The sequence below is a fragment of the Blennius ocellaris genome, assembly GCF_963422515.1.
Source record: "Blennius ocellaris genome assembly, chromosome: 4".
Lineage (NCBI taxonomy): Eukaryota > Metazoa > Chordata > Actinopteri > Blenniiformes > Blenniidae > Blennius > Blennius ocellaris.
Genome location: NC_137653.1, coordinates 22917653 through 22979126, shown reverse-complemented (window position 1 = coordinate 22979126; position 61474 = coordinate 22917653). Strand labels below are relative to the sequence as shown.

Below are 61474 nucleotides of genomic sequence, written 5' to 3'. Positions count from 1 at the left end.
AGTTCTTCTTTTCTATTCTGCTTATCCATCCATCCATCCATCCATCCATCTTCTCAATGTAGAAGAGTAGCGGCCCACTTTGAGTCTCTCCCAGATGGCTGAGCTCCTCACTCTGTCATGAAGATTGAGCGACCCACCATCCTGTGGAGAAAAATCATTTCAGCTACTTATATCGGTGTTGGCATTCTTTTGGCCGTGACCCAAAGTTCATGACCATAGGGTGGGGATGTAGACCGACCCCAAGATGCTTTAACTCCTCCACCTGGGAAAGGAGTGAAGGAGTGCCCTATCTGTAGAGGGCATGCCATCCTTTTCCATGAGAGGACTATTGACTTAGATTTGGAGGTGCATCTGCATCCCAACTGCTTCACATTCAGCAGTGAACTGTTTAAATAAACGCTGGAGGCCCTCATGTGACGCCACCAGAAGGACATCATCCACAAACAGTGGAGTTCTCAATTTCTCCAAGGGGTGAATGTGAGTGTGTGTGGCTGTCTGTCTCACTATGTTTGCTCTGTGATGGACTGGTGACCTGTCCAGGGCGCATCCTGCCCTCCTCCATATTATCTGGGATTGGCTTTAGCCGCCTGCAACCCTGAACAGGATTTGATGCAATGTAGAAGATACATGGAGATACAGTCCCAGAAGCACGCACACACACACACACACACACACACACACACACACACACACACACACACACACACACACACACACACACACACACACACACACACACACACACACACACACACACACAAAGTTTAACTCTTGTCAGTCCTCCACTTTGGTAATTGTTATATGCGCCCTACCAGAAAGTGTAGTGACCGTTTTCTACCTATATTACGGTAAAACATGGACGCTCCATCAGTCAGTACTGAGAGCAGGCTGCAGACACTGGCACTGTTTTGGTGAGTGAACATTCAATTTTCCCTTCTTCTCGGGGCTTTTTGCTCGGTGACTGTCCCTGAAACAGCCTCCACAGTGTCCATCCGCTGTATGAGGGTGGATTCCTGTCGTTTTGTTGTGGCGTTGTTGTGTTTGTCAGGGCTGCGACAACCAAACACGAGGAAACGTGCGTTAGCATGCTGCACAGGAGCTAACGACGAACTGTACAAAAAGGAGATTAAATGTGAAAAATGTGGACAAAAGTGTTATTGTGGAGAATGACGGCTTCATGCATTATGCGTGTGAGGTTGTCTGGTTGAATACGGGCAGATTAGAGGTAAATAAACACATCACTTTTTACATGTGGCAGGCTGTAACTGTAAGAAGTTTTGCTCGTGTACGTCTAGATTTGTTTAATCCATCGCTGTTTTTATTATAATAATTACTTGTATAAATGTGAGAATAAGGCCGAAGATTCTTGCACTTGACTGTACATACATACTCAGTAAATGTCATTTTAATAATGAACGTAATATGAGTTAAATAACCTCGAAATATATAAATATGTAGATTTTTGAATGGAGTCTGGCGCTCGGATCTCGAAGCGAACATAAGGCATACCGGAAGCTGTTTTTAATTAATAGTTTTCTCAAGGTTACGAACCTATGACTGTCAGAATTGTTTCCAAAAAGCTGTGTTTACAGTCAGACGTGCGTGTGCGCAGAGTCATCCAGCAGGTGGCGCCCTGCAGTCAACATGCAGCCTGACCCAACGTGGAGGAATTCATGATAACTCTCATTATGATGCTCACAGGTCTGGATTACATCTCCACTCACTATGATCACCCCTGCGTTTGAGCTGAGCCAGGACCCGGACTACCTGATGCTCAGCATCCGGGTTCCCTTCACCAGAACGTCCGAGTTCGACCTTTACATCGACGGAACGGATTTCAAATTCTACGCAAAGCCTTACTTTCTGAGGCGAGTTTACTGTAAACACATGTGGCTGTTTGCAACTCAAGCTACATGCATTGAACTGAAATATACTTTTATTTTTAGGTTAACTCTCCCCGGGCGGATTGTGGAGGATGGGCGAGAAAAGGCCAAATTTGACATTGATAAAGGTAGGCTACAGGATGACATGATGTATGAATACTGGCAGAGAAAAAGTGTGACTTGTTAAACTGTGAGCGAGCACTGGCAGCTGTTTCATTCCATTTTGGCAGCACTTCATCTCTTGTCCAGAAATCTAAGTGATGTACTGTATATTGATTTCACACAGACTGTTTTGTTTTAATCTCTCCACATGAAGATTTAATCACCTCTGAATGAGAGGAGCAAGTTTGATCGTCGAGGGGGCCACAAAACGTTTAGAGGTCGAATTTGTACCCAAACATTTAACATGTGAGAATTGAAGCCAATAAATTATATTGAGTTCTAACTGAATGAGTACAAATAAAGCTTATTGAATTGAATTGATCCTTCATAACTTTTTATAAATGACCTTCTTTGGGCAGCATATATAACAGACTAAATGTGTCAAAATGAAGTAAATAAATACATTATTGAATAAATACTTAAACGGGTAGTTCATTAAATAACATACCATTAATTCATGTATAAAAAAAAATCACTATGTTTGAATTACTTACACAAAATGAATTGGTATTTTAATGAATGGATGCCACATTCCAATTTTAATTAATTAATGATGCATATAAATACTTATTTAATGGTATATTTGTTGGATTAATTTTTGCACTTTTAGTCCTCCATAGACACGTCAATCAATCAGCTTTTGGTTCGATTGAATGCATTGTTTTATTCTGCTTTCAAAGGTTTAACTGAGAGGTTTATTTGTGGTTTAAGCCGAGATTGACAGATACACTTTTTCAGTGTTTTCAAAGGAAAATAGAAAATTTCGTTTGCATCTTGGCTGTTCGATTACTCGACAGTGGTGCTCTGAGCCACTGGAAATGATAACTTTCCGCTCAGTCTCCATGGAAACGGGGGGGGGAATGAAGGGTGTCGTTTTCTGCTTGTGTATGCGTGCGGTTCCATTACAAAACCAACAGCACCCACCACTCGTGGCCTGAAGTTTCTTTGGAAACGGACATCGTTTTCAAAATGTTGTCGCCTGAACGTAAACAAAAATGCAACGTGCGTTTACATTTGCAGTGTTGCGTAAACGGGGCGTCAATATTTTGAGCTACAAGTCGTACACATCGTGTAGGTGAGAAGGTAAACCGCTTCAACATTCTCATCTTAAAATGTGCTTTTACAGTCAAGGATCGGAGCGTAAAGACGGTCATTTGAAGGCAGAGAGATCTTTCGCTTAACGTTTTTACGTCAATAAAAAAGATTTCAGTGGCGAATCTATACTGTAGCAAGTATGAGCAGATTTTTTTTTGGAGAGCAAGCACCCTCTCTCTCGCTCACACCCTTGAGCAAACCTTGAGTGCTTTAACGGTCTTTAAGTACAAAAACCTGCCCATAGATTTGAAACATGCTTCCTTTATCATGAAATTGTATTTGCTGCCACAATATGAAGTGGAAACAGAGGAGAGGGAACAAAATAACAAGGGCAATTTTAAAACGCTGCGGACATGCAGTACTAACGAATACTACATGTTCACAAGCTCCTTCACTGTATTTAGTTTTAATAAACAACCAGAATAAAATTGGCAAAAAAATTTTTTTTTCCAATCGATATGCTCTTTCATCATTAACGACAGTTAAGACATTTTCAGAAGTTGTTCAATGCTGCTTCTTCTTCTTTTCATCTTCAATTTATATTGCTAACAGAACACGAACAAAGTTAGCCACAATGTGGTACAATACAGTAGTTTTTGGCTGCCACTTTACAATTCAACTCAACATTGGTCTTTGGATATCTCGTGACAAAGACCTGGTGTGAAGTCTGGCCCTGGCTCCGAACTCGCCACTGGTTCTTTCCGGTGGGAACCCCCCCCCCCCCAGCTTCTACTCATTTGACTCTGATAGGTCACACCAGGCTCTCCACAAAGCCAGATAATGAGCCAATCATTACGATCAGTTGTGTTGAGGCGAGGAGACTTCTGCCATGGTCAATATTTCTGAGACTGGACAGTCCCTTGTTTGAGAAAACATGCATACAGTTGATCTGTGGATGTTGTCCACGGATGATGATGTTTTTTTTTGTTGTTGGTTTCAGATGAACATTATTAAATGTGATTGTTGTATGTGTGCTGTGCCAAACTGTCATGTCATCTCAATTTTCCCTCCACGTATAGAAAAGTTCAGTTGAAAACATGGAAATGTTTGTTCCGTCTTCGCCAGTGGGACTCGTCGTCTAATAATCAAATGTAAAATGAGCTCGGAGTGCGCTCATCAAAGCTCCCAGTCAGCTTTCGTTTTGACTCGTGAACTTCGTCTGTGTGATAAGATCTAATCTGACTCTACATAGAGACAACATGTCATCAATATCGTCATCTTGAACGTGGTTTGGTTTCAGGGATTTCTTAGTAAAAGGACGTTTTATAGAATCTTAATCTGCTTATTTTTTTTCCCCGAGCACGTCCGAAACATTGATGAGTCATTTGTTGCCTGAGCAACATGCATCATGAAGTCCGCTCAATCCAGGCAACAATTATAACGCCTCGGTATTGGCGAGATAAATCATCAAGTGGCACCTCGCCGCTCACATCCTCATCCTGTGCTCCCCGCAAGCCAATTTCCAGAAATCAATAAATGATTGGTGTCACAAGTAATGGAGGAAGGAAGGTCATTTAAACCACATTTGAAGTTGATATAAATTGTAGTACCTTTTATTAAATGTGATCAAGTTTGTTCTTTTTCCCTAATTTGTTGCTTTAGTTCTCAGAGTTCTGAACAGTAGTAATGATCGGGCACATTTTGGTCTGGATGGTTTTCTTTAATGTAAACCTCAATAACGTTGAGGGTTGAAGCTTGTTCTGAAAGCACACATACAGTTTTGTGAGTGGTTTTAGTATTGCTCTGTCATACTTACTTAATTGCAATTAATTGTTATGAGGAAAAACTTGACAATGAATTCCAAAGTACTGTTTTTGGCATTTTTTTTATTCTGAAGGTACTGCAATGCTAACAAAACTAGTTCATCATTTGGTTAGGTTTAATTACTAATGACAAAGACACATTTAAAATATGAAGGTTTTGCAGAAATATCAATTCAAAAACTACAAAAATATATTTTTGTGAGTATGTTAGCAATTGTCCACAACGTTAGTCCTCAGTAACACGATCAGGCTTCAAGTGAAATCGCGTAGATTTTGCGTTTTCGTTTTCAGGAAAACTTTGCGTGTGCTCGGCAACATTTTGAAAATGATGTCCATTTCCATGGAAACTGTAGAAATGTTACCATGAAACCACACACACACACACACACACACACACACACACACACACACACACACACACACACACACACACACACACACACACACACACACACACACACACACACACACACACACACACACACGTTAGAGCAAGACGATATGAACACCATCAAGGGCGAGTACATGGACATTCGTTTAGATAGACGACAAAGTTGAATTGATATTACAGGTGAATCAACTATAAATTAAAATAGCGACATTTCAGAAAAAAAGACGCGTTTTCCATCATTTCCCCGGAGATGGAGTCGGGGCATTTTCAAAAAATTCCACCTTGGGAGCTGTTTTTAAAAAGTGGAGGTTTCAGTGACTGAGCACTGTTTAGTTTGAAGTTGTCTGCTTTAATCGATTTGTGAATCAAGACAATATTAATAACTTAACCCGCCCAACTCTATTGTTGAGAAACAAGTCCCCACTCTTCTTGAGTGATTTTAGAGTGGACTACATACCTGGCAGGCTCTGTACTTACTTGTCTTGACATCACTGCTTTTGGTTCCTGAGTTTATTCCAGAAAGTGGAGCCTGTTTGTGTCCTGGTGACCAGTCAGTCAGTCCTCCTCTTGGAAAAGATGTACAAACTGGGAGCCGTCAGCGATGGACCCTTGGGGCGTCTTAAGTCTGCGCTTCAGTCAGTCAGCCAGCCGTGGTGAATTAACTTAACTGATCGTGCTATTTCATCTCCTTTAAAGGGCCACTGGAACCATCTGTAGTGTCCTAATGATCATAGCCTGCAGGCTCCCTGTAATAGGTCCTCTTCCTCGGCGACTGTAGCGGCCCATGTGGGATTTTCTTCAACTCTTTAACGAGCAAATCATAATGACTATTGGCGGGACGCTCATGATGGTACACTACTTTCCGTCGCTGTGATCTGTCTTTGACATTGTGTGGAACGTAATCAGTTATAATGAAGTCGTCTTTAACCGAGGCGTCTGCCTTATGGACTCTGACACCTCTTTGCCCGTCTGCCGGCACGTCCCCGGTTAACACACTGCGTCTAAATAAGCCTCTAACATCTGCTAATAAAGCTCGGCTAATGAGTGTCCTTGTTTAGACTTATAATGAGCAATCATTAAGATCCCACATCCAGGCGCGCTCTCTTCATTCTGCAACTCGAGCAATTAGTCAGCTTCCATTGTAAAGCACTTCTGAGCCGTAACACTCGGCTGGGTCGAGATTTTATTAGGTCTTTAGGCAACCGTGGGATTATCTCTGCGGTGTGGCCAAGTCGTTGAAGCCATCAATCGTGCTCTGCCTCCTTAGTTTTAATAGCAGCTCCTTAAGCTTAAAGTAATGCGTGTGCAGATGGCCTCATTGATCAGCGATCATTTAGTGATAAAAGACACTTAATTCTAATCTGGTTTCAGTGATCAGTCTCTTTGAACGTGTTTCAAAGACCCCATCCAGTGCCTGCTTTAAGGTGTTTATTAATTAGTATGGCTTCTCTGATGCAAGTTTGACAATAAAAACAATAAAGCATGTCATTAGATGTTAGGAAAGAGTCGCTTTCTCTGTGAAAAAAAAAGTGGCTGGGACAACATTTCTGCTGGATACCAGATAGGATCTTTTTGCCACAGAGTAAGTCTACGGTCCAGTTGCTTCAGCGCTTGATATTCATAACTCGGGATGGAAAAACCTTGTTGTGTTTCACTTGACTGCAACGTTACAACAAAGTCCGGAAAACAGCATGGACTACTCTTGTAAAGCTGCTCTTATATTAGGTGATTCTAAATGCAAATTAAAATATAAAACTGCATGTGACATTGAAACGATCAAACAATTTCAACATTTTGTAAAAACATTTTGTTACACGAAATCTTAAGTTGTGTTTTACGTGTCCGTTTACATGACAACTGGTGCTTGAATCCACTGAGTACGCAACTTTATGAAAAGGCTGTGACATTGTCTCCGTGGAAACGGAGGGGGGGGGGACACAATGTTTCTGAAACGCTGCTACAGCATATGTGCAACACGGTTGTACTAAATAGTTGTTCTGCACACGCCCAAGTCGATGAACAATAATAACAAAGGCAGCCTTCAGAGGGTCTGACTGCCAGTCCACATTCTCCTGGGACTCGGTACTTTTAAAATTCAGAGTCACCGTAACAGTACTTGACCTTTTCCATATGAACGTCCCGTGTCCTCGCTATTGTTGATGCTTCTCCTATATTGTTCTCTGCACATGTCTGTTTGTTTTTATTCCAAAAACAACTAATACCCACTAATGCTGCTTCATTAAATACAGGTTTTTTTTAGACGTTTTTGCCCTTTCCATGGAAACACAGTTTTTAAAATGTTGGCGTGCAAATGCAAAACTTTTCTGAAACAAAAATGCAAAACCGATTTGTTTTCACTTTAAACTTTGTTGCGTAGACGGGGCCTAAAACACAATGTCACACGGTGGGTAGGACCTTGAAGTTGACCAAAATGTACCTTTTGAATACCAAGTAAAGGGAGGATTGAGTTTTTGGTTCTTCACAGTTTCGAAACACCTCGGAGCCAATTGGTGCCAATTAGAAATGTTGTCCCAGCCACTCGTGAAGTTCCACATCATGCTCGTAGTCGTCACTGCTCTGAAATCAGAGTTGCACTGAGGAACTTCTCAGCAGAGTGATGAAAATGTAATTTTTTTTTTTTTACATCTACAAACTGGAGCTCAGCTATTCACCTGTAAGAAATGTCTTTGAAAGAAGGTTAATAACACATAAAAAAAAATGGTTGAGACAACTAGCCACTACCCCTGAATTCGCTCCTTTCTGCAGTTTTCCACCTGATGACTTTTCTTTTCCTCAGTTGGTTCTTCCCCTTTTATTTAAATGTAAATGGAAAAGATATGACGGAGTGATAGTCACGCTTTAAAATAGTATTGAATTCATTTATATTTAAATTAGAAGAACTGTGTTCAGGTTTGGTGCAAATGGTACGATTGAACTGTAACTATTTCATATTTTTATTCCATTTTTATATAACCTATATAAACTATTTTCCCTTAATGGCGCAGAAACACCTTTATGTGAACAATTATAAGTTTGCTGTGACTTTACCAAACATATGTTGTACTGGTCACACAAGACTTCAATTAATAAAAAAATCAATTCTACATCCCATTAAGTCAGATTTCACTCATGTTTTCATGTTTTTTTAATAAAACGTCTCCAGTTTAATGAGACGACCTCTGCACAAAATGCATGGTAATAAATGAGAAGTTTCTCATGTTCGTGCTCTGCCTTGTCGTAGGCCTCTTCACCCTTCATGTCCCCAAGGAGACCCCCGGAGAGCACTTTGAGGGGCTTCAGATGTTGACGAGCCTCCTCGCGCCAAAAGGCTCACGCTCGGCCAAACCACTGGTGGAGGACGTGAGCGGAGGCGAGTCCGATTTATTTGTTTGCCCATTTTGAGTTTAAACGCGGCAGTCAGTGAGGGGGGGGGACGAGACGTTGACCTTGAATTGACCGGGGGTTTGTTAACGTTTCTAAAGAATGCAGCGAGAGTGTGGCAGATAATGAAGAGGAAGACGAAGAGGAGTTTGACTGGCAGGTGGAGCAGGAGGTTTACGAGGAGACGTCCGATGCGGAGCTCGCGGCGCTGCACCAATATGGCTTCGCCAGTCAGCGGTCCGGAGTGTTCGCAAGGCTGCAGGTAGGACCAAACCTTGAGTCTGTACTGGTTCTGTTAGTTCCTACTCATCATTTGGATTCATTTCAGTCCTCGAAAGTGAAGTCATATTTATTTTCGCAGTGTGATGCCGGCTACCATTAAATACAAGCAGATATGGAAGAGATGAGGAATAATAGGAATTTTAATTCTAATCAGTGATATAGTGCATTGCTCTACGTGGCAACGCTTTGATTTGACATTTTTGCTTGAGAATAGTTGCTTGTTTATAAAGCGACTTTTTAAAAAATGAAGTGTGTTTACGTGGAAAATTGTGTTTTCATGTGAGAGAACAAGGAATCACGACACTCCAAAGACCGCCGTTGTTGTTATTGGTGTGTGCAGAAGAATTGTTTTCTACGGTCGTGGTTCAGAAAAGTTACTATTCACGAAACCTAATTAAGACGCAAATGTCATTCATGTGAATGAAGTATTTACCCCACATTGAGTTTCTTCATAGCCTCATTTGTTCCAGTTCCTACCAGGTCCACCCAGCTTGTGCTTTGTGCTGGACGTTGCCTGCTTGTTTAAAACAGCAGGATATTCTGACCTTGACCAATCGATTTTCACTTAGAATTTAAACAGTTTTTCGATCAATGAAATCATAAAATAATGAAGGTCTTCACATTTTCTATTTAAATATGAAGTTGGTAAGGTCAGATTTCCCTGCTGTTACTGTGCTGGCAGGAAGAACTCAGTGACGTGATCGACCTGAAGAACCCAGAGGGGACGTCGGCGGCAGAGAGGAGGCGGGCCCGGCTGGAGGCAGAGGCCTCCGCCTTCTCACCTGACCATTATCTGTAAGCTCAGCAAAGCTGAATCCCCACTTCAAGCCTTTCTTTCCCCAAATGCTGTTTCCGTCTGCCCACACCTTGTCATTGCAGGGCAGATTTATTTGAGGACGATGAGATAAAGGGGCTGCTGAAATTCAAGCCGTGGTGGACGAAGCTGAGTCCTCCGACAGAGCAGCAGGGGGAGTCCGGTGAGTTCAAGACATCCTGTCAACAACCTGTGAAAATGAGATCTTTGACCCATTATACCTATATTTGGCTGCCTCTCTCGGCTGGACGAGAGGCAGCGAAGAGACACAAAGACTAACGGAAACAAAGGTAGACGTCCAATGATACAATAAAAAGTTTTTTAAAAGAAAGTTTATAGTGTTTACAGTGATATATTTTAAGAAGCAACTTGATAAAATCTAAAAGCAACTGCAGAGATCCTTCATTGTTGGTTGCATGGTATTTGTGGATTTGAAGAAGAAAGTTTTCAGGTCTGTGACGGATGATTTGCAGCAGAAAACTGAAATGAGAAGCAAACAAAGGATGTCCAGACTTTTGCTATGACCTGCATGATGAATCTACTGGAACGTAGAGTTTTGTGTTGTGAATATTGAGAAGGGACTGTTGCTATAAGATAGTTTTCCCAGCAATACAGGGACAGATTAGCAAGACGAGAGGCCACAATGGGGAGTGCTGAACGTAGCTCCGACCCTGAAGTGGATCGCAGCACCGTAAATAGCTTGGGAAGGAGAGTTTTTCAGGCAGATCTGTATATTAAATAACTATAATCTAAGATTGGGATCACTGTCATTTGAACCAGAAGTTGTTTGGCTGATATGAAAAAGTGACGATATGTAATTAGATTTTCCAGTGTTTAAAGGCTGGGTCAAAGACGTAGACAGGTTCCATGCAGAACCGAGAGGTTCTGAACCAAAAAGGGAGTAAAACTAAATGAAAAGGGCTTGGCATTGTTGTATGATGACTTAAGTTTAGCAGACACAAAAAAATGTACGCTTAATTGTTACACGTAGTGGGTTTTTGTTTCATTTAAGATAAACAGATCTGCAATAACTTGCAAAAGGAAAACAAATCCAATCATATATACAATTTCTCACTTAGTTTATTCTCTTAGTTTTCTTTGAACTTTGTTTGTTGGGCTTTTTCAACAGACCATGTGCAAATACATGCTTATACTATGAAAAAAGTACATACAGTGAGTCAATTTTAATCATGGTAAAAAGAGCAAAACAGAAAAACAAAAAATAGATGGACAAAATAACAGAAAAACCACATCAGTCTTAACAAAGGTTAAAGGAAATGTGGAACATGTTGAGACCTGCAGTACCAAGCCCACCTTGGTCAGTCACATCTTTCTCTTTTCCTTTTTTAAAATTTCCCAGAAAGGCCAATGAAAAACTATCATTTCAGTGTCTGGCAATTATTTGATGATTTGTTTTCTATTTGAACACCTTCACTCTTCATACGTAGAATATCTCACACGTTCAGTTCCATTCCCTGTTGGAAATGTGGATTAGTACCCGCTACTCTTTCCAACACTGCAGTGACCGCAGACTACCAGAAGGTGGCATAAGGTTGCAGAAATAGCAGAGCAATTATGCATTTTGTTGACCGAATTAAACTCCACTTGGTGATCATCTTACTGCTCCCCTGAGCACCATTGCAAAGATTTCCCCAAATCTTAATTGAAATATGCTGTGCGCGGCCCCGCAGACAAGAATCTGATCGCTGTGCTTTGTGTCTGACAGACACAGACGCTTTTCTCTAACAATATATGAATCCCCAAAGGACACATTTGTCTTTTCACCGGCTCCCCTCCCTCCTCCTTCTAAAGGAAGGACAGAGTCAGCTTGTCGGCTCCACGTCGCGCTGAAGTGCCCGGGGGCAATCCAGGCAGGAAAGACACTTATGTCTTTATTATGAGGGGCTGAACTTGGACCTTTCCTAATCACCACATGTCTCCCCTGCCTGTTGACCGCTCTGAAGGAGACGGCTGACTGGAGATAACTTAATGACCGATATATGCCGATTAAGATGTGCTGCGCGTCGTCTCCAGACTTGCTGCAGCCTCCCCCGCTGGAGTGATATCTGATGAACCGAAGCTCTGCCATCCGGCTCCGTCCTCACAGCCTGCTAATTCCGGCACTTCCACTGTTTAAGCAGGCCCTCCTCTCACAGCCGCAGCTTACGTGTGTTGTACTCTTAAGAGAGGATTTAGATTAAACAGATAGCCTTATCGCGAGAGGGGGCGCCGCTGCCAGTTTCTGTCTGCCTGTGTGTGCGTGCGCCTGACAAGTTGCCGTCACTCAGGCTATGCAGAGGCCATTAGCATCAGCTTGAGTTTAGCCTGCGAGGAGCATTACCCCCCCCCCCCCCCAATCCCCCCCCCACCACCACCACTACCACCTCCACCCCCCCCACCCCCAGACTGGCCCCCTCGCCTCATTCTGCATTCTAAGACAGAGCGGCTCAGTCGGGAGCCCGGGCATAGATAAATGGGTCAAATTAAACTTAATGGCTTGATTGACAGCCGGAATAGCATTAGCCCCAGCTTAGTGTGAAGAACGACATCGGTCATGAGCTGTAAGCCGCTTGCCGCCGTCAGATCTTAACTGTTCACTGTACATTTTGCACAGAAAACTACATCTTCTCCAGCAGCGCTGTCCAACACAGTTCAGCTCACGGGCCACAACATCGTCTTGAGTGGACCGGAACACGTAAAGTAGTTCTACAATAACCTTTAAAATGTAACTTTAAAGTTTTCTTTTGTTGTGGCGCAGAGGATGCATGTTAAAAATGGCGATATTTTCACAAGACTATAAACAATTGGGACTGACGATCACTACAATTTCAACATAAAGCGAATTTTTATGAAACTGTGTCACAAAACGCGATGAAATATTCCCCCAAAAAACCCTGTAGCTGCTGCATTAGGCATGTCTTTTTGAACTCACAGCATGGCTTTTGGGGCTCAGTGTTGCTCAAACTTTTTTTTTATTTTTACAATTTGCTTGATGGTTTGATGAGCTGGATGGGAGTTTCTTGCATTCCTTATGTTTGGGACCCCTGGCTTTTAGATGCCCCCCCCCCCCCCCCCCCCCCCCCCCCCCCCCTTCCTTCACTTCTGCTCAGGCTGTTAGATATGTCACCTGACAGATGGATGTGGACACAAGTGCTAATGAAGTAGAAAGTGCCCCGCTTTGTGCTCTCCGGTGTCGGGGCCAGGACTCTGACAGGCCACAGCTGTCCACAGGGGGCCTGCATTATTGCAGCGGACCAGCTATACGGCCCCCGATGGCTCGGCGCTCTGTCTGCCTGCTGCTTCTATGCAGCGGCTCTATTTAAAAACCAGTTGGCTTTGGTCGCTACCCGACCCAAGTTTACAGTTTGGGTAGACGGATCCTTAAACACGGCTTCAGCGACGACGCACAAACTCGAGCAAGGTGACTCCTCAACCTCCACCGTCTGCGGTTTTCCCGCGAGAGCTCTCCAGAATCTCAGCTGCGTTTTTTTGACCAAGCATATTTGCTCCGTGCCATCAGGCCATCTGGACCTGTAGAGAGCACTCACGAGCCAAGCTGCCGCTCCAACTGGAGGAATTAGGTCAGAAATTAATTTGCAATCAGCAGAAGCCTTCATACGCGGCGCGCTAATGCCCGCTGGAATTGACTGGCTGGGTGGTGGAGACGAATGGCCGCGGCGGTGCTTAAATCTATCAGGTCTGCAGAGCTGGTCGAAGATCCATCAGTGTCGTCTGGCTGCCGTGTCGGAAGCTCTGCTTCTCTACAGATTTGGCATTTTGTCTTTGAATATTCGGTTTAATTGAATGTGGTTGTGCAACATTTGCAGATTGGCTGTCTTGTATACAGTTTAATACCAGATAGGCCTGAGCTCTCATTCTTTTATCCTTCCGGCGTCTCTGCGCTGTGGTTTCTGCATGTTTGAGAAACTCCAGGTGCACCTATCTGTTGCTTTTGACTCCGTTAAGGTCACGTCTCAGTTGTGCGTGTTATATTTATATTGTCATTCCCTGTCTTGACGTGTGTGAAGAATACGAGCAGATGTGGGTGCACATGTGCAGGATCATTGCGTCCGCCTGGCCTTGCTCTCCGTCTGCAGCTGTACAACGGGTGGGGGTGGTCAGGTACCATCTAAGACCCTGACGTAATGCAGCAGGAATCTCCTTCGCAGCAGAGCTCAGCCGTGCTCCCACTGCAGCCGGGGAGATTCGCTGCGAAGCGCTGCAAGCGTGCGCACACATACATACACACACCCGCGCACACACACACACTCCCCTCGCTCCTCGGGGTTGAGAACATGCAGCGAGAGGAATTGGTTTCAGCTGTTTTATAAGCTGCGTGGAGGAGGGAGCGGGGAAACTGTTGAGTTACAGCGCACTGCTGCAGACATTTGGGCGAACCCTTCAACACTGAGCGATGCAGACGGCGTGAATGGGATTGAAGTGTGTTTGCGTCGCCCCATTAGGCTTGCCACTGATCTCCCATTAAGCAGATGTCTGTTTGAAAAGGCAACAGTGAGTGAATTTTCAGGAGCACAGAAGCAGACGTTTTTCAGATCATTTCATGCGACTGAGCCCTATAGATTATCGCCACACATGAACGACTGTTGCTTGTAGATTTATTGTGGGGACGTTCTGTCGGCCAACTGTCAGATGCAGTTTACGTGCCAGAATGATGCGCATCCACATTTCAGAAATCCACCTCGACGGGACAAAAAAGGAAAGGCTGAGAACTTCTTGATCTCCGCATGTAGTTTTTGATAGATTCTCATGTGTCTGTCCATTGAACCATGTGCAGAGCTTATTCCAGCTGACGTGGGCAGAAGCCAGTCTCCAGGGACGAGGCTGATGAGAGACACATTATTACTCCCCGACATGCTCACTGATGGCTAATTCAGAGTCTCCAATTAATTAAAGAAGTGGGACTTTGCATGTTCTCCCTTCTGTCTGCACGGCAATTGTGTGTCTTCAAGCTTTCTTGGTCTGCAATCCAAACTGTGGATTGGTGTGTGGTTGTGTCTGTGTTTCTCTGGTGATGGTCTGGTGACCTGTCCTGGGTGTCCCTTGCCTTTCGCTCTTTTTAGAAGCCAAGATCAATTCCATATCCCTAAGTTATATGAATCTGTATAGAAGATGGATGGTAAACCTGGATCTTTGCCTCCTGGCTTGGCTCCCTCTTTAGTACGGCAGCCTCACTGCTGCTGCCATCTGCTCGCAGTCCATTTCATGATCACTCTTGAACCTGCTGGTGTGTCCGATGACTCCGAGAGACCTACACTCCTCCAGCTCAGTTGCTTAGTTTTCCTACATAAAGTGAGCGAGCCATCATTTCCTGTAAATGACCATTGAGTCAGACTTGGAGGTGCTTCACACTTGGCTGCAAAACGTTCCAGTGTGTGCGAGAGGCGCTGGTGCAATGGTGCCAGAAGAACGTCATCCTCAGTCAGCCAAGGCTCCCATTAATCTATGCTTATGTTAAAATGAAATACACAAGGTGTAAAAAAAAAAAAAAAAATTCACAAGGCTTGATCTAAAATCAGATACAATCAGGCATTTGTCTAATTACATGAACTCCAAATAGATTCACTTTGTAATATTGCCTAACTGTAACTGAGAGATCTGTTTCAATGTGAAAAAGTCATTGGAACACTATTCCAGTGTTGTCATCGTAACGTTTTAGTGTTGTACTGTATTTGTAGTGATGGTAGTATGGCAAGGGGGAGATTAAAAATGGGCTTGTTGTTTTTATCTGGGGCATCAAGTAACATAAATGCTACAAATCAGAAGGATTTAGCTAAAACCAGAGTAACAGTGGTCACAAACCTGTCCCTGTTTAACCCAAGATCTCAAATCGCAGTTCGCTTCCAACTAAAGCGAACCGGCATGTGTCTCCTATTTATCCAGCTTAGTGTGGATTTAATCTTTAAGACTTAGTGAACCAAGCCTACTTTTATGAAGGTGTTTATCCTCCCAGTGAAACCATATTGAAACATCATGGATTTGGTATGTGTTTAATGTGAAAATTGCTCGCTCGCGGCCGAGGAGCATTACTGAAGCAATGTGTGTGTGGCGGCGCGGGCAGGTTATGAAGTGATGCACGGGAAATGTCTCTGACTCCTCAGCCCAACCGCTGTGACCGCACCGCGCCGCGCACCCACCATTTAACCGAGAAAGTCCCGCTCTCTTGCAGCCGTGTCCTTCACCGACGACGAGAAAGAGCAGCTGAGGAAATTCACCAACCGCTCGTACCTGCTGGACAAGGCGTCCCGTCGCCACGCGTGGCTCGGCCTGCTGGACGTCCTGCTGGCCTACTGCTACGAAGTGCGCTCCACCGAGGGCGATCACAACGTGAGTGTGTGTGTGTGTGTGCGCTCGGCACCACTTCGCCCGGAATGACAAAGCCCTGGATCCTCACATGCTTCAGAACAAGCCCCTTTCCATTTTGTTCAGAGCTTTAAGAGATTACTAGCAGATCCCAGAGCTCAGTCCGGGCCTCTTTGTGTCACTCCTCTGAGGGAGCTGCCGAGAGGCCAGCTGAACAAGGCTGATGTTATTGTAAGAGGCACTCGGTTGCATATGTGAATATCACATACGGCACATTGAAATCCTAACCTCTGACAGTTTTAATTCTTCAGATTAGATTTGGAACCGGACAATAAGGAAAGAGTCTTGTTTATTGTAGCACACATTCTTGGTACACTTCATGAGGAATGCTCTCGTTCTGCAGGTGGAGTCGCCGTGGACCATCAGGAAACTCAGTGGGACTCTGTGCTGGCTGGAGGTGAGGACGTTATTGCCTATAACTGTTTGCTTACACTCTTCATTTAATGGAGACGATGCACATAGTTAAACATTATTACAAATGTGCTCGAACGCGGTGAGATTTTAATAACTCGCAACGAGACGGTTATTAAAGTTAGCACAGATTACCCACTCGAGTGACGTTTTACAGCAGCTCTGTTCTGCATTTACAGCAAGTGAACAACCTTAGTGCGGTTTTTAATTTGATCGTATCGGGATTTATTTCAGGGTTTTGTCTGAGAAGCAAGTCGAGGTCTTATCAGTGCCTTCATAAGTAACTGGTAAATGGGTAAGATCCCACTTTAGGGTGAGAAAAATACATCTGAAACCTTCAGTTTACACCTTCAAAGTATCTAATGTGACCTTAAAGTCACCCGATGCAAAATGATGTGTCTGTTTACATGTGGAGACGGATTTCCTATTGCATCTTGGGAAGATTAGCCCAACCGTATTGCAATTATATGGAAAGCATCCACATTCCATTGCCTATAGCCATCTAAAACAGGATTTAATTATGTAGATAGGGAAAATCTATTTATAATAGGAATATTACAAGGACCTTTTCAGATGTTTGTCATTCATATGAGAACGCTCTGATGATGAATTGGCAACTGTCTGAGTTCCCAGCTGCCTGAACCAGTTTGAGGTTCAAAGCTTTGTCACGGTTGTTGAATCAGTTGGGTTTTTTTTTTTAAACAGTCTGCAGACATGAATATTTATATTCTTCTCGTGCGGTGTGAGAGGCTGAGACTGCTAAAGATTGTTGAAATCTGACAGTGTGGGGAAGCCTTAAATCGCCAAAGTGTTTCTGTCAGAAAGAAGACGAGTGTTTCAGGATTGAGACAGCAAGATGGATCGACAACCAAACTGAAGCATCTCCAGCTCTAACTGTAGCTCTCGTGAGCTCAAAAGTGATCCAACAAGGAAAAACGTCCATTTGTTGGCTATTTGGAGCAAATAAGCACCTCCACACTCGGTTTTCCTTGTTCCCTCCTTATATTTCTGGCATTTTGCTTTTAAAATGCTCCTCCAGTTATCCACGGGCGAGCGCTCCCTCACAGATGGGGCTGGTTTCCATCGAGTTACAAATGCATATTTAGAACTCAAGTTGAAAGGTCTTGTCGCCGCCACACAGTGAAAAGCTTGCCGCTCCGGTACGCCTACGAGAAGAACGCTGTTTTGGTTCTCGTCATATTTGCTTTTATTTGTGGATTCGGTCTCCGTCGCCTGTAAAAGTTCAGCGTGAACCGATGCCAGAACTTTTTTTAATCAGCTTTAATTGATCAATTAGGGAAATGAAAGAAAACACAAATACAATGCTGCTCCATGTCCAACACTGGTTTTAAAGAGCAACACTGTTGTCTTCTTGGCTGTCTGCGCCGTATAGTGTTGTCATGCTCAGAATTGAACCCATTCACCGTAATTCTGCAGTAGATTTTTCATCACAAACCATCATCTGTGTTTATATTCCTTGTCCTTCACTTCTCTAAAAGGATCTTTACAAGCAAGATGCCACAGCTACAGGACAAGTTTTCTTTTGGATGAGTCTGTTTTTTTTTTCCTCAGAAGATTTTATTTATTTTTCATAGAAATTATTGTTTGGTTTTGTGAAAATATAGACATTCCGATCATGTATTCTCTGGGCCACAGCAACAAACAAAAAAAATTATTTACACTTTCCTCAACAACTTGAGAATAATCCACTTCAAAATATCGACAGTTTTGCCAGCATACTTGTTACTCTCCTTATTTTACCTCCAGGCTGGATGGTAATACTGAATAATTAAAAAGTAAAAGTTTGTCTTCAAGCTTTCTATTCAACCCTAGATTGAGACATGCAGGGGCATTTTAGAGTCGCAGACCTCCTCAAATGCACGTTGTACCTGGAGAAAAGCCCCACACCTGTCCACTGCATGCTCCAGCCCAGCTTGAACGTCTCACTGCGGGGTGAGAATGCTAACCGCTAACCCTTTTAACAAACACCAAGCATAGGCATTCCTGCAATACACAAAGGATACAAGCTGCTTTTATTAAAGGAAATAAAAAAAAAATGCTGAGACGAGCTGCATAAGCAGTCTTACCACAGCTGGACAACAAACAGCTTTTCGTTTCCGTTTCAGAAGAATTTTGCATTTACACTGTAACTTTTTCAAAACGATGTCTGTTTATACATGGAAACGTCACAAATGAAAACGATGTAGTTTTCATGTTGGGCGGCTGGTGGGCGCTGTTTTTTTTAATAAAACGAGCTTCATATGCATGCAGAGAACGGTATCCTTGAAACGTTGAAGCACCTTTAAACGGTCTTGAGCTGTTTTGGCCCATTTCAGTATCTGTTGTTTCTCAGGAATAAAATGGCTCCGAACATGATTCAGATGAATCGGTGTAGTAAATGTACATTTCATTGCAGAAGTGCCGTTAGATTCAAGAGTGAACAGCACACAGCGCTTTTATTGTTTCGAAGGAATCCTTCTCATGCGTGTGCAGAAGAACTACTGCCAAAAAGAATTGTGTTGTATTTGTACAAAGACGATATATAAACTGTTCTTCTTCATACTACTGTAGTGCGCGTGCGTCCGATTTCGAAAGTGACCATCAGTCCCAGTCCATCCACACTGTTGTCCCCCCCCCCCCGGGGCTGATGATGACTGCTTCACGACTGAAAGAATCCACAGCTCTTCGTTCGGTCTTCTCTTATGACACTTTTCCTCTGTCACCTCCTGCTCTGTGTTCCTAAAGAATGACATAATGCCTCACTCTCATTTTTTAGATGCTCCATGAGTGAAATGTAGAAAAAAAAACTATGATCCTTCATCAAACTGGTCGGAGTCATTAATACGTCTTAAATTAAGAACTGAATTAACATCAGTTATCTTGTTTCAGTTAGAGAAGCAGGTTCGAACAGGTTTACTGAATAATCTCTGATATACATCTGAGATTTGGTATTTAACTGAGAAATGCTCATTTTATAAAAAAAACAACATTCAGATGTATATGGATTTATAAAATAATTGTTATAGAACCAAGATATAATAAGATAATAATAGACGTTGTGCATCCACTGTCTCCGCTGTACTAAAAGCAGCGCAGGTTTCAAACACTCTCTGGGAAGTGGTCTGTGGTTTAATGCACATTCATCACGACTGGTCACTGACAATATTGCTGAAATCCAGAATGTGCTTCCTCTCCTTTTAAAGCACTTTTACCGGAAATCTACAGAAATCAGACGTCTCTTTATCTTCTGGAAAGAAAACGACTCCTCTCACTTTGAAACCCACCATGTGTAACTGAGTTGTAGCCCCCGAAGCGCAGTCACATTTTTTTTTTTTTGGAGGAGGCGCACGTCTGCTGCTGCGCCGACATCCCACAGCGCAAAGCTATAAATCAAGCTCGAATCTCTACTGGCAGTCAGTCAGCGAAAGCCGCAGCGCTTCTGCTCACCGCAGACCCGTATCAGTTTCTTTTTATCGCGGCGGCTCGCTGGGGGTGGTGGGGGGGGGGGGTAGTTTTACAACCGACGGCGGCGCGCACGCACTCGTACATCTGCCGAGATGGATGATGCAGATGAGCGGGCGAGCCGTCATAAATATTAGGGGCACGTTTCGGTTCACGCCACGCTGCAGATGTGCTAAATGTGTCCCGGAGCTGATTTGAATATTTCATGAGCGGGAGGATCCCTCCGTGTGCTCATTAAAGGCGCTGCAAGGCCCAGCGCGCTGGAGATGCGGGTTTCTCTTGAGGATGACCGCGTTAGGAGAGGAAGGAGAGGAAGGAGAGGGAGGAGACTTCCTGCCGGCGGTGACAGTGAAGTAGAGAGGAGTCTTCACCTGCCTGGCAGCCCTTTGCTGCTCGTCAGTCAGTCCGTGGAGCTGTCAGCTCTCATTGACGGGGCCCCTCACTCACCCTCCCCTGCCTTCCTCTTCCTCCTCTTCACAATAGATTCCTTTCTGTCTTTGACTGCCTGTCTGTCTTGCGTGTCACCGTCGATATCCGCTCTGCTCCTTTCTCCTCACTGCTGTATCTCTCTTCCCTCTCTTCGACGCTCCCTCTTCCACCACCGCCGCCGCCGCCTCGCCCCACCCACGCACCACCCTCCCTCCATCTGCTGCGTGTTTACTTGTCCTCAGTCGACTGCGCCGGTGTCACCGCGAGTCTTCCTCCTCCCCCACCTCTGCAGCAGTGGAGCTTTTTTACACTCCCACTAAACAAGCCCAGGGGAGAGCATGATCCCCGATGACACGCACCCGTGAGCCCCCACGACGCGTCCTTAACAAGCCCGGCGGAAGGAGGGGGGGAAAGAAAAGGCAGGATACTCAGTGAATAAAGCAGAATCTCCGGGCCTTCTTTTTGCCCATTCGTCGCAGAGCACATCTGAGAGTGATGGCAGTGATTAAAAGAGAAGGAGCAATTAACAGGCCAGTGCTGCAGAGGTGTTTAAGGGTTGTGAGCCCCTGTTTTGCCAGCTCTTTAAATGAGTAGTTATTAGTGGACTAATTAGAGCACCATCAACTGCAATGCACACCACCGTGAGCCTGAACCCAGCTCTCCAGCTGCAGCGTTATGTTTCTCTTTGTCTTTTCTTTCCACTTGGAGCCTCCGCTGTCTGGTTTCTTTGTGGGACTTTGTGTGTTTTTAACGGCGATCCTATTCTTCGCCCCGCAGACGTACAGCTGCCCGCAAGACGTCCTGGTGTCGTTTGGACGGAGGGTTTTGTGCTTCCCGCTCTACAGACACTTTGCTTTGGTCTCTGCGGCTGTCCGAGACGCAGCAAAGATTTTACAGTCAGGTGAGTCTCCTCGCGTGTCAAATTACGAAACCATAAAAGCAGGTAGATTGTCGGTGAACTGGTACCAAGTCTAATGACAAACCCTGGGACATTTTAGTGTGGTTAGAAACATTGAAAGACATTACTCTCCAACAACATTCAACACGGTTTGATGTCTGTTTAGACGGAAACAGCAGAAACCCTGAAAACGATGCAACTTTCATGCTGGGCCAGTAGTGGGTGCAGTTTCTTTTTGTAATGAAACCACAAACACATGCACGCAGGGAATAATGCACTATAAACATTAACAATGGGAGTACACGGGCATTTGTATGGAGAGAAGACCAACTTGGATTGTTATTACGGTGATTATCAGCTCTCAACTACCAAATCCCAGGAGAACATGGGCTGGGAGTCATGACACTGGAGGCAAACGTTGTTATTGTCCATCTACTTGCTACTTGTACACTAGAACTGTTCACTACGGCCGCGGTGTGCATGCGCAGTAACAGCGTTTCAGAAAAGTTACGTTTTCAAAAAGGTCTACCCTGGGAGCCATTTTCAAAAAGTTGCATTCAAAGTGGCTTCAAGCATAGTCGTTGTATAAACACACCCCCAAAATGCAACAAAAGCTCTCTGTTTTCACTTGTTTTCAACGGGCTGAAAATTACCGTATGTTGTGATTTACTATATTGATTACAGATTGAAAGTTGTTTAAAAACAAATTCCCTCAACTGTTTCAAACTCTATTCATCCATATTTTCACCTTGCATATGCTCTGTATGTTGATATGTATGCACACATATGTATGCACATTTTCAACTTGTTTGCACCATTAAGTCTACACACATCCGTTGGCTGGTGAGGTTCTATTACCACAGTGGCGTTTCCCTCCTGCAGGCTGCTAAGTGACCCCTTGATGCCTGCCACATGTTGGAGAGTCAGTCGCCTCTTTGTGGCTTCTGTGGTTTCGAGTTCAAACCAGAAGCCAAATCCAATCTCATTTGCCTCTGCTGCAAACGCCCAGTCCTCGCTAATTAGTGTTAATTGATTCCGTCCGCCCGGTGGTTTCTGCAGAGCAGTGTTTTCGCAGGGAAAGCGGTTTGCAGCGAGTGCGGTCAGGACAATTGGTAGCAGTGGGACGTGGAGGCAGTCCCGTACACCCGGACTGCTTTCATAACACATTGTCTCGCAGTAAAAGCCCACCGGTCAGACACAGTTTAGAGGAAGTGCTCGGTGAGCACACCGCAGCGAGCGTTTGAAAGTAATATTGCTCCAGATAAGCCAGGCAGTGGCCGGGCTCCCCTCCCCTCGGGGGACCAAATGTGGATTAGTGGAGAACGGACTGTTGACTTTGATATCTCCGAGCCCGGACTAATCTTTAAATCAAAAGCCCCCGCAGACAGCTGCGAGTCAGCAGTGTAAACACACTCAGGATGTGTGAGGGCTAAGATTATCCAGCTTGTGATGATTTTAACACTGGTAAATGACAGCAAATTAAAGGCCTTTTAAGCTGCAGATTAGCATTTCCTCGCCTCATTAAGTGGGAAGATGAGTTGATCAGGAGAGGCAGGGAAACGGCAGCCAGAGTCGCTCCCTCCCTCCACTTTCTTTCTTTCACTTTGGAACAAGATTTTACATTTTGCACGTCCTTACCGCACAGACAATATCGTAATCACAATTATTGATCACTTCCATGGTGAACCTTCGTGTTCATATACATGGTTGTAAGACGTCACTCTCTACAAGGCTTCTTAAAAGAAATATCATGTAGTTAAATGAAGCGACTGATGATTTAATGGTTTTTATTGATGCACTGCTTGTGGACCATGTTTATAAACAATATCTGATCAGTGAGCGCTAAACAGAAAACACAAAAGAGATAGGACTTCAGTTGCCTTAACAATTTATTACTTGGAAAACCGTAATCTGACAAAAACCTCAAATGAATGTCATTAATCAGAGCAAAACTCCAACCAGCTTACGCTCCATTTACTCTTTTGATCATTTCTGCTTCTTATATCGTTTCGATAGTTTAGAATTTGTTGTCTATCAACAAAAATCCCCAAACTGCAATGAGAATGGGAGCATAAAACTAGGTGGATCTCAAAGCAACATATTTTAACTCATCAAAAATAACATGTTCAACAAATCAGTCGAGCTGCCAAAAACGAAACTGACAGTAGAGAACTAAAAAGTACAAGACCAAAAAAAATCAAATGCTGTCATCACAATGATTGTGTTTACACCACAGCTCCTCCAGCGCAGCCACACGGCAAACAAAACGTCATGTTGTTTACACAAGGTGGCTTGACTGGAAATGGCATCTTTTTTTTAATTATTATTTAACAATAGTTTCATATTCAGAAGGCATTGTTTTGATAACTATCACTATACGCAGGGAAATGACAGACACTGTAGTTTGCGTGCCAATACCTGGTATTTCATGGAAACATTCAAGCCCATTTTACAAAAGTGGAAAGGTGGAAGCGTGTCAACAGGGCCTGGGAGAGTGGTCATTGGTAGTGACAAAGCAGGCCTTCACATTGAGTTTTTGTGTTTTTTGTTTCATCAAAGTTTTGCATTTACACTGCAACATTTTGAAAATGATATCCCTTTGCACTCCAGCAGCAGAAACCCTGGAAAAAGGATGTAGTACACAGACATTCCCAGGAGTCCCAGGAGAATAGGGACTGGGGAAAAGAATTTCCCCCGAGGGGATCGATGGTAATTACCTTCGCCAACAAAAGTTGGCCGAGAAGGTTATGTTTTCATCTGCATGTATTCATTAATTAGGTTTTATGGATATATGTATGTATTTGACCAACTTTTCGCAAAAACTACCCACCCAAATTACTCTAGTTAATTAGTATGATTAGTTTAGTTAGTTTTACTTGAGTTTCTATCATCTAAAACCAGACTGGTCATTGTAATCTGACCACAGGCTTCAACAACACATTTCCACCTGGAGTACTGCAGCTATGTGGATATTTTTTCTTGTACTGGACCGTTCTCCAACCCTGGAGGTGAGTTTGTGTGAAAATCCCAGTAGAGCAGGAGAAATACTTCCATAACTCACTCTTGCATCTCTTACAGCCATTGAGAGTCACCTGGATCACCTTTCTTCATTTTCTTTCTTGCTTTGAGCTTCTCCGTGTTGTAATATATTAAGTTTGCCATGTGATTGGGCCAGTTGTGTTCGGCGTACCCGACGAAGTGTTGAGTAAACAGATTGAGCGTTGGAACGGTATTCCGCTCAAACCTCATTTCTTTGTTTCTATGACAAAAGTTTTTTTCTTTATTTGGCCCATTGTTTCCTCCGTAACGTCAACTCATGATTCACACTCGTCATTGTGTAGCGGATTCATGGAAGGAGGAGTCACGGGGCTTTCCCTTAATGAACTGTAACACTGCAGTAATTCGGCGCCGGAGTGTGTTCTTCCTCCCAGCCTTGCATTACATTCTAATTAATTTGTCAGGATAAGGCGAATTGAAAATGCGTGCTCCGGTTTTGAGGCACTTCGCTCTAAGTGGCTTGTAAACGCAAACATTCGCAGGTATTAGCAAAACAAACTCATTAACGGCAGCGAACAGGTTAGGGCCTGGGAGGAAATGTTATCCGCGGGGTAAATATTTGAACAGCCCTCTGGCAGTGCGCCGTGTGTTCTCAAGGAGCTCCTTCACCTGCCTCCGAAGTGGCTGAGCGTGGAGCAGGTACAGAGGAGCGGAGAGCCCGAGCCGGAGGGAGGACGAGGAGCTCGTGGTCATGATCGGGCTGACAGCTACAAGACAAGAGATGTCAGATTTCGTCCTCCGTTACAAATCGTCTCCCTCTGCCGCTGCTTCTGCCCTCAGTTCACTCAGCCAGTTCCTTGGTGGTAGGATTTCTGAGGTACGGAGGAAAATTTAAGCATCCGATCTGGGAAGGAATCCAAGTTTTGGATCAAATAAGACACACTGACCTAGTTTAGTGAAATCACGGCAGAGTTGCTGTAGTTTTACACCGAGGCCCGGGTCCGTTCAGGGTGCTCATGAGCACGGATTGTGTCTGTGGGTGTGCGACTGGCGTTGAGGGTGGCGGGGCGTCGGAAGAACAATGTGGGACGACTTTGTCCCGACTCATTAAACAAGACGGAGAGTGAAAATGTGTCCGTCATCCCTCTCCAGCACTTCGTCATTATAAGATGCTCGCCACACTCCAAAAGCAGCCTCTGTGCCCAAGTCTGAAATGTGAGAGGAAAGAATAACACACAGTTTGAGTTTGGATTCTCTGAAGTGGCCTTCTTTTAGTTACGCATTAAATGCCAGTGCCTTGGATGTAGTCCGTGGGGCTTCTCATGAGCAAAGGCAGGAAGCTGGACGGATTCGAACTCTTTTAAAATGTGTGCTATTTTTCATTTACGCATTTCTGTCACTTTGTTTTGCTCGTAGCCATCTCTGATTGGGAACTCAGGGAACTCGGTCACTGAACCTGGAAATGTTGTGACGTATATCCAGGACGGAGACGTCTCAGAGTAATTGAATCAGGTCAACATGGATGAGGAGGAAAACCTGTTCCAAGACATATGACTGAGTGACTGAATCGGTTCATTCCGTTCCCTCGGCGAGTCAGAGTTGGTCAATTTCTTTTGAGAAACCTGGAAATTGTTAAGTGTGTCAATATTGCTTTTGGATTGGAAGAAAGACAGACGACATATGATGGTAGGAAAAAGTGAGTTAGACCGAGTTTTCTTCTTCAATTGGCCATAAAATATGGTCCAATCTATATCTCACTCAAATCAATATTGCATGTTTATTTTCCATGCAAGTTTTTTTCTTTTCTTTTTTTTTAATGAAGTATATTCTTGGATTTAATACCTGTTTGATCTTTATTAAGTAACTTCAACAAAAGCACTATTTGTAGCTGCTCAGGACTCTGGTGGGAATTTCAGCTCCAGTGGATTGAAGTGTTTGCTGACTGGGCCGATCCCAAAAAGGTTTTTATTTTGTTTCTGAAGTGATTCTGTTGTGGATTTATGTCCAGGTTTAGGACAAGTTTCATCAGTAGCAGTGATTTCTTCATTGTATCTCACTATTTACACCACGTCTGTTTAATGTTTTACAGACTCATTAACAGAGGCGTTAACTATTTCCAATGATTGCTTCAAGTCTTCACCTGTTTCTCTTCTTGTTGGCCGATCTGAGCGTCCTGTGTTGAACCTTTACTTTCACTCTGGCTGAGTTCCCACTTCCAGGAGGAGTAGCCACAGTGATAAATGGTCTCTATTTATAGAGTTTGTCCTACTTTGAATTGCAGATTATCTAGCTTTGTAACCTTTTCCACTTTTATAAAGTTCAACAACTCTTAACCCTTGGTCTTCAGAGATCTCGCTAAGCTCGTCCCGTCTTGCCGCTGTGGATTTTTCATTCACGTTTGAATGTTTTTACAGGTTAATGTGGCTCTATACCACAATATCCAATGCCTTTTGTTGATTCATTACTTGGGCTTTTTCACCAGAACTCTTCATGTTTTAATTGATATGTGGAAGAATCGCATTTTAAGACCATTTATTGCAAATAACTACAAGAAAAAAATTCTTTCTACTGTAACATCAGTTCATGATGAGAACAGACTGTGTGGAAATGTTAAGAAATGTAGCATCACACTTATTTTCATCCCTTAAACACTGAAACTAATCCCATGATTGTTTTTTTCTTTTGTAAGTCTTGCTCACATTGAAATTACCATCATTCTGAATCTGTTGTTACTAATCTGTGAGTGATGCTTGTGCAGGATCTTAGATTGCTATGATTTCTTGAAGGGGATTTAAACAAGAAGTCGCTTAGTGACTGAATTAATTAAAGAGGTTTCATCATTTTGAATTAATTCCACTGAGGGCCGATGTGTCCAGTGGTCGTGACGTCGATCAAGAAAAACTGTCATACAGAACCAAGAACCAATCAGAGTTATGTTGTCGTGTAAAATCCACAATTGATTTTATAGTGTGATCCTGATTTCTATAATCATTTACCGCTACATTTACTGTTGGATTACATGGTCTGTTTTTAAGTGTTCTTGGTGTGGCATTTGCATGTTCTCCCTGTGGAGTTTGTTTCTCGTCTCATGTCCAAAAGCTTCCATGTTGGATTTATTGGTGACTGTATTTGCTTGTGAATGTGTTTTAATGGATTGGCGCCCTGTCCAGGACGGCCTCTGTTTTTTGTCCAATGCAAGCTGGGATCAGCTCCAGCTACACTAATTCAGATTAAAGTCTGAAAGACGGTTGGATAGATGTTGAAAAATACTCTGTCAGAATATCTATAACAGAGTCGGTCAAAGTGATGAATAGGAAGTCCAATATAGTTTCTTTTCTTTGGAATATCTTTATATTTTGTGGGAAATCATAGAGACTATATGTCAAGGAATTTTCCAAGTATTTTCCCAGTCCTTCTTCTTGAAGTTGCATTATTCTTACTATCCATATTTTTCCAGCTTCGGTTTCCATTTTTAGAGCTGCAAATGTTCACAGTAAATATTGCCGGTGAGCTTTCCAGTGTTTACATCTGTGCTTCCAACCAACTGCAACTGTATTCCAGAAAAAAAAACAAAAAAAAAAATCCATCTGAAAAACACATCAAAAGAGAAAAAAAAAACTCCCTGATGCTCAGCCACAGCGGGGAGTCAGCTTAGGCCCAGCAGGCAGCCAGGGAGGCAGGGCACCAGTGGAAACCAAGGATTCTTCAAGCGTAAACACGACAAATGTGCCTGAAAAAAAAAGCACGGGATTGGAAAAATGTACAATTTGTCATTTGACTTTGCTGCCCGGGCAGTTTTATTTTGGAATCTCTGTTTGGCTCTCCAGGAAACAGCAGGTCTTTGTTCACGGTCCACTTCACACCCACCAGAGCTGCCCAAGCTGACCCACTCCCGACACAATAAAGGAATTCCTGCTGTTCACTCGAGCTGCGCCGCCTTCTCCATTCACCCGATAACCAAATGTTACCAAATGAGTACACCTCGCTCACTGGCTCGTTTGCATTTCTCTCAAGGGTTTAAGTGTCGAAGAAGTGCAGAGAGCAACCTTTCCTCCAGTTTTGCTCCCTGCACACGTCGAGGAAAACTCTATTTTGAAAACAAAGTCAAACCTTGGAAGCAAGTGAGCGCTCGCCTGACATAATCCAAGTCCTGACGTTTCAGGGCAGAGTTCCCCACCACTCTTTAAATGAGAACCAAATGTTTATTCAAGGTTTTCCCCTGTGGTGAGTGCGCCGTTTGTTTTGATTGGTCCAAGAAATCTCTGGACAATGCCAGCCCGGCTCCGCGGAGGTGCAGAGGAACATTTTCTCTTGCCCTCGCCGGATTGTTGGCCACATTACAGACTATTTATATGCCTGATTGGGGGGTGGGGGGGGGGGGGCTGTGTCAGCTTGGCTTGTTGAGTACTGGAGGGGAGGGAAAGGGGAAAGTCATTTGTCAGAATCGTGAAAACAGTTTCTTTGCAGCTCTGCGTGTGTGATGAAAGCTGCAGCGTGTCGACTTTAAAGATTTCAAAACACTGTCAAAGATCAGGTGTTATTTAGTAGATAAACATGTCTGATCATTTACATGCTGAGATCTGGTGTAATTACATCCATATTATATCAGATTTGCACCACATGGGATTCAAGTGACATTGAATTTACTACACAACTGGAATAGAGGAGGAAATCCGGCAGACGTTACATTTCTGCAATGTGGGAATAAAAGTCCACACATGAAACCACAGTTCTAATAATCATGGATCTTGATCCTCCGTCCACCTAACATTGTTTAAGATCTTGAAGCCCTGTTAACACGATGGCAAGTGAAAAGAGGAAATGCTTTTTAGCGTTTTGGGCGTCTGTTCACATGACAGACGGTGCTTGGAGCCACTGAAAATGCAACCTTTTGAAAATGGCTCCCAAAGTGAAACTTTGCGAAAACGTTCCAACTCCGTCTCAGTGAAAAATGGAAAACGACCTCATTATCAGCGGCGCTGCTGTTTCCGTATGAACAGAAATCCTCGGCAAAGCGTTGTCCTGTAAACGCGAAACTTTAAAAAATGCAAAAGCGACGCGTTTACACTGGAAACGTCGCCGTTTAAATGTGCCAGACGTCTCAGACTGCCTCATGAACCTGTTGGACTTTGAGAGTCTCTCCACCAAGTGTGGTACAATTCATGTTTCTTTAACGGCGAAAACCTTTGCTCTCCTTGACAGCCTCTGTGTAGGCGTGCATACTTCTGGTGGCAGTAAACGCAACACAGAGCTGCAACTGTGCTGTTTACGTAAAAGTTAAGTGTTTAAGAGTACACATTTATATGTGCTGCCCACATGATTCTTGCATCTAAATACATGGAGAAAGAGGCTGAAACGTAAAGACTCGACTTCTCCGTTTCTGCCTCCTCTAAACATTACCAGTTTGATATACCAGTTGGACTATCTGTCAACACACAGTCGGCCTGTTTAAGCCTCTGTATATTGAGAATCAATAGAAGCTCAGTGGTAGTGTGTTTGCCTTGTTTGCGGATTTACATCGGCCCACTGAAGCAGCAGCAGTCACAGACGTCTTGTCTCGAGGACAATTGGTCACATCCACATTAATTTTTACCATTTTAGCAGCCAGATAATCTGAGCACAACATACAGCTCATCAATCATATTAAACAATATGATTGATTTCATTATGATGTGAAATATAGTAATCATGTCTCATGAGTACAGTTTATAAATATTATGCAGCCAATATTTAGAAGCGTAGGACCCAAGGAAACGGATTGTAATATCTTAGAATAAGAATGCATCAATAACTGAGGACCTGCAGCCCACTTTCAGTAGTTCACTGTTTTAAGTCCAGGGCTTCACTATTTTTGTCATTTCCAAGTGGAATTTCACTTACTGAACAGATTGTTCTGCACAAAGTCTGGTATTTGTTTAAAAAAAGGTTTGCATTGTTGGTTTTGGGCATTAAATCAAGAGAACTGACGTAATTGCTATTGTAAACTCTTTAATCATACTACTTGTAAGCTTACTGTACAACCAGTAGTGATAACAGGTCAAAGTTGATGACTGCTTTTGCAGTAGTAGCAACAATGTGTGAACATAAAGGACGAGAAAATGCAGCAAAACGAGACAAACCAGAAGAGGAGGAGCACTATGATTATGTTGTCGCAGTACAACTGTAGTTATTGAGGCTTTAACTTATGAAGGGTTGCAATATTACAACAATAATACAACGCTGCATCAGCAAGAACAACTACCTCTATACCACTGCTTGATTTGGCTAAATCTGGCTAAACCTGCAACCTTAGCTTGGATAAAGCAGATGTTGGCTGGATGTATATTGACTGATATCTTAGCTGTTTATTAATGCAATAGAAAAGGCGTATTCATTCAGGTTGGTGACACCTCTTCAAAATGACACGCATAAGCAGAACAAAACAACCTCCTTTGACATGAATGGGGGAAAAAAAGTCCATAAGACAAACGTCTTGGGGACACTCTGATCTGAGGCGCTGGTGAAACCGACGGGCCGACTGCCAGAAATAGTTGCCTTGTGTGGCTCTGGTGTCTCAGAAGCAGCAGCACTTCTGAAACCAGGAACCCGTCTTAAAGCGCACGGATCAAATGACTGCAGCTCGCTCAGATTTCCCTGTGATCCCGTACCTCAGCTTTTATGTATGGAACAATGACTGCCAGCCTTCAGAGGCACGCTGCGTCTGCCAGCAGCTGGAGCACATTGTCATCCTTAATTCTGCAGGCGCATAACACAGTTTTTCCATTTTCCCTCCGCGCTGTGTTCCCATGCCCAGGAAGAGCCGGCGTCCTCAAATGCCTGCTGGATGTTCACAGAGTCTTCAGGGAGAACGACCCGGCGTACATCCTCAACGATCTGTACATCACCGACTACTGCATCTGGATCCAGAGGGTCAAGTAAGTTCACGCACCTTCGTCTTGAGAGAATTACTGCCTGAGCCACGGGAAACCCCCGCTCAGGCCCCCATGATGCACCAGTGCTTCAGAGGAGAGGATGAGACGAGTTGTTTGTCACCGCAAGTGAATGAATGACCGAGCCAGCCAAAAAGGCAATCTCCCTCCAGCCTGTGTTATCACGTGTCAGAGGTACCATCACTGGGTCTTAAAAGAGCCAGCTGCACTCTGCAGAGTCCCTCCATAACAAGGTTTTAACTGTGTGTGTGTGTGTGTGTGTGTGTGTGTGTGTGTGTGTGTGTGTGTGTGTGTGTGTGTGTGTGTGTGTGTGTGTGTGTGTGTGTGTGTGTGTGTGTGTGTGTGTGTGTGTGTGTGTGTGTGTGTGTGTGTGTGTGTGTACACGTCAGACATGCAAATTCGACAATGTTCTTCCCCAATGATTCAGATCTTCTCGCTTCCTTCTCCATGCTGATATTTAACAATTACTTACACATTTTAAATGTGAGCCTGCGAGCACATTACTCTGTAATGAGCTGTGTTTTAGTCTTGGCCGGGGTTCAGCGGAGTGGTGCGCTCGTCTGGAAAAAGCCCAGTTGAAAAATGTGCGCCTGATGTTGTAGGCTCGGCGCCCAGATGCAGACACGATAAAAGGTCTCTGGGGATTTATTGCTCTTTCTCTCGCTCTCTCTCTCTCTCTCTCTCTCTCCCCCGACCTTCCTCACGTTCTCATTTCGGTATTTTTTTCCCAACAAAAGACATGAATTTTGCTCTCAGGAAGGAAATTAAAAAATTTTTTTTTCTAAAAACCTGCTGACATGCTAAGCAGTGGGAGCAGCTGGGTTCGGGGTGTCTTCTCTGTGAGAGACTGGAGAGATGACGCACACTTTTTCTCACCACGTTAGCACTGGGAGCCGCTCAAGCTCTGTCGACTCCCTGAAAAACTCAATCAGTCTCCGCTCTGACCCCCCCCCCCCCCCCCTCCCCGTCGTCTTGACTTAATGTGCTGACTCGTACGACGTTCTGCATTGATCAATAATTACATCGCCCTGTGTCCTTGAAGACGGCAGTTACATGAACATGTTTCAACTGAAAGCTCATTGTTTTTTTTGTTTTTTTTTTTAATCCGGAAAAGTTTCGCATTTATACGGCAACGGCAGAAATGGCGAAACGGATGTGGCTTTCATGCCGGGCCACGAGTTGGTGCTGTTGGTTGTTTTTATAATACAATCACACACGAGAAAAATATGCTATAATTATTAATGACGAGTGCGCAGATATTCTTATGGACAGAGTTGGATCGTTATTACAGGAGACTGTCGACTATAAAACCACCAAGTCCCAGGAGGACCTGGACTGGGAGTCGTGACACTCTGGAAGCAAATGTTGTTATCGTTGCCGTCCATCTGCTCGTGTATGGGCAAAATAACTATTTACCACAACCGCGATGCCCAGAAGCAGCATTCTCGCCATGCACATAGGACGGACCCTGAGTGTTTTCAAAAAGTTGCTTTTTCCTCCTTTTGTGTCTCGGAGCAATATTGTCGTGTAAACAGGGCCTCAATCCCTCTCCGCTCCGCTCCTCCTCCCCTCCCCTTTCTCCTGCTGCATGTTGAAACTAAATGTCGTCTTGACTTAATGTGCTGACTCGTACGATGTCCTCCATTGATCATTAAATAAATCAGCCCGTGCCCTTTGGGTTATTAAATCCTGTTGGGTAAACAGAGAAGTTTACATAATTTTCCTGCTCAAATCGACAAACCCGCTGGAGAGAAGCCCTGGCGTCTTCCCTGCTCCCGCAGTTTGGCTTTTTGTGGTTCAGGCTTGACAGGAAATTCACACAAGCGCCACTTGTGGTTTATTAAACGGCGCTCCTGTGATATTAAAAGCTTCCCGGAGACGCGGCGCTAAGCAGGCGAGGAGAGCCCGTTCCCCGAGGTTTCACACAACGCAGATCCAACCACGCGCCTCGTTGTGGCAGCCGCCCTCCTCCTCCGCCATCCGCGTGTCGTCTGACAGATCGCGTAGGCATTGTTTTCTCCTCGGCGCGGGATATTCCCCCGTGCAGGATTTGTCATCCTGCGCTAAGTGAGTTGTCTGTGGGAGCCCGGCGGTGAGATGAGATGTAATCTATCCTCCCGGTGAGATCCGAGTACTCGTCACTCTGTCGCCGGCAACAAGGCGTGATCAGCTGCTTATGATGGACACAGTGATTAATTGGTGTGTGTATGTGTGTGTGGTGGAGGGGGGGTGTGTGTGATTTATTTAATCCCCCTCGCTTTCCTACGTGCATTCCTGCTCCTAAAGTTCCTCTGACATCGACCTCGAATTTACAACCTCGTAAAGACATCCCCGTGATTTAAGACGCGAGCCCGGCGCTCGCTTTCACTCTCGCGCAGAAATCAAGAGCACGACCTCAAAGTTAATAGTGGGTTTATTTTCATCTTCCTCCACTTCAGACTTTTTTTTAACACTTGGCTTGTTGTGGTTTGAGAGCGTTTCAACCCGGCCCTCACAGACTCACAGGCTAAATTTGAGCAAACGAGCGTCATTATCAAACGGACCAGCAGATTCTCCGTTCCTTCAGTTTAAACGAACACTCCTTGCCTGAATTTAGCTGCCAAAAAAACTCTGCAGAGTTTGCTGAACTGCAAGGAGGGGGGGGGACAAACAAAGACAGCGAGTTGCCTCACTTCTTTGTTTTCCCTCTTTATCAAAAAGCTTGGAGACGGGCCAGCACAGATCGGCAGCAGCCAGACAAAGCATTATACGTCTGGTGTTGTGTTACAGTGCCTCGGTTAAATCAGAAAGGCCTCAACTTCCTTTTTTTTTCCCCTTCCTTTTTCCCAGCATCTGCTCTCTCACAGCCACCCACCCTTCATTAATTGGGTCAATTAGATTCTAGCAAGGAGGGGGGGAAAAAACAAGTGATGTGCTCCAGGGTGAGTCTGAAAGGAGGATGAAGTCATTAGTGGAATCAGAAATAATTTACTCCCCAGTTTTTTTTTTCTGTCTGTGTGTGTTGTTTTGTTTCTGTTGAACAAAATGTGCGAATTATCTGTGCGACGTGTGAAATGCACGCTCACACATTGGAGCGCCGTGAAGAAAGCCTGTCGGAGCCTCAAACCGTGACAGCCGAAAGGACACGCCGCAGTAATTATGAATGGTAGGTGTGAAGCGAGCAGTCCCGCTAAAACAATGAGTGTTGACGCAGCACAGGATAAAAAAGCATGTGTGGGGCAGCGCACGAAAACAACAATGGGAGGTGCCAAAGTTGGAGACGTTCGTTCTCCTGGGTGCTTTTCGACTTGAGACGAACCGAACAGCCCCGCGGTGGTTATACACACTCCCCTCTCATTCATTTTTCCGCATTGTGATGCCAACAAAGGGCAGAGCAGAGAGTTATCTTACGCTTCAGCCAAAAGACCCCCCCCCCCCCCCCCCCCCCCCCCCCCGCGCGGAGAAAAGCATCTGGAGCTCTAACAACTGGGAGCGTCTCGGGGCAACGGGGTCAAACACGGGGTCAACATGTCGGCTACAACAAGCGTTGAAATGCCTTGGAAGTGCACTTGTTAACACTCAACCTCCCCCACGTCTGCACTTCCCCCTCATCTCACCTCTGGCTGTTATTTTAAAGCGCAGGGCACTTATTACCCAGATTACCCCGCCAGGCACTCAAATCTCTCTACGAGTTGTACGACTTTAGCGATCAAAACGGTTTAGCACAGCGGGCGTCAGACTGATTTGAGTTCAGGGGTCACGTGCAGCCTTAGGTCCTGTTTGCATGACGATGTTTTAAAGTGAGAACGGAAAGCATTTGTTGCGTTTTGGGAATTGGTTTACATGACAACGGTGCTCGGAGCCACTGAAAACAGAACTTTTCCAAAACATTCTGACTCGCATCTCCGTGGAAATGGAGGAAGTGCAACTTTTCCTAAGCGCTGCTACTGTGCATGTGAACCACGACCGGAGAAAACTGTTCCTCTGTAAATGCGGAAGTAGATGAACAATAAAAACCATGGTGGCCCCCGGTAATGAAACCACACACACACGTACACATGAACACATTAACAATGGCCAGTACACATTAGTATAGACAGATGAAGTTGGATTGCTATTGTGGTGATTTTCAACTATTAACCTACCAAGTCCCAGTAGAATGTAGACTGGGGGTCATGACACTCTGGAGGCAAACATTGCTTTTTCTACCATTTACGCAGAGACGGAATCTGAGCATGTTCAAAAAGTGGCTTTTTTCTTAATTTCCACAGAGACTCAGGCCCTGTCCATGCGATCTTTTATCTCCCTGTCGTTCTTAAAAAACATTACGGTCCACACGGCAAAATAAAAATGACTCAAGAGGATGTAGTATATATGCCAAGCCTATTGGTGGCACTGCAACTGCAATTGAAATACCCCAAAATGGAGAAGAAGACATGAAGCATGCAAAAATCTCCTTTTTTGAGAAATCAGACATGCGTTTGTATTAAACCAACTGGCATTTGTAGCTTCTGCAGCCCGACCCACATGTAGTCTGCCATTGTCGTCAAGTGACGTTGTGGGGAGGGTGGTGGGGTGATGACATCATTCTCAGCTAATGGGCATCTTGCCCAGCCGCACCTCAAAGCCGAGGGGGTGTTTTAAAAACCTCTCCACTCTGGAACCTGTTTTTGTGGGTGATCGGCCCAAAACTATGCGCTTACATGAAACGGTGCCGTTTATCTTTGGGAGCTGTTCTGTTCTGACTCTGAACACTGTATGAACACACACCCAAAAGGCAATGCAAGTTTTCTGTTTTCACTCCGTCTGAATGTTCGAGGTATCGGGTGTAAAAGTTTCGGACAATATAATGTACCACACTGAGGTGTCATGACACCTTTAAATGTCTGAAACCGCCTGGAGATTTGCTTCCTCTTTGTTGGCAAGACAGGAACTCTTTCATCCCGTTTCACTGGACTTCTTTTGTGTTCAAGCCACAAAATATGTTCTACGTCCACGTCTCTATCACGTTAAAACCTAAAAGAGCAGTATGTACTCGTTTTGTTTATACTCTGGAACTTAATGGATCTATTTCCGAGGTGCATAGCCCCCTGTGTACCGCCCCCATCATACAGCTGTTTTGATACCCAGATGTTTGCTGGGGGAACCCCTCCACCTGCCTGCCAGCGTCGCTCAACCTGTCAGACCACCCGTCACTGAACGCTTTGAAACGGGATAATGGAGCGTCTCTACGTGACGCCGGGTCCAGAGCTGATGGAGAGCCTCGGAGACCCCCCCGCTGGGGAGAACAAAGACGCAAATGTGTCGCCGCTAACGGGGATAAGTAGTACAGATTTCCTCTCAGCGTGGGGCCACTCCAGATTTTTATCTTGAATACACAAGCTCATCTTAAACACAGACCACTGTGTTTGCATAATTTACTGCTTGGAGTGCGCTCTCCACTTAATGCAATTCATTATAGTGCTTTTTCTTTCTTTTTTTTTTCCTGGCTTCAAAAGGCTGGTACAAATAAGCCGTGGTGCAATAAACAAAGGGTATTGAAAGAACATAGATTGACGGTAGTGATGGCACTTAATGTGAAGGTGGGAGTCCCGTCGCAGTGCAACTCCAACCAGAAGACTGATAAAAGTTTACTGTTCAAGCCCGAGGGCGTTGACTTTGTCCATAAATATGATCAGCTGTGGGCATCACAACATGTTTGTCAGTAGAGGTGTCACTTTTTAAAGTTGATCCCACAATTCATGTACCAACAAAACAGATTAAAGCCTCTATAGAGAGGGAAGTTTGTTTTTCACAAAGAGCCTCATTTTTCATCATTCCATTGTTCTAGACTCGAAACGACATGAAATCTTTGATGGTCCAGTAAAAGCAAGTCAAATTTGTGAAAGTGTGTTCCATATATCATTGACATTTTCACTCACAAATCATGCTCGTTGTCTAACGCAGTGTTTTTCAACCTTTTTTGAGCCAAGGCACACTTTTTTGTTTGGAAAAATCTGGAGGCACACCACCACCCGAAAATGTTAAAATGTGAAACTCTGTAGCCTATATTAACAATATAAAGTCATTCTCATCAATGCTTTATCAACAGGAATCAAATAAATACAGAAAAAAGTATTTCTCAATTTCTTTTTTATATTTTTACTCACTCAGTGTGAAACCTGGACCTGATGGATGAACACAGAGCTGAGATCCTGGTTAGCATTCTTCCTTTTCAAAAACTTCTCCATCACTGTCACTGACACAGTACTTTGATGCAAGATGGCAGCAGCGCAGGTGATGGTGATTAACGAGACTGACCTCTGTTAAGTTTCGATTTCACCTGCAACGTTCTGTGCTGCCATCTATTGGCGAAGGGTATTGTAGCGATCACGGAGTTGGTCGCTGCAGGGCATGATGGGAGTTCAGGTTATGTGTTGCCGGAGGTAATCGAGGGTTATTGTTGGGGTTGTTGTGTGTGTTGATTTGTGCTTGTGTTGTGTTTTTGTTCCTCGGTTCAGATAGTTAATTATTTCGTCTAGTTTGGTTTGGTTTGTTGGATGTTGGTGTGCAACCATGAGTGAGAAATGTGTTGTGTGGAGTGTCATCCTGTTATGAAGTTTTGGATGCGTGTGTTCATGTCAAAATAAAAGCCTTTGGTGATCAGCTGGTAGAAAAGAATCTCGACTCAGAGCAATTCTTCTGCGGCGCCCACCACAATATTTATACATGATTACTCTGCACACTGCTCTCACAGCTGACAGCGGCTGTGAGAGCAAATGTTTTTTTTTGAAAAAATGTTAAATTGGATAATTTCCCACGGCACACCTGACTATATCTCGCAGCACACCAGCTCCCAAAGATTGGATTGGAATGGAATGCTAACTATATCATCTTCAAAATGTTGCCACATGAACACAAGTCTTTTGTGAAAGAAATATGCAAGAACGATGGGTTTTCGCTGGAAATGTTTTCATGTAAACGGGACGTTGAACTGAATTTGCACAATGAAGCTTCACACCTTTGATCAGTTTTACTCTTTTCATATAGATTTTAATAGAAATAACTGACACTCAGTGGTTATAAATATGTGCTTTTGTTACTCAAGCTAGTTTGGGGTAAAATATGACTCTTGAAAAAGCCCTGTGTTGAAATGTTCTACTTTTAATTTCCCCAATATAGAGTTGAGTCTCTTTTCAGCGCTTCAATCAAAAGCTGCTTATTTGTCTCTGAAGCACATTAATGTCAGTGAGGAGGGATTCAGATCAGACTGCACATTGTAACCGGTTCACACTGGTTTCCTTCCTATTAAAGGTTTAACAAGGAGTCGTAAAGATAAATGACATGTGGAGACATCAGAGTGAGAAAACACTGCCGATTAGACTGGCTATGTTTCCCTGAGAGTTTGGATGCTTGTTTGAGATTTATAATATTACTGAGACCTGCTTATATAGTCTGAGAAGAATTATATGGGGACATCTGTGGATACTAAGACTGTGTCCATAATCTTTACGTGCGCCTGTACACACGTTACTAAACTAGTTTGCGTCTATTGCAGTTCCAGATATAATCTGCTGTGTAGTAATGGCAGAACATCTATTAATCCCCGTCTTCTCTGATCAGTTAGTAACTCTGTAAACTGATGACTCTAGAGGAAGTCGTAACAATCAAGCCACTTTTGTTTTTTTTTATCTCAGCATGTTTTGGACATTGAAAAACATTTTAGGTGTTTTATTTTCATTTCTTTTTCATGACAAGGAAAGAAAAAAGCTTCTGAAATTTTATACGGCAACTTTAGAGGAAATGCAAAAGCAAGACGGCTTAATTTTGGGATGAAAATCCCCATAAGATTAGCGTTTCACGTGATTGAGGGAAATGGTGACAACCGAAAGTGAACTGCGTGTTTAGAACGCATTAACGTCTGAATCATCACAAAGTGTTCCCGATTCCACTCAAGGAGACCGTGAACATATGGACGGAATTAACAAACACTTGGGATTAAACATAAAGGTAAAAAGTGAAAATACCTACAGAAAATCTTTAAAATTGGAAAGCTTGAGCTCATTGGAAGCCATCTTGGATATTTGTGTTTATTTTGATACCAAGGTTGACAGGAGACCACCTGAGGCCGTGTTCGAGGATTACCGTAATTACTGGTCAATGAGGAGCACTGCTTATGAGTTGTTTTCTGCTAATTCAATTTGTTTATTACAATTTTATAATAAATATCACCCGAGACCACAAAGTGCACGAGAATAGAATGTGGCTACGTTACCACAGTAAAAAACATTCAAAAGTACCATATTTGACCAAATAGAGAGCTTCTGGCTGAATTTTATCAATGTGCAGTTACATTTGGACGTCATCTTAGATGGCTGTGTATCTCTTTTTTTCTCTCTCTAACAATATTTCAATATTGAAGTGATTGGATTTTTTCACAGTGATAACACCGTTAACGTTATAACTTTCCAAAAGTCTGATCTGATATTAGATCCAATATCATAATAAAAACCTTTAGTAAGTTACAAGTTATTGGCTTCATGACCTTGAAAATTACAAAAATGATCACATTATTGCCTGCTATTGCATTATTGGCTGCTCCATTCCCTCTTCATGATGGATTTCTCTTGACAGGCGTGTCTTATAGTCCAAACAATATGGTACTGTATCATTTTTTATTAGTATCAACTTGAATATCTCAATACATGACATGAATAAGTTAAAAAAAAAAAAAAAAAAAAATCAAATTGCTGCCGAATAGATGATTGATTAATCATGACTGACGACCAACAACAATGGAGCTTGAGGACACATGCAGCTGGTGAACCACGTGGAAGGTACAGTCGCTCTTTTCAGCATCCGCCCTCAGCCTGAACTCACACGCTGGCCCGGAGGATAAATACACTACATCTGCGTTTCTCATTTAAAGGAACTGCCGTGGCGACCAGTCACTCGGACCACTGCACTGTTCACTCACGCACTGAAGGATTGCATCTCCGAGCCGCGGCTTTTATCCCCCCCGCCGCCCGCCGCCCTCCCAATGGCCAGTGAATGATGCATTGGCTTTTGAGGAAATCTGGTGCTTATATTACACAGATTTATACATCTGAGGGTAAGCTTTGTCTGAGATGTTGTCAAGAGCACAGCCACGCTGAATGAGTCGCTCTTTGAGCGAACACCAGCCCGATGAAAGACATGTCAGATTGCAATTTAGCTCGACTACACACACACACACACACACACACACACACACACACACACACACACCCTCTGTACACTCTCTTTGGCAGATGGAGAAGTCTTTGTCTCGCCAGAAGTTTTCCAACCTTGAAAGAGCTGCCCCTCCTCAGTTTAATGAAGGCAAGGCACAACAGCGGTGCAGTAATGACCGGATTGTGTACAACATTGCCCCCCCCCCACCCCCTACCCCCTACCCCCCACCCCCATCTCCTGGACGGAGCCCTTTGTATTCACCGCAGGCTTCTCCCACCGCAGAGCGAGGGAGGGCAGAGAAAACAAGCGCGCCTCTCCAATGCTAACTCAATAATGACTTCCCACGGGGGGGAAAGAGAAGACGGGGCAGTCTTTGAAGTGGCGGTGCCGCAGGAGGCTCTTCTGCCCCAGACTCTCCACTGAAAGCTCTCACATGGGTTTTACTTAGCCGGGGATCCAAACCAGCTCCACGCATGACACATCCTCGTCCTCGTCCTCGTCGTCATCATCAGGTTCTCGATCCACGCAAAACATCTGCAGCACTCGTCTTCATCCTCCAATAATGAACAGTTTGCGTTTGTAAATCCAGCGTGTGTGGTGGATTTATGTGGTTCTGTGTGAACTCTCTTTATCTCCAAGGGTTTGGCGATAAAGAGAGTTCTTAAGGTCCAGTTTACACAATGTTTTCAAGTGACCACGCAAAACTTTTGGTGTGTTTTGCATACAAATGTCCTCGTAGTGCCATTATGCATCTTTATAGTGTATTGTTCTCTTTATGCATTTGTGTGTAGTTATAGTTACAGATATGGCAGAAACACTGAAAACAATGTGGTTTCTGCCATATCTGTGTAAATGGATATTGATTTAAAAACAAACGCAAAACTTTTATGAAACAAAAACACATTGTTTTCATGTGAAATGTCATGTAAACGCGGTCTAAGTTTCAAAAATGTGAAAGCTTTAATGAGGAAACATGGTGACCTGGAAACCAAAGTTTCATGATGTTCATGAATTGTAAATTATTAGATGCCTGTATGCAAATAATCTCTTCAAACTCATTAACTTTGAAGTGGGGGGGCTTCACATGGCTCCAAAACGATACGTCACTGTTAATAAGACTTTTGTTCCCGTTTGTATCGCCTGTTTCTTGATAAGAAGGTGCTCTTCAGAGAGAATAATTCATGCATTTATACCAGCAGAATAAAGGATTAAACAATAAGGCTCACTGTTATATAACATTAACACAGTGTTTTTAACACCTGGGTGCGTGGATGTATATTTAGAATATATGGACCCGGTCCATTCAGTCCAGTTTTCCACTGGTAAGAGGAAGTTTCCATGTCTTCCAGTTCTTTGTATCTCTGGATCCAAATTACTCTAACAGCAGTGCAATTTTTGGCAAACCTTAAATGTGGTGTATTCAGCGCTGAGGGGGTCGCTTTTTTCTAAGGTAAGGGATATCAAATAGTGAAGAGCAGTCTCTAAAAAAGTCAAGGATCAATATTTCAAAAGCAATGACGAGTTGGAAATAATGGTTTTGCAGCAACACTCCTCACCAAGATGGTCTTTTCAAGCCTCCTTATCTCTGATATGAAACAAGAGCCATGCCCAGCGTTTTGCACACTCAGTTTGATACACCGTTTAATGAAGTATAAAGAAAACGTAAGAGGCTGAGTTGAGAAGCTTCTCCTGATTTCACATATAATGGTGAAACACACCGGATCGATTCATCGTTGGTTTATTCATCTTTCCGTTGGACTTGTTGAACTCTTTGAATCTTCCCTTCAAAGCAAGAATCACTCGCATGATTCTGTCGTTCATTTGTTGTCAGTCTTTGAGGCTTTGTTAGATTTTCCAGCAAGATTCTCGGTGAAATCTGCCCAGACTTGGAGTTGGCAAGTTGCCCGGCTGATTTAGCAGGAAGCCCGACGATGGCAACTTCCACATTCTGCGGTATTATGTGGGAAACAGTGGTGGATTAAGGTGCGCATGAGATAATCCCACCCCACCCCCTCTCCCATGAACCCAGTGCGTTTGTTTTTATTTAATCGTTTTGGACTCTCGTGTGTCCGTATGATGGAGCACAACTATGAGATCTGTTTACACAGTCCCTCCTGAGGAGCTAAACGAATGCACAGCCCCAACACGCTGCTTCCATAAACACTTTGCTCACCAGAATAGGGAGCTCATTAGGACTGCTCGGTAATGAGGAGCCGTCCCGGTGCTCAGCAGCGGGTTAATTGGGCCAGAGAGGGCAACAGGAGCCGAGCGTGTGTGAATATGAATGGCAGGGCGGAAGAGGAGCCCCCAGCACGGCTCTCACACACACTTTCTCCCACCCTGAATGGACGGTCTGAATCGCAGTGACCCGCGGAGGTCAGCTCGTAATCACCATGGCGATGGGGGCGGCGCACATGCCCCGGCCACACCGGGGGGACGAATAGCAAGCACTTAAGGTTTTGGCAGCACGGCGGCCAGTCGCAGCGTGAATAATGCGCGAGCGGGGGCCTCGGCACAATCTGATGGCTCCACACAAACGGGGGTCTTGTCGGAGGACATTCATCGGCAATAAAATCCCCCGTTCTCCCTTCAAGCGGCCCGTTGGGTCTTCCGCCGCGACGCAACTATATAACCAAAGTGACAGGACGGGAACATTGTTTAATGTACTGCTTTATGAGGGAATTCTCTTCATCTCTGCAGACATTTAGCTCTACGAGGCTGCGGCCTGCAGCCGCTCTCCACGTTTTTATTAACTGTACTGCCGTCAGTCTCGATGCTCGCCTGCAGAACACACACCCTCTTTGGGCGACCCGCCTTCTCCCATTCGGCACCATTTGTTCTGTCAGCTCCTGTTATCAGCTATAGTTTTGTTTACTTTAGTTTGTTTGTTGTTTTTTAACTCCCTTACCGGAGCAGCAGCATGTGCACCGTCTCTGGGCGCAGCACTGTCACAACAGAGTCGCACAATACCGAGTGGAATAACATCAAGGCAGAACGTTTCACTTTAAAAAGTCACCCGAAGACTGATTGAGGAAGCGAAAGTCATTAGCTTTACTTTGTAAAGCAAAACTTAACAACCGCAGAAGTGATTCTGCAGCAAAACAGCAGGTTGCCATGTTGGCTGACCAGGAGCCACCAAACTGCTAAAACAAGGAAATATCTGCAGGTAAACTATATATATATATATATATATATATATATAGTATTAATTTAGCAAAGCTAAAAGGACATTACAAAAATAGTCTTTGAATTTAAATGTAGTCTGTGTGTTGAGTCAACATTAATTTCATGGTTTTCCCACAATAAATATCCACTACAAGCTTCAATTTTCAGTAGAAAAACAATGCCATTAATTGAAATTAATTACAGAAAATGATGCAATTGATTAGTAAATGTTTTTAATCGATTGACAGCACCAGTATTTTTCTTTTAAATCAAAAAATACATTTGTCTTAAAACATAACTCTGTCAACAGGAACAAGATTTTCACATTGTCTCAGGGATGTTTGTGTTTTGAATTCCAAAGATGTCTATTGAATGTCCTCGAGTGATGAATTGGACACTGTGCAGTGTCTTAATTCCACTTCGTACCACAAGATGGTGTCACGAGTCACTACAAGCCTGCCTTCATTCAGTCTGAAAAGAGAAGAACAAGACCAACAATGGTCGATGTTGCAGCAAAGTCGAGTTTCAGATTTCGGTAATGCTGCTTTTTGGCACCTGGTGGCAGTAGTGAGTCACTTCCATGTCCCGTCTTGGTTTTGCAAGTTACAGTTTTAATTACTGTTAACTCTCCAACTTCCATTGTGGGCGTTTCCATCTTTTTTCCACGGCTTGTAAGACTCAAGCAGGCATTAGCGTAGCTTGGATCGCCATCCTGTGGTATCAGAGGGTATTACAAAATGGAACGCGTGAAGGCTAGGCGGTTTGTTTACTTCAGTGTAAACCTTTTCAATACATTGATGCCGTTGATGTAAATGATAGCCGAACTTTTTCTTCTTGATACTTTCTTCATTTTCGATTTTCGGCATGTCAGGTTATTACATAAAGTACTTTGATATGTACCGTATTATCTAGACTATAACTCAAAAACATTTATGGGCTGCATGGATGTTTATTTTTTTCATGCTTTCATGATATTTTTTATGATTTTCCGTTTAAATCCCACTGCATACTTTTTGTTTTGGTTGCATTTTGCTCAGACTGGACAAACACTGCAGTAATGGAGGTTATTCTGTGCTACTGTAGCAGCATGCTATTTGCATACAGCAACTTCTAGTGGTGTCATATTTTATGTACGAGTATATTTAACATGTCACTTCTTAATCTAAGTTGCACAAGCAGCCAACTAAAAAATACTGGTATTCTGGAAAATATGGTAATGATTCTCTCAGAAACTACAAGGGAACAAAGAACTGTAGAAGTGTGGGAGCTGAACTGGAGGCAGACAAATGGTACAAAAATTTGGCATTTTGCACGTTTTCAAATACCCTTAGAGATAACATCTTGGACCTTGTAACGGGCTCCTAATTGTCACCAAATGCCATTCGCCTCCAATTAATTGGTTTCTCTTCCTCGTATGCACAGGTGAAAGTGTACTGTGTGTGTGCAGGCGGAGGAGGCGGTGGAGGAGGGGTCCGCCTCCGCGCCGTAATCCCTCTCAGTCTCTTATCACCCCTCGCAGGGAGCGCAGCGGCGAGGGACGGGAAGATCCTGAGCGCCGTGTATCAGCAGTGCTCATCTTCCTACATTATTAAACATCCATATTTCCATATTTCATTGAGCTCCCCGGCGCCTCTGCAAATCGCGCTCTACTTAGCATTCATACCAGAATGGGATTTGGTTAATGGGTATTAGATTTGTAGATGGTTATCCCGTGGCTATGTCTTTAGTGCGCAGTGCCAGTCGATCAGTCAGTCATTGCGCCTTTCTTCCCCCTCTCTCTCTCTCTCTCTCTATCTCTCTCGCTCTTCACTGATGAACTTCTCAGCTTTGTGGAAACAACTTTTTCTGCTTTCTTCGTCTCCACAGGTCCAAGAAGGTGACGTCCTTGGCTGAGGCGCTACATAAAGCCTCGGTGCAGAAAAAGGACTTGGAGCTGGAGCTGGATGAGCTGGAGCATGCGGCGACGGTGGTGGTGGAGGAGGAGGAGGAGGAGGAGGAAGAAGAGGCTAGTGGAGCTCAGGAGTCTGAGAGCGACAGCAGCAGTGAGGAGTCTGAGGAAGACAACACTGACTCTGTTGAGGGAGGAGGAGGAGGAGGAGGAGAGCGGGAGGAGGCGTCTAAGGACAGCCCTCCACAGCCCCAACCCCCCTCTCACATCTCGCACGTCCCCCAGGCGCCCGCCGGCGCACTCCTCTCAGAGGAAAAGAGCAGCGCAGACGCCCGTCCCGAAACCTCGCAGGGCTCCGGGCAGCTGATCCAGGAGCTCGGGGAGCGGGTGGCAGAGGAGCTGAGAATCTCCCCGGACCGCAGCCCGAGCGGCGTCGCACCGGCAGCCACTGAGAGAACATCTGGGAGGAACAGCTGTGGGACTTTGTTGGAGCCGAGTCCTCGCAGAAACCCCCTGCTCATCATCCAGACGCAGGCAGCCGGAGAGGATCTCCGCGGGAACTTCCTCAGCTGATGGAAAGTGTTCAGGATCCCCATTGACTTCTGACTGTAAACCCCTCGTGAATGGAGGATGACGGTTTTTCTTTTAGTGCCGTAACCCTGAAGGAATCTCATGTTCGACAATGAATGAAACGTTACTAATTAATGAACTCGCAGAGCTTCATTAAAAGTCTTCTTTGACTTTCATACGGATCCTTAATGAGCGTACGTAAGCTCTCTTCTCTGTCTCGCCTCTTATCATTCTGCTCATAATCCGAGGAGCCTGCTCGCTCTACAAATGCTTTTTTACGCCGGAACACATTGTGTTTGATTTTATATCAATTATTTCTGTCCCTTATTAATCATTGACAGTAATCCAACAGTATCTGCGTGCTCAAACTGTGTAGAAGTTCCCGTTTACACTAGTTCTGTTCTTCTGTTATTTACACATTCAGTCTGCATATCCACTCGCGGCTTGAACAAATAAAGGAGGAATGTCAGTCTGGGAAGCCGCCGAACATTTGTCATTGTTCATTGTTGTGTGTCAGCCGGCTAAAGTGGTTTGGCAGCGCTACTTTGAGGCAGCTATTCTTTTCCTAATAAATAGCAGGGAAAAGCACTAACCCCTTCCTAAAGCCCCGGCATTGATTGAAGTGGAAAAGACTCTTGTCTGCGCTAAACGGGGCAGCGGAGCACGCCGGAGTGATTGATTCATCTGGAGCGGACGACGGAGCGCCGTCGACACGGCTCAATATCAGCGGCCGCATCCTAACAGGCGAGAGAAAACAACCCGGGAAACACATGTCAGGCAGATAGATGAGGGGCTACGGTGGAGGCTGCGGCGCGGGGGAGCCATTTGCCGGAGTGATAAGGGCGCTCCGGGGGCTGAGGCAGCACCCTGGAGTTCGAGGAGCTTCAGGGCCCCGAAGAGGCGAAACTCGAAAATCCTGCCCCGGCTTCAGGCGTAGAGATATCCACCAGCTGGAGCCTCTGAGCGTCCCACGAGCTGACGTGGGTTGATTACACTAATTGAGTGAGACTTATAAGAAAATGAGCTAATGTGTGATCCTGGAGGGGGAGGGCGACGGTGACGGATGTAGCACGGCGGCGGAGTTGCCTCGGGCTGTTTGTGTGAAGAATTCCATCCAGCATGAATGAAGGCAGCTCCAGAGCCGCGGTGATGATGGCTCCTCAGGAAGGCGCTGCCTGTGGCATTGTGTTACAGAGATGGATGATGTTGTTCGGCGCCTCCCAAGAAGAAGCCCCCCCCCTTCTCCCTCCTATCCCAAGACCCCCACCCCTCATCGACGAGTGCCATCGTCACTGTGACTGCGATGAGTAACACTATAAAAGTCGTCACATTTTGAGACACCCCCCCCCCCACACCCACCCATCTTACTCCATCCGTTGGGGGTTTCTCATTGATTAAGTGACACGGGCCTCCATTGCCATTTTTCATGTTAAAGTGGCCTCCATATTCCTCCATTAGTGTCCCGGTCTCCGAGCCCGGCCGGGGGATTCACGCCCGAGCCCAGCGCTCCTCTCTGTTCTCCTGCGATTAATACTCCTCGCTGACGGACATTTTTCATAGTGCCCGGGACCCGATTAAACCAACGCAGCTGATAAATTATACAAGACAGTAATTAATGTGGAGTCCGTGCTCTGTTTTGACTTGGATATGACAAATCGGCCTTTTACTCGTGTCGCGTGCAAAAGCCCTTGACCCCGAAAGGTCTAGGAAAGCAGCGTAATGCGTTCAAGACGTGTTGGGGGGGGGTCACTCTCATAATGAGCCGATTAGCAACAGCAGATGTCTAATATTCAAGGAATCTAGTCAGACTTGTGCAGCCACAGGATTGTGACAAGAGCACATTAGTCTCATACATTGTGCTTGTTTTGTATCCAGAGAACAAAAAGAAGTGATTACAGACAAATCATCATGATCTTTGTCAAATTATCCCCAAGAACTTTTAATACACATCAAATCAAAGACAAAATGACGAGACGTTTGGCATGTTGCTTGTTTGTTACATCATTAAACAACTTGCAATTTCAACTGGTTAGGAAACATATTAGGCCCGATTCTCACAACGTTTTCAAATGAAAGCGGAAATATTTTGTATTTTGGGTGTCCGTTCACACAATAACAATGGTCGGAGCCACAGAACAGAACTCTTTAAAAACTTAGTGACTCGAGAGACCACCGGACGTCGTGGTGGGGGGGGGGGGACAAACTCATGATGTCTCTGAGGTGAATTGCTCTCTTTTGAGTGTCTGTGGGAAACATTTAACCACGCATGTTCAAACACAGAGGATTGAAGTAATTCATGTTTGACGGTTATTAAGATTAAATCAGCCGCTTGGCCCTTCAGATAAAGAAGCTCCATAACGGCAGAGAATTAACCGTGACCTTGCTTGCCCCACTGTGAATGGAAATGTTGAAATAATCTCACTAATGTGATAATGCATTCCTTCCCTTGTTTTTGTTTCCAAAAGGCAAGATCCAAGGACAGTGTGGTCGCTTGCCCCCCCTCGCTCTCCCCGCCCCGGCGACATGCCGCCTCTGCTTGATTGTAATAGAAAACTCAATCTCCTCTCCCGTTCCTGAGAGGCAAAGTGATTCTGGTGCTTGAAAAGATTAATAGCCCTCCAAAAGAAATGAATCAGGTGCTCTTCAGGGCCCGACTCCTCCAATGGGCGTGCAAATAGAAATCCTTTTGTGAGCCCTATTTCTCACGCAGCTGCTTCGCCTCGGCGCAGCCTCCCTCTCCCTTTTGTGGCCCTCCGCTCTGTGTCATGTTGCTCCAGGCTTGGCCGGCGAAAAGACGAGTAGCCGGCTCCTGAACGCTGACGACAAAAAAGGGAAGCAGGTGGCCGCTTCCCTTCGGATCAGCCTGCAGGGGTTTTTTCTTTTTGTTGTTGTTGTGGCGGGCCCTCTTGAAATGACTGGCGTATGGTAATGGGGGGAGCGAGTGCATGGGATGTGTCAGTGTGTCTCCAGCTGACAGGGAGGGATTATCTAAATGGGCTATTTTCATGCTCTTAATCACAAAAGAAGCAGTGAAGTACCCCCCCACCCCCCACCCCAAACACTGTCCCCTCCCCCCTTCCGCAGTGTGTGGGAGCACGTGCGTTGACAGCGTCGGCATCCGCTTGTCGTCGGGTAGCGTTGCCTGGCTGATTCACTCTAATTGGTGTGAGCAATGTCCGTTAAATCACTCCCCGACTCTCGGCGGACATGTGCTATCAGGCGGCTTAATGCTGCAAATTGCCTCCGCCGTGCGAACCGGGGGAGCCGCTCGCCGTCATACCGCCTTGTTAAGAGCGCCGGGTTGCAGGGACGTTGTTAAAAGTGCTCAGGTAGGGAGAGAGAGAGAGTCATCCGGAAGAAAAGCCACGCAGGAGACTCAACGTCGTCCTGCTTGATTGCGTGCATATTGTAAACTATACACAAACACACACACACAAACACCCTTCCCTACTTATTGCATTACAGTGCTCTCCCCGAGGACCTGACAGCTGAGATACACTACAGCTTGTCGCTACTTCACGCTGGTAAACAACAGCACATTTCTAATGAGGCAGTTTCCACATTGTGCCGTATTGAGCCCGCTCTCCTCTCGTCACCAACAGTTGTTCCTTATCTGAGCAAGTCCTCGCTCCAGCATATGTCCCCCCCCACCCCCCCCAAAAAAGCTCTGGTCTTCTGTTTGTTTTTGCTTGCTAAAACAGCTGTCAAACACTATTAATATTTCAGTGAGAGACTTTGCTTGAGGGAACCTCTTAAGTGCTAGGGGAGTTGGAAACAAACCCAACACTGTGTTGCTCTCTGGCTACGTCTGCTGGATATATCCGCCGCGCTCCCCGCCTCCCTTTGACTGCTTTCATGCCACAAAGCGACTCTCTTTTTGACTTCTGAAATGAAGCGGGGCTCAGCAGACATCAAACTCAAATGAGGGACGCTCTCCTCGGGGCATCGGCTTCAAGACCCAGCAGATTGATCAACCGGTGCACGGGTTCGTTTGATAGTTCCTTGAGAACGAACTTATATACCGAGCCCCGGAGGCAGGGGGAAGTGGCGACTGGGTTTGCTCAGACGGTACCCTTTAAGCCCGGGCGCAGACGTCCAGCGTTCTGCCCTCTCCAGCCTCAGAGCAGAGCGAGCTATAACGATGCCTCGTGGATGTTGGCCTGTTGCAATCAGACGGCAGAACAAAGGCTTCTCGTGCTCGCAACGCCCCGAGCGCTCTGCAGACAAGCTCCCCTGACGTTCCCGACACAAGATCTTGACACGGATAAAAGCTACCGCTCACATGTAAACACAGAAACGCACGCCAGTTATTCTCTGGATTCGCTCGACTGTGTCAACTGTGGGGATTCTGTTGACATGTAACTGTGCAAACAAACACACGGACCATCCTCCCTGAAAGCAGCCGCTGGAGCAGAACACGACTTGGTCCAATCCATCGCTTGTTTTCTCAGCTAGTTTCTTTAGAGGTGCTCTATTATGCTCATGTTCAAGGTGCTTTAGTATTCTGTTCTGGGATTGCAGCACAGCTGAGCGTTTCAGACTTGAATCACTGATTCAGTTCCTCCACCACTCTTTGAAGTTACACCTTGTATAAATCTCTATCGACACTCGTAATATCAATTGCGTAAGGAAGACTGTTCAGAATGTCATACACTTCCAAGTTTAGGCTTTTCTTGCACAGTCCAGTCACTGAAATTGTCCAAACAATCACATGCGTCTGCTGCTGGTCTTTAGCTCATCTCTTGTTTCAGCTTCCATGTTTTAATGCCTCGACTGTGAACCCTAACTGCTCCCAGGGTGGAACTTTTTGGACTTTTTCAGTAACATCACAACAACCTGTGGGGGCAATGTTGAGCAGTGTAGGTAATGTGTAACTGGCGAAAGGATCACGGAGTGTCAGACGTCTTCGAGAAAAGACTGCACCAACGTGTGCATGGATATCAGCAAATCTACGACATTACCTCACCTGAACATCGGGATAAATTAGCGATAAAAAAACAAACATCAGCACTGCCCTGTACTGTATTTGTTGCATGTACTGTTTTATGAGTGTCAATGGGTCTTAAGACCTTGAGACACACATGACCACTTTGCACATACATAGAACAAATCAGATCTTTGCTATTGCAGCATCAGCTGCAAGTCATTTGACTTCAGCATCATTTGGGGGAGCTGCTGTGCTTCTACTGTTATTCCCTGGAAGACTTTTGATAACATGGACCATGTGTGTGTGTATATGAATATATATGTAAATGTGCATATATAAATATATATATGTATATGTGAATGAAAACAGGATCGTAGAAACAAGCCCCTCAAACCTTTTCCCTCATCATTCCCTCAATTGTCTTTGAAGCCTTCTTTCTTATATCTGCTCAGCTCAGCTGGATTTCCATAACACTGGCCTCAGCACAAAAAAAAAAAAAAAGTAGCGCCATCTTCCCCACTTGTGCGGCGCTTCCTGCTGCTCTCCTCTTCACCCCTCCCCCGCCTGTATCACAAGAGTTGGCCTTCGACCATATTTCTGCCCTCTGGGACGTGTAGTATGAAAGCAGATACCCGCATGTGTCGCCATGCCGATCCTGTCAGCACTTCACGGATCGGCTGCCCGCTGCGATTCAATCTCGGTCGTCTGCCACGGAGAGGTGTAGATTACATCTGCGCGGTGCAGCGCCGTGCCTCCCAGCTGACACGCAGTATCAATGGAGAGAAAGAAGTCGGGGGTTGGAGGGGTGGTGGTGGGTAAGGGGGTTCAAAGAAGTGGAGGATGATGTCTAAACCTGACTATTACTATTTTACTTTCTAATTTCTGCCGTTCCCGTGAAAAGCCCTGAGTCGTGGCTAATGACACCTTCCAGAAAGCGTGTTAACAAAGAGTAAAGAGCTGAACGTGACTGAAGCGTCGTTCGCCGTGCCGAATGCGGCGTCTCAGCTGCGCCACCGCCACCGACCTCAACAGTGAATGGCAGCTCACCAGATTCTCCTGACATGAGAGCGAAGAAATGTGCACGTATGTATGTAAATGTCATGTCACGCACTGGGAGAAGTGTCAGATCTGATAAGGAGCGATAATGTGGGTAAAATTATGCGCACCGGCTCGTGAGTCAGCTTTTCTTTTTCCCTTTTTCTGTTTTTTAAATAAAAAGAGAAAAGAATCAGATAAGCACCTTGTACTTGGATCCATTTACTCGTTCACAAGAAGGCGGGTGACTTTTGAACCCTGGCAGTGCGGCTGCTTCGGCTGACCTTTAGCTGTTCTAAATGGCAGTGGATGATTGTGGAGCACCTGTGTGGGCTGAGGATGGACTTTGATCTCTCAGTAGGTGTGCTGCAAGAGCTCCGAGACTGCTCTGTTTGCTTTTCAAAGATTCTAAAAAGAGCTGGAAACGAAGGGGGAATTGACTTCGACCATCAGTGTCACGAACTCCTTCCACGATGGAAATGAACGTTTTGCGAGAACGGGAAATGTTATGAATGAAAAGTCCACATAAGAAAACTGGAAGCTCTTCGTTATAGACAAGTTTCAATGAATTTCAGTTTAAATGGGTTTTTTTTTAAGGCAACACTGCAACGTTCTGGAAGGAAACATGGAAACTTGTCAGTTCACATAACCTTATTGAGACGATCTGTCTTGGTTCAGACTCACTAAAGTGGCGTCTGGATCCTCCATGTTAAATCCAGTGGAAGCAATAACCTGGTCAGCTACACAGGAAGAAGTTCTTTTTTTAAAGTGTTTGATTCATACATTCCTGAAGTCATATGAAACAAAATGAGGTTCATGGGGTCCTTTACGTTCAGTATCAAACAACTATGACCAGATGAAACTACAGTCTTCTTCAATACATAATGTTCATCTTATCAAGCAACTTAAGTGAATCTCTCATGTAAAGACATAAGTGAAAAACTGTCAGATGTAAGATCCAAAAGCGAGTTTACTGAAGTCTGGACTTTGAGATTTTGTTACATATGCTTTCCCCCGAAGGTCAGACAGGAAGCAATAAATCTCTTGATTTGAATCAGAACCATGTGCGTTTATTCCATCCCAGATTATTTCAGATAACGTTTGCTTTCTCTATCAGATCAAAAGGCTTGCGATGTGTATTTTCGGTTTATGTTCGCCGCCTGGTTCCTGAGAGTCCTCTGATGTCGGCGGGCAGAGAGAACGATGGGAGAGTGAGTGTTTACAGGCAGGCTGGAAGTGTCCGGTCCCTCTTTTGATACAATCCAGCGTTGACGTGCAGCAGCAACGCAGCGCTAATCTTCCCAAACGCAGCGATCGATGAGACGCCCTCACAGACTCGGGGGGGGGGGGGGGGGGGGGGGGCGACTCTGGCCTTCGCACATCAGTGGGATGTGATGGCGTAGGCGGCGGATTTACCAGTGTGTCGACAAACCGCCCACCTCAGCCTCGGGGTAGCGTCGGGTCACGCCGCATGTTCTGTTGCCAATCTTATCGGGAGACAAGAGGACCTTCTTCAAGAGCTGACAATTTGGGAGCTAATGTGTCACTCTCCCTCACGAGGTCCACCGGAGAGAGCAGAGGGGGAAAAAAAGCTGTCTGTTCACAACAGAGCACTTCTCTCGCTTACGTGAGTTTGAGGTGCCAGGGGACAAACCGTTTCTGCTGCTGACAAGAGGTGAACGCGCAGCCAGCTGCCAACTGCGCCACCACGAAAACCACCAAAATCACCAACCACCACGCGGCTTATGCAAATGAGGCCCATTAAGCTGATGAATGATGCGTTCAAGAGTAACTATTGCTTCGTGATGTTGCATGATGGAAGGTGTTTGGAGACCAGTTTGACACACGCTTAAAACAACACTTTGGGCCCATTTACATGACAAATGTTTTCAAGTGAGTGCGCAACAAGTGTTTTGCTTTTGCACAGCACAACAAAGGTGCTTGGAGCCACTGAAAATGCAACTTAAAAAAAAAAAAATGGCTCCCCAGGTGGAACTTTTTGAAAATGCTCAGGCTCAGCTGTCGTAAATAGTTCTTCACGAGCGCCAGTAGATGGAGAATAAAAGCTCTTCCCTATTTGCACGTTGTGCATCCACTGACCGCTTTGACCGCGGATGCTCACGCCGCTCCTTTCATACTACATTTCAGGGTTCACGGAGAAATGCATTCCATAACGTAACATAACGACCCTGAAAATATTTCCACTTCTCCTCCTTTCCTAAAGCCCTGAGCCCTCTGGCTATATTTATATTCTTTTAAATTGGGATCATGCAGACGGGGATATCCGGCGGATCTCCTCACACAGGCGCTTAGTAGACGTGCATCGTTGTTGGTCGTTTCCCTGTGGCCATGCAGACGCAGAAAGTATGGATTGGCCTTAACAGTGACGGGCTCTAGAGTGTCGTGACTCCCAGTCCATGTTCTCCTGGGACCTGGTGGCTTTATAGTTGAGAGTCAACATAATAGCATTCAGTAAAATTCAGACAATTTATAGAATATTCACTTCAGTCACACAGATGCAAAATCATGTAATCACAGCAGAATCAAATTCATGGTTGCATGTTAGTTATTTTCGCTCATAGCTCACAATAATACGAACTGTAGTTCACTGACAAAAGCACATTTGAGCTTATTTCAACATAGCTGATAAACTGGCTCAAAGAGGGTTTTCTGAAATGGAGGATTCCAAAATTCACATTATCCCTGGTGCGCGCAGGAGGAGGAAGAACATAAAATGACACGTTTGAGATATTCCATAGGTGACCTCAGCGAAATCGCTCTCACACCTTTTAACATGCAGAGGAGTCCGTCAGACACTCAGCATTCAGCTCTGGCAGGTAAATGTTCCCCGTCTCAAAAGGCTCGCGGAGGCAGCGGTGAATAAATGCGCGAGTGGCTGACTCTCAGTATTCATCTCAGGGATGAAGAGAGGCAAAGTGACGGGGAGGAGAACATATAGCGACGATAAGCCAAGCGCCAACAACACCCTACTGGGAGATGTACGGCTTGGCAGATCTTCCCATGCATCCAGCCTGCTGGACCATTCGATATGTGACAGAAGGCAACGTGACAGCCTCTAATTGAGAACAGACCTTGCGTCTGGACACCAATTTCAAGAAGAAAAACAAACATCTTGTCATCCACCAAACTGTGAGACGTCTATTTGGAGCCCAATGAAGAAAGTATGTTGAGCTGCTGTCAACTTGTTACGTATCATTTCGTTCGCTTGGCGTCGATGCCGCCGGTTTCTTGACAGGATGTCAGGGTGGGGAGTTTTCTTTCACCAGCTACGACTCTCCGAGAATGCATTTCGATTTGTAAAAGACTTCATCCTGGCATTTACATCTTCTGGTTAGCGGTCATGGCCGAGAGTCCATTTCTCCTGACAACACCGCTTAGCAACAACATCAGGAAAAGCCTTTCCCGCTATGACTCTGCCCTTTTTTCCCCCCAATCAGCCATGCAGGCACTGTGCAGTTTATCATTCGAGCCGTCTGTTCACTTCGAAATGGCTGATTTCTCCATTACTCCTCCATCATATTGATTTTGTGTTTGGATAATGGTATTTAGTCGGTTGTCAGCGTACTCTCCCCGAGGCCTGTGCTGGGATTAAAGGTTTCCATGACAGAAGCTTGTGCGTGAAAGACAGGTGCACGGGTCAAATCCGAACCAGACCGAGCTGACAGCCGTCCCGCAGAGGTTTATGTAGATTGTATGAATGCGCAGTGGAGCTGTTTGCCTTCTGTACTCTGCAGATTTCAGCCATCCCAGGTAAACGACAACAGCCATCGTGGCGGAATCTTTGGTCTTGGCTCTAAATCGATGCCATTGTGAGACTTTTTAAAGAAGTAATTTGTGGCGATGAACAAATATTGTCAACAGCACTGTCAATTACACAAACCAGTGCTTATATTCTGCTTATAATACAACATATTAGTTCTTAAATGTTGATGAAACTTCACACAGCTTAAGAGGGTAAAAAGAAACCTGCACATTTTAGGTTGTAATCTACCAATCTTGTTAAACTGGTTGTATATTATATCTATCACAATGCTGGGGTGTTAATTATGTAATGCTAATCGATCCACAAGCCATTGTCTTCACCGCGCCTCCCTAACAGTTTGCCCATAAATACTCTTGATTAAACAGTGATCCAATGAAAAATGTGTCATTTGTGAGCTCGGCTCAGCTTCAGCGTTTTCCACCTTAAGATCTAATAAAGAGAAACCGTCTCGCAGCCTGCTGTGTCCCACCTTTGAGTCCACGCTTCACTCGTGACTCTAACAAATACATCTTCAGAAGTGATGATGTTCTTCTGGGTGAACTTGAATGCAGAATCCTCTCGTGAATGCTCTATTGATTGAACACGATGATATTCTTTGTGGATCCGAATTCACACACCAATCTGATCTCTTTATTCAGTGTAAAACGGAACAATCTGATCCCTAAATCTGAAAGAACTAATGTAACATCGTCATGTGAGGACGTCTATTCATTCAGGGTTAAGACGGGTTTCAAAAAAACAAAATAGACACTGGAAACAAAATCTAGACCATATCCATCTACGCTGTAGTGGTGGACTGATCAATGCCAGCCACAGTCGCAGCGTTGAATTGTGTTGAAGGCTATGGACATGTTTAATAAGACATTTTTTTTTAACAAGATTCGTCTGTGGTTGAACATTTTATATTTGTTGCATGAGTGATCGCAACAGAAACGGTGAATTAAAAGTCTTATCTCCAGCAGATCATTGTGTTTTAGAAGAGCAGGAACGTACTGTACCCTCTCCCTCGGCTGGAGCACAGAAAGCTCCCTCTCCTCTTGGCTGGGCTGAGAAAGGATCGGTTTACAACAGAGCCGTCCTGCCCTCCAGGAAACCCGACCGCTCAGACCTTAATCCTCACCCCATTGAACCCTAACCTGACCTGAACCCCGACTCCTGCATGCCTCCACGCCGGTTGTCATGACATTTTTGAGTCAAGCCTGAAATCTTCTATCGCACTTGCTTAACCATCTCAAAAGATCCCTTGAGGTTTGTTTTTCTTCTTGGATTCTTACTTCTTTCAGTTACACAGTCTTCGTCCCTCGTGATCGCTTTCTCTCCATCATCTCCGTTGATTTCGTAAGTGTTCCATCGTATTACCACCCCCCCCACACACACACACACGCACACACACATTAAACACTGAACACATGAGGCAGAACAGCGGAAGGACCGCGGAGCATTTTACATGTTCCAGTCACATGGATGAGTGCTGCACACACAAGCTGCCCTGGGCCTGTTTCTGCTGCGCAAACACTTGCATCAGTGGACAAGGACAAGCTGCAACCTTCTCTTACATGACAAAGCAGTGGGCTGTGTAAAAGTCTGATCTGGCACAGCCGCTTGACTCCTAATGGGGCATTTCTCCTCATGACAGCCCTTCTCACAATGTTATGACCGCAAATTGTTCATGCTGCGTAGAGCCATTAAGGGAGAGACGTACGCTTATCTGAAGTACCTCGTTCACCTCTGGTTATATACGACAGTGACATGTAAGGAATTGTCTGAATAACTTATAGGGTGCGTTGACTCTGCGAGCAGCGCCAGGGACTTTCTGTGGGGGAAATCGGCTCCAGCTTTTCGAAATCGCTCGATTTACCGGAGATAATCAACTGAAGTCATTTTGCAGACGTTCTGGGTCCCAGTGGAATAAATCCTTTGATACAAAAGATGTTTGTTCAACTATAAACATATCGATCATTGTTTAAAGAACTTGAGCCTTAAATGTGTCACAGCGACCATGACCATACTGAAAATAATCCCATAAGTACAGCCGGGATAGAATTCACAAACATGTGTTGAGTCAAAATGGAACGGGGCCAGCAACGTCTTGTAATGAACATTGTCGTGTTCACAAATGTCAGTAAAAATTCCTGGCGTGTTCAGTTGAAGTTGTAAAAATAAACAATTCAAAGACCAATTCATGTTGTCCAAATTAAGTTCTGAGCGTGCATTCATGAGAATTGTGAGAAAGACTCCATTTTCAAGTGGGGGGGAAAGTAAAATACAACCGATTGCCATCAAACTGGGAACATCCCACTATGGAAGGGAGAGATTTCTCAAGCTGAATCTGATGATGCTGATGTCACCAAATCAGCATTTGTGTAATGTGAAGTGGGGTCGACACGTTGGCTTCAAAAACACTTCTTTTTTTTGTATTAATTTCAGAACAAAGTTTTGAGTTTCTATGGTAATCTTTTGAAATTATGTCTGCTCCCACAGAAACAGCAGAAACATTGAAAATGATGTAGTTGGCATGTTAGACCAGGAGTTCGCATGTTGGACCCCCCCCCATTTTTATTGTCATTTAAACAACACCCAAAACACGATGAAAGTTTTCCATTTAGGATTGAAAATGTCATGTAAATGGAGTTTTTGGCTCCGTCTCCTACTGCATTTGAACACAACTGTGAGACTGTGTGTGTTAAACACGCAGCACTGGCTTTGATTATTGAAGTTCGTTGGTGAAAATATAACGCACCAGAACAGACCGAAGCTTTTGAAAGCTCAACAGAGCACAAAAAAAAAAAAAAATGTCTTTCTTTCTTTTTCGCTGGACTTGTGGATGTTGTTTTTCCAGCCTTGCCTTCATTTGGCACCCCCGCTGCTCTGCTTTCATTCAAATGAATATGATGGCTTATTTTTTTTTTTTCACACAGAGCTGAAGCTCATCTGAATGCAGCCTTCATGCATGTTTGCGCTATGACGCAGATGTCCTCTTGTTGTTGCTTGCCTGGTGTTTTTTTTTTCTTTCTTTCTTTCTTTCTGTGGTTTGCCCACATGTTTTTCCTCCTATAGCAACATTTCTCAACTGGTCAGACTTCAAAATCCACCATCACTCATCCATAACAAGATGCCACTCAAATAAAATAAATGAAAAATATTCACATTTTACAGCCATAGAATTAAAACATGGTCCAGTTTGAATCTCAGACAGTTGAATGAAATAATACAATATACCAAATGTTTGTTTAAATATTCCCATTTATGCTCAATTAGCTCCAAAACGCTATATTTTAGTTACCAGCCTTTCTTGAACAGACTCAACAAATCTGAGATTATCTGACCGATATTATCCCTCCAATCAGTCCTGATCAGATATTCAAACAGTTTCAGGTGGCTCCTCTTAGGCGCCATATACATGATCAATGTTTCCAGTGAAAGCACACCATTGTGTTTCAAAAACGTTTTTGTGTTTACAAGGCAACATTTTCTAAACAATGTTCATTTACATGTTGGGTTGTTATTCCAGGTGGGTGTCGACTATAAGACTACTCAGTCTCAGGAGAATGTGACCACATGGAGCAATGTGGTCCTGGTGGAGTTATCTATAATGGACAGGTCTCTGGTGAAGACGTGTGTCAAGCCCTACAAACAAATAAAGTCTTCAAACAGGTGACATGGACGCTCTACGTGCACCCGCAAAGTCCACCAAGGTTGAGCCTTTAAAACCCTCAGACGGTGTTGAAGGAAGAGGAGCCCAGTCCTTTCAAGGGAACCTGCAACCAAAACTGATTCCAAATCTGAATTTAAAGATTGCAATTAAATTTTTTTTAAATTACAACTGGGTTGTTTCCCATCTTCACTGTGGCTCTGAAAGCCATGTTGAGAAAGATATGAGTCCACCCTTTTGGCGGTTTCAATAAAAAAAAGGTTTTTTTTTCATCCAACGAAAAACAGATCTGGACTGCATAAATCAGTGAAAGCTTGCTTGGCTCAGGGAAACAGGTCTTTGTACCAACATCATCACATAGTTGGCAGACGTCTGGTATATAGTTGTTTTCATGAACTTCACAGAGTGGAAAAAAACAAAAAAACAAAACAAAAGCAGCAATGCTTTGCCAACTTCCTTCCCATTGATAACACTTGTGCAACTTCTGATTGATTGTGTGATAAAAGCTTAATCACAATCTTTTCCTGAACAACGGGTGCAGAAAACATCACATTTGAAATGGTGAAAAACCTTCACAGAAAGACAAAATCCTTCCCGTCCCTTTCTCTTGTAAAATGTCTAAAGAAGAGAAAAGTTACCAATGACGCACTTTCGTTCTCTTTCGTGTTGATTGTTTTTAAACGTCCTCGGTTTATAATAAATGCAGTCCTATCCATATTCACCTCTTATCTCCAAGCCCGTCGCTGGTTTTTGTCCACTTCCTGACAAAAACAAGCAACAACACCAACTTGTGGCCTGGCCAAACATCGTTTTCGGCCATTTCCACGACATCGTTCTCGAAGCGTTGCCGTGTAAACACAAAACCATGCGTTTTCACTTGAAATGTTATTGTAGCAAGGCCTCGGCTCTGTCAGAGTGCACCTGTACATGGTCCAGCGACAAATTAATGTGTAAAATAAAAATTAATTGTGAGATCCAACTTCAACCTCAGATGAATTTGAGCTGAGGTTACAGCAGCAGAAGACATGTGCCGATCAGAGGGGACAAATCAGTCAAGATCATTTTCATGGTTTAATGGTGAGACCAAGTACTGACTGGATGTTTTCTACTTCATTACTTTGTTTCTGCATGGTTTTCAACCTCAGCTTTGGCCCGTCGCTGTTGAGTTTTATGTCGACGCTACAATATCAGACCTGCATCACTTGAATTGGTTCAGATGGAAACTAATAGTACGAGTAAAATTCTATGAAAAAGTACATTTCTAGCGAATATCAGCTTGAAGGAGCAAACCCAGCAAATGTCCTAAATTCTCCAATTCCTCAAGGACGGCTCAGATTGTAAAGCCTCTGATGGGGATTTAGCCGCCACACTGCTGTGTGAGCTTTTTTTTTTTTTTTTTTTTAATCATTGATTTGTTTTGCCACTCGGTTCGTTAATGATGTTAGTTTTATTTACATGCTTGCTTAACCCAAGTGTAAATTGTTATCAGCTGCCTCTTAATTAAATGAAATGCTCGGCGGCCACGTGGCGCACTCTCTGCCAAATCCCCCCCCCCCCCCAACCCCAACCCCAACCCCCCGCCCGGTGGCAAGACAGCAAAGGGCAAACCGCCACCCTGGGCAAAGGAAATCAGGTGTATTAACAAGTCAATGAGAAATTCATGTGTGTATAATTTCGCAGCGAGCACATCTGACCTTTGTTAATGATGCCACTCAAACCTGCAGGTGGTGCCTCGCAAATGAACTCCCGCGGGACGGCTGCGGCGTGCATCGCTGCTCGCTCGTCCCGACCGGGAGGAAGAGAGAGGAAGAAGGCGCACTTAATCAAAGGCAAAGAGAGCGAATAAAAGGAAAACCATTGTCGGAATCAATTTACATCACAACTCAGTGGGCGTTCGTGCATTTATTTATTTGTTTATTTATTTATTTTTCTCTCTGTCGAGTCACTTTTTTTTTTTTTTGCCGTCGCCGCCATCAAAATAGATGTTTGTGAATTCCTGTGTGG

General features: G+C 44.5%; 1 protein-coding gene across 1 annotated transcript; it reads left to right on the top strand.

The window, feature by feature from the left end:
• Positions 1-1725: 1725 nt before the first annotated feature.
• Positions 1726-46503, top strand: shq1 (SHQ1, H/ACA ribonucleoprotein assembly factor; the record flags this gene model as incomplete). Its single annotated transcript, XM_080494421.1, has 11 exons — positions 1726-1868; positions 1947-2011; positions 8536-8664; positions 8777-8937; positions 9640-9752; positions 9837-9934; positions 15959-16116; positions 16496-16549; positions 21232-21355; positions 31143-31263; positions 45481-46503. 11 exons carry the CDS (start codon positions 1726-1728, stop codon positions 46073-46075), a joined length of 1761 nt encoding a protein of 586 aa, XP_080350547.1. The 3' UTR covers positions 46076-46503.
• Positions 46504-61474: the final 14971 nt, after the last annotated feature.